Source organism: Condylura cristata, unplaced genomic scaffold (genome assembly GCF_000260355.1).
Source record: "Condylura cristata isolate star-nosed mole 26May11 unplaced genomic scaffold, ConCri1.0 scaffold00032, whole genome shotgun sequence".
Classification (NCBI taxonomy): domain Eukaryota; kingdom Metazoa; phylum Chordata; class Mammalia; order Eulipotyphla; family Talpidae; genus Condylura; species Condylura cristata.
The window spans coordinates 3,725,765-3,797,251 of record NW_004567133.1 but is presented as its reverse complement, the minus strand read 5'-3'; the positions used below and the strand labels follow the sequence as shown (position 1 = coordinate 3,797,251).

At 49.6% G+C, this 71,487-nt stretch overlaps 1 protein-coding gene across 1 annotated transcript; it reads right to left on the bottom strand.

Moving 5' to 3' along the window:
* Window positions 1–37,471: 37,471 nt before the first annotated feature.
* On the bottom strand, window positions 37,472–62,305 carry LOC105854263. The gene is made up of 7 exons (XM_012731636.1): window positions 62,270–62,305; window positions 61,886–61,978; window positions 53,880–53,930; window positions 53,087–53,147; window positions 39,450–39,523; window positions 38,268–38,428; window positions 37,472–37,974 (listed from the first exon to the last, which is right to left on the bottom strand). Exons 1-7 carry the CDS (start codon window positions 62,303–62,305, stop codon window positions 37,785–37,787), a joined length of 666 nt encoding a protein of 221 aa, XP_012587090.1. The 3' UTR covers window positions 37,472–37,784.
* Between the last annotated feature and the right edge of the window lie 9,182 nt (window positions 62,306–71,487).

Sequence of the window (71,487 nt, the reverse complement as noted above, 5' to 3'; positions counted from 1 at the left end):
CTGTTCAGGGGAGTCTGGTGCCCAGTCAGCACCGTACCAAGCCTTCTGGGGGCCTGAGCCTCCCCATGGATACACTGACCTTGGCCGTGTCTGCCTGGGGCCTGGCCCTGCAGCTCCAGAAGCCTCCGGGTAGATGCACTCCCCTCGCCCTCCCTCCACCTGCCCCTGTGCTGGACCTAATTAGGCACTTTCAGGTCCTGATTGGCTTCGTTTCTGGCGGCACACAGGTCTGCTGGGATTATGAAGACTGTCCTCCAGAAGCCACAGAGGACAGCAAGTCCTTTGAGAGCCTGTTCATCTGGTTGTTTCCTTCCTTGAGAGGCCAGAAATGCACCCGTGCATCCCATCAGAGGATCTCTACTCAATGAATATGCAAAGCTGTTCAGTGTGAACACTGAAAATAAGCCACGGACACCCCTGGGGGCTCTGTTGGCTGCCCCCCTCAAGCTCCCCTCCCAAGCACACCACAGTCTCAGACTCCGTGAAACCCTGCCTGCTTAGTGCGGCAGCCTCCGGCCACCCAGCCAGTCAAGGCACCCTGTTCCCCAGGCCACCTGCTACTCCAGGTCACCCAAGGCTCGGCAGGTCAGCCAGAGCCTTTCTGACATTGCCCAGTTTGGGGCAGTGACAGGCAAGGAAACTTTGCTCAGAACTTCCTGTCAGGGGAAGATTTCATTGTGTGAAAGAAAGTCCCCAAGGACTTGCAGGGGAAGAAGCCAGGTCAACGAGGACAGCTGTGAAGGCGCCTGCCATCCACCCGGCCCGCTGACACAGCAGCAGAAGCCAGTGTCCGTCTCCCCTGGGTGCCCACGGGCATGGGCCAAGGTGGCATTTCTTATGGTAAAATCTTCTATCTCCTAAATTTGGGTCTCTCTCCCCAGCCAACAACACCAACCAGCAGTGGTAAATTTAAGGTATGTGTTTTACCCTGCTGGAAGTTAACAAGCTGAGAGAACAAGGATGCCCTGTAAAATGAAGTCGTTGCCTCTGCCTGTTCTGGCCTCAGATGTCTTTCCCCCTGCTCTGTGAAAGTCTCTCCTAGCTCAATAGCTTATAAACCAACTCACTTTATAAGGGGAGGTGCGTGGGGAGGGCAACAAAGGAACAACTGTCTGGGCCCAGTACAGCAGTCTCCCCTTCCAGATTAATCTTAACCGGAAATAAAATCTCACTGGCACTTAAAGCATTTTTTCAGTAATCAAAGTGAGAGTTTGAACATAGATACCGCCTGGCAGATTTTCCTCCATCAAACACAAGTTTGAACTGGTGTCTAGGTATATGTGGGAACAGTGAGTCATGAACATGCAAACAGCAGGTGTTCTTCAAGTTCCCAGACCTCCCCTTGAGAGGAGGGTCCACTTGCCTGGTGACGGAAAGCACAATTCAGAAACCAGGTTCAGTCTAAGAGAACTTTGTTGCCTGACAAGCGGTGGAGAAGGGAGAACATATGTCCCTCCTCCGTGAGCTTCAGGAAGGGGTTCCCTTTTCTCTAGGGGGCAGCTGGATCATGAATCCAGGGTGCAGTCTCGGGGGTCACGCATAGCAGGTCTCAGGCACCGGCTTCTATGGGTTCTTTCATTCCACAAGGGCACTCATTTGCCATCTTGAGAATAACCGCTGAGTCCAGTCCTGTGGCTACTGTTCTCCTATCTCACATTCCTGAGAAAAGGTGATGCTTGGTGCTAGCAACCTACCGCCCAGTTGCCTTGATGGGGTGATCATCGCTCTAAGTCGTCTAAGTCGTCCTGACCTAAAGACATGTTGACGCTGTCTGGGAGCAGGGGGAGGTGAAGCAGGTTTAATCTCTTCCGAAAGGAAGACTGTGTGGTGGGGAGCACAGGCCGGGCACCCATTGTTAGATCTTTATCTGGGCCCCCGGGTACAGCAGAGGTGACGAGACTGGCTGTCCCCACAGGTGTCAGCTTTTGCACAGCTGTTTCCGACGTCTAGTCTGAGCAGATGACTTTGCACTCCTGTCCACCAGCGCAGGGAGAGGTCACTTTCCAGAACACTTACAGTCTGTTCACATATTCATTTTTCACTTCCCAAAATAAACCTTCCTCTCTACATAGTGATTATTATTTATTAGTCTTTGCTTGCTTTTCTGCAAGCGATGTGAGGAAATGTGGTGGTAGCATGAGAGCCGGAACTCTGGAGACCTTTTTGTCACCATGAGGTGAGGGTGGTTTCTTAAGGCTGAAGCTGCCATGAAAGAAAACAAGATTCTTGGTAACATTTTGAGCTGCTGAATCAAACTACCTCTGGAATTGATCTTACCTCTGAGTACAAGAGTTAGTCAGTCCTCTTTGGTGGTGAAGCTAGTGTGTGAATAGAGTATTTTGTGTTCTCCGGAAGCTCACTCTTTTTCTCAATACAAGGGGTAACTCATTGTTTGTGCAGTGAGAGGGAGCATAAACTCGTCGTAAACCCAGTGAAGCCCTTAGCATAGTGGACATATGCAATAAGTGGTCTCCTCTCCCTTGCCTTGGGCTATTCCAAGTGTCAGTTATTCCAGGATTTCCTTATAAAATCACCACTTTCAAATTCAAATTAGAAAGATGTGAAAGCACTGAGAAACACAAGAGCCTCTGCTTAGTTAAGGTGCAGCTATTTTATCAAAGCTGCACGGTGGCCTGGCCACCTCCTCCACGAAGCCCACCCTGAAGTCTCCCTCCTCTCAGGTCCCACATCCCTGAAATTTCCCCGTGACCCTCCTCACAGGCCCAGGAACTGCACAGTAACTCGACTGTATCATAGTGACTTAACTGGACCCCACGAGGACATGGACTGAACATCTCCTCACCCTGTGTCCAGTAGACCTTGGTTAATGATGCTTAGAGATCACCAGGACTGGTACCTTTGGCCAACTAGAAAAAGCACCCCTGTGGGCAGCTGGCCAGCAGACAGTTCACCCCAGATGTCCTGCCAAGGTCAAAGTGAGAGCTTCATTGCCAAAACTGTGTGGTTTTTCAATGTCATTCACCATATTGACCATCCATTTCTTTAACCATTCACCATGGCTCAATTTCTGCAACACAGCTCTCTAGCTTCTCCCCTTTGTTCTCCCCACCTCCAGAATGAGGGGTGAGGAACTGATTGTGGGGTGAGATCTTGAAATTCGGTTCCCCTCCACCCATCAGCTACTTCCTCTCTGCTGCTGGTGGGAAAAGAAGGTGCTCAGTCCAGGCAGCTTTGAACTCCCATTACCCAGTTCAGCAGCATCTCCTCTGCCTCCAGATTTTAAAGGTCCAGGGAGTCATGTGCCCTCCCCATGGGCCTTCCCCAAGGGAAGGGGGTAAACCTGCAGCTCCTACTGGAATGTCCCTTGGAGGTCATCTGGCCACCCCAGTAAGTGGTTAAGGGCTCTGGCCAGATAGAGTTGAGCCCAACACACACACACACACACACACACACACACACACCGTCACTACCACCAGCACCAGCACCATAGCTCAGTGCTCACCTGTTCCTACGGTCCCTGAGCTTGGAAAGGCTGCAGGTCCTTCCGTCTGCAAGAAAAGGGCTGCTTATGTCCAAAGATGCAGGTTAATGCAGAGATGTGAACAGCAAATCGAAGAAGAAAAAAAGCAAATTGAGACACAGAGAGGCCCAAAGCCTCAGCAGGGGCTCGGCTAATGGCATTCTTCCTCTTTCTGTTGCCAAGCCTCTGTGAATGCTGCTCGGTTTTTATCCCAAATACCTCCCCCATGGCCCACTGTGGTGCCCAGTAACTACTCTTTATTCTTAGTAAGAACCCTATCCAAATGTATATTTTCTAGGGATGACAAGGCACTGTGCCAATTGTCAATCTTTAATAATTTATTATAAACCAGTTCCTCAGATTAGCCTGCAGGAGAGCACAGGGATATGTGGCCCAGAATGCTGCTGAATGGAAAGAAAAGGCTGGAAAAGACATCTCGAGTCCACAGTGCAGATTCTGCACAATCACAAAGCACCCTGAGGACCCCAGCACCAGGAGGAAGAAGGATCTTGGAGAGACACCCCTGCACACATCTGTTTCTAAAGAAAAGGTGACTTTGTTCTTTTTTAAAAAAAATAAGTGGCAAGTGACATGTGTTGGTGAGTCTGGGCTCAAGGTCAGCCTTCCATCTTTTTTAAAGATTTCATTTATGTATTCATTTATCTAGTTACTTATTTATCTATCTATTCATTCATTCATTTGTTTATTTGTTTATACAGAACTGGGGTACAAGCCAGGGGTGCAGGGGCAGTGAGAGGATTCACCAGAGACAGAGTGGAGGTTAGAACAGGCCGGTAGACAAAATACACTGCTGAGGGGAGCAGTGGGTGGGTCAGGAGAGGTCTCCCACACCATGTGGGTCACCTCCGGGGCCGGGAATCAAACTCGCACTGAAGTGGCTGCACTAGCTTGCAGTGCTGCATCCTAACCTGTTGTGCCCCTCAGGGAGGCCCAGCCTTCCATTTTCAAGGAAGTTTACAGGATGTTAACTTCCCTAGGCAATCTGCAGTTAACCAAAGCCACCCTAGGCAATCTGCAGTTAAGCTCTTATTAAACCTCCACACTTCCAGTGATGGCACCAGGTGCAGAGACCCTCCTGGAAAGGTCCTGGCAGGAGTGGGGTGCACTATCCCTGCTCTGAAACCTGCGAGCCCTTGGGCTGGACAATCACGATGGCAAAAAAATGTTCGTGGTCACTCTCCACTGAAACATGGTGGGAGGAGCCAAGTAAAAACCACCAGGGCAACCGACAGGGGTCTGATGTCAGCAGCACCCAGTCCCACCTCTGTTCCTGCCCTTCTCGGAATCCTGGCCACAATTCTCCTTCTAATCTACTCTGTTAATACTTATAGCAGTGGCTACCATTACTAGTCTTGTTAATTAAATTGCAAGTCCCATTTTGTATAAAACAGTGCAGAGCTGGCGTGAGGGACTAGCCAATGCTCTCACTCAGTGAGCAAAGCCCAGGGAAGCTGGCCACGTGTGCATAGGCTGCCGGTCATCAGTTGCTGGACCCAGGCCCCTAGGAAGAGAAAGACTGTCTCATCCTCTCCTCCCATATTTATGATAAGGAAACACAGGCCGCTGGCAGAGGTCTGTTGGGACCAACCCCACCTTCTGGAGGTAATTACATCGGGACTTGTCCACTGATTTGCCCTCTTACCATTCTCCAAGAAGGCAACTCCAAGGGGCTCGTGAGGAGGGAGTTTCAGAACACTGCTTTTCTTGTCTTGATCTGGGCACTTTCCTAGATGGGGGTACATTCCTCTGAGCATCCGGGCACCAGCTCTGATGAGCAATTAACAGGTTCCTGGCAAATTTCAGTTGCTGCCTAATATCAAGTCTCATCAATGATCACACTTCCAGGAAGCCACAGAGAGCTCTGTCCCCCGCCACCTGGAATTGCATTTGGCTCTGGCGCCAAGACCATCTAGAAGGGCAGCAGTGGTGTGTCTGGGCTCTTAAGCCATTTGTGGTAAAAGGATCCGGACATGCAAATGGCTAAGTTCCCTGTTAGTGGATTGTTTTTCCACTGGACGAAAAATAGATTTTTTTTTTCAATTGACTGTAATATCATTCAAGTGCAGGTTTCCCCCACTGTCTGAAAATTCCTATGAAGCCCTTTATGAACAGAAATATCAAAAAGCAAAGAAGCAATTACCATTAATTTATATGGAACTACTTTGAACATTCCCAGTGGGGGGGGGGGGAAGTCCTACCCAAATTGTACCAAATAGCACATAAAATCTAAAATAAGGCTAACACACAGTAAAAACAGGAACATTGATCATTGCACATTGTGAAACGATTCTAGGGGAAAGAGCTGGGCAGGGCCACTTTCTCTAGAATACGTTGCTGTAAAACAATGCTGTTTGCCTTTTGTCATAAAAGTGAAAATCTGGGGTCCGCCCTAGTGGCACAGCAGGTTAAAGCACAGCACTAAGAAGCTAAAGCCACTTCTGCATGAGTTCAATCCCCGCCCCGGAGGTGACCACATGGTGTGGCAGACCTCTCACTCGCTGCTCCCCTCTGCAGCCTACTTCATCCATTTGCCTGTTCTGCTCCTGACTCCTTCTCTGGTGCATCCTCTCACCACCCCTGTATCTCTGGCCTGTACCCCAGTTCTGTATTAGTAAATAAATAAATCTTAAAAAAAAAAAAGTGAAAATCCTCTTTGGGTTTCATTGGTCGTCAATAACAGGTACTAAAGTGAAGTGGCATCACCTGAATTTCAAAAAGCGGGGTACGCCTGTTTAACAAAAAGAACGTATGGTGGTGCATTATTTTCATGGTAAGCCTGGCTTGGCAAGTCCAGCTGGGTACAGACAGGGCAGCTGTGTGTAAGTACTGGCCCCCTTCTTCTGCCTGGATGGTGGTGTGGGGCTGAGCTGATAAGGACACACATGTAGAAGGAAGACTTTGATGTAGGGAGAGGGTGCAGACACCACACAACCAGCGTGGGGGTTCCTGTGGGTCAGGTCGGACATGGGTCCAGAAGTAAAAGTCCCCTCTTGTCACCTGTTACCCAAGAAGTCAGTGGGCTATGTACACAGGCTAAAGGGGTGAGGCCAGAGGCAGGAAGGCCAGTGAGGAGGTTTCCTTACACACAAAACACTTATTAAGCTTCTGCTGTGTTCTGGGAACATGCTGGGTCCAGAGATGAAAAGACCAGACCCCTGTCTCCCCAGGGCTTCCCTCCTTGGGAAACTCAGGGAAAGAGGCTTGCGACATGTCATAAAGAAAATAAGCAAGGAGAAGAGGAGGCAGCAAGCAGAGCTGGTCATGTGGGGTGTCGGCTTCATCTCATCTGACAGTGAAAATGGAGTGAGAAGAAGATGTTCAAATGGATTTAGATCCGTTACAGAAACCATGCGTCTCCCTCTCAGAGCGTGCACGCCCCTAAGGACGAAGCACTCCAGAAATGTGCATGCAACCCTTCAGGCCCATTTACACACACAACTCTGTTCTCTCCCCACCCACTTGCTGGCTCTCTGGGCTGCACGGATGAAAGAGATGGAGAATTTCCCTTTCTCTTTGCATGAGCTCCGTGTGCTGCAGAGAGGGTCTGAGCTGTTTCCTGATGCCTATTTTTGTTGGGGGCGGGGGGTGGTTTGAAGCTCATATTCCTAATGGGAATCCTGGCACGTGCGGACTCCGCACATGGGTAGAGGTATTTTAAATGCCGTGGAGAAGTAGGACCGTGCTTTGTGTGTATGTCATATTTTTCCAGCCTCCTAAAGAGCAGAGCTTCACTGGTGCTGCCGGTGCCTGAGAGGCCACAGTTCTCCACTAGAACCCAAATCTCTGCCTCTTCCCAGCAAACCAACAGGTTAAACACGACTCCACAAATAATTCGCTGCTGGGACCTGTCCCACCATGAGGCTGTGTGCAAGTGGGGGTGGGCCTTTATTCCCCTTGACCTGTGTCTCCCTGGTCATGAAAGACCCCAGCAGGCGCACCCCCGGGGCTCCCCAGCCATTGAGAACGGGCCTGGGGCCCCAGGACTTGGTTCCCGTTTGTTTACTGGCCTCAGAGCATCTCTAGTTGAGTCCATAAGGAGAAGGTAAATGGTCTTTTCTGTTAAGACCCACTTGCCCCTAGGAACGGGCTAATTGGGCAAAGGAAAACCCTCCAGTCACATCAGCCTCCGGTGGCCAAGAGATGGTGCTGGGTACTGACTCCTTTGGGGAACAAGTGTGGGTGTCTCTTCCATGTGGAGTGGAAAGTGGCCTCCCCCGGTGTGCTGTCATTCAACTCTGGCACTAATCCCCGGGTTAGCACAAGTTAAGGGCTCCCCAAGACGGCCTTGATTTCAGACACTGGCTGTGCTTTCAAAGCCCCCATATCACTGGCACTTCGGACCAACTGGCTACAAATTAGGGGGTCTCCGCTGCCCCGTCCCTAGGTTCACTAACTCTCTCATAGACTGACTCCATGCTCAGAGTCACAGAATCACGCACCTGTCCCCATGAGCTCTTAGCAGCACAGCTGACTAAGTGTGTGGCAGCAGGAACTTTGTTGCCACTTTGCGGTGGGGCAGGAGGGATGTTGAGGGGCACAGCAGTCATGGGACAGGTTTGCAAGGCCAGACTGCTCCTCAAGCAGACCATCTTGTGCCATATATTGAAAGCCTAAGCCTACTAAAAGCTGGTCATGAGACAATGGTATGAGAAATAAAGTTCAGAGAGTGGGATAGGACTGGGGACAAAGTATCAGGAGGGACAGAAAAGGGGACATCATGACCATAAATCAGGAGCCATCTGCATCAGCAAAATATCTGAAGTTAGCACAGGCAGTGAGATCCTGAAGCCACCATGGAGAGAGTCCCATAATCAGGTCAACAGCAGCCGCGGCGTCCCCAGGCCCACCGCGTGATACACTATACTCCATAGGTAGTGGAGGGTGACTCCTGAAGAGTCCATGCTCAAGCTCAGAAATCTGCTGCTGGGATTTGCACAGAGCACATAGGCCACACTTGCCCATGAGTGGTCAGCTAAGAGCCAGCGCGCAGGAACCCACACCCAAGGCCACGCACGGCATTATCTCATGGTCATGCCACCAACACCCCAATGAAAAGGGGCTGTGGTGACCCCCATCTGATCCTCACACAGTTCCTGGCCAGGGCCCATTTTCACTTTAGGAAAATAAGCCATTTAATTGAATAAAACCACAAGAAAGGCTGTGTTTACTCGAAACAAAAACAAAAACAACAGGTGGCATGACTTCCTAGCATGAATCTGTTATTCACTAGCACTGCTTGATAACATTTAGAAAAGAAAATGGTCCTTCTTAAGCTAGTGGATGAGGCTCAATCACGGTAAGTCTGTGCTCTGCCCTGGGAAGTTCACACTCTCTCCTCTGTGATCAAATTGCCTGCAACCTGGGCCCAGCAGCGACAGGCTCATCATACTCCAGCACACCTGGCAAATGGCTCCATCTCTCTCAATGGGATTGGAGAGACTCACCTGTGCCTTGAAATTTCCAAGCATCTGCATTCTGTCCAGAGACCCGAGAAGCTGCTGGACTCAACACAGATTTATCTGAACTTCAGACCATCAAGAAACGATTTGGTTAAACGATTTGCGTTTAATTCTGCTACTTTGGCTCTTGAGAGCTCTTAAAACTTTCAAGAATTCTTTCACAGGCTTTCCCCAGGGACCCTCCTACGCTAGTGGGTGCCACACTTCAGAATTTATGCTCTTTCCTTTCCCAAATTGAAGATTTCATGTGTTTCCTCACTGTATCTCACTTGGGTCAGAGAAGAACAAGTTACCTTGGCAAAATACATCCTTACAAGCAGCAACAACGAAGGAAAGAAGCTAAATCCACATTTGAAGCAAACCTGAGCAGAATATTTTGAAGATCATATGAAAATGATGTGCCTCTGGCTACCTGTAGTGGCAGTTGGGTCTTCCAACAGGGAAGAATTCACCCCCAAAAAGGCTGAGGTGCAATCTGAGAAACTGAGAGCAGAGAGGGCTGCTGGGGTGAGCTGGCCCTGGAGGGGGCAGGGCTTATCTTTGGGGGAAGAAGGTTGGGGAACAGGATGCCTCAACCCTACTCTTGGCTATTTTGAAAAATAACATGGAATTAATTCAAACCACTGATTATTCACTCCAAACCAGGAGAGAGGAACCTGGCCCAAATTCAGCTGTGGTGGATACACACGACCTCAGACTGCAAAATCAACCTCTCCTTGGTGGGAGACGAGAAAAGTTGGCCAAGGGCTGGGAAAGGTCCCAGACAGCGGCCTGTGTCCCTTGGCATGACCCATGACCTTAACACCTCCCAAGTGCCTACTCAGATGCCTGTGCCCAAGGCTTCGGGAATGGGGAGCTGGGGGTGGAGTTATCTGTCTGTGACCCTAGACAGATAAAGAAAGTGAGATTAAGAAATTCTGAATTCTATACTTAGCGATCAAAAAAACAAACGCAGGTCATTTGCAGCAACATGGATGGAGTTAGAAGGGATTATGCTCAGTGAAATAAGTCAGGGGGAGAAAGATAAACATCAGATGGTTTCACTTACATGCGGAATAGAGAGAAACCCAACAAAGTGTCAGGAAAAAACATAAGCAAAGCTGGCCAGCTGACCGTAGATCTGATGGTGGGGAGGGAAGTGGGGGGCGCACACAGGGGAGGGAAGAGCACAGGGACTGAGCTGTGGGCTCAGGGGCTGTGTGGCTGGGAGGACTACGGGGACCGCAGTTTCTCCGAGGGAAAACCAAATGCTGTGCAAAAGTGAACAGTGATGTAAGAAAAATAAATGAATAGGTTCAATTATTTTTAAAAACCCTACTTCCGGGCCCTCCCTGGTGGCCCAACGGGTTAAAGGACAGCACTATGAAGCGGGAGAATTCGATCCCTGCCCCCCCAGGTGACCCCCATGGCACGGCAGACCTCTCCTGACCCGCCCGCCGCTGCCCTCAGCAGTGTGCTTCATCCATCTGCCTGTTCTGCTCGCTGCTCTGTCTCTGGTGAAGCCTCTCACTGCCCCTGCACCTCTGGCCTCTTGTACCCCATTTCTGTCTGCATAAATAAATAAATAAATCTTTTTTTAAAAAAATCTTACCTTGGCCCTCTCTGTTGGCGCAGCGGGTTAAAGCACAGCATTGAGAATCTAAAGCCGCTTCCGCATGAGTTCGATCCCCGCCTGCCCCGGAGGTGACCACATGGCGTGGCAGACCTCTCCTGACCCGCCCGCTGCTGCCCTCAGCAGTGTACTTTGTCGATCTGCCTGTTCTGCTCCCCACTCTGTCTCTGGTGAAGCCTCTCACCGCCCCTGAGCCTCTGGCCTGTACCCCAGTTCTGTATGAATAAATAAATAAATCTTTAAAAAAAAAAATCTTACTTCCCAGCAAAAAAGAAAAGAAGTTCTGGGTTCTACTCCTTCAGAACGGCATAAAAGGCTCCTGTGGCTCTAAAACCCTTCGGATACCGCACGGGGTCCTTTCTGTGCTTTCTGGAAGTTCATTGGTCCTGACAAGAGTTTTCCAAGACAACCCCGTAAGTAAACTGCAGCTATGGAAGGAGCGCGGCGGACTTAGCCCTGCTGCTGAGGAGACCTGAGCTCATAGAGGCTGGCAAGTCCCGACCCAGCTCTTACCCACCTACCCAGCTCTTACCCACCTACCCAGCTCTTACCCACCTACCCAACCCAGTGGCCCAGACACCAGCTCACCCAGACACATGCTGTAACCTCTGGCCTGCCCCGGAGCGGAAGGGCGCTCGCCGGGCCTCAGTCCTGTGCAGGTCCTGTGCAGGGCGCCTCGGACACAGCAAGCTGACGATGTGCGGACGGACACGCACTCCCCCGAAGGAGGCAGTTTTAGACTTTTCACGACTCACGAACACCTCCCCCCAAAAGCACATCTTCAACTTTTTAGAAAAACCTTTTAAAAAGCCACAATCCTTGCTTGGAACTAACTCCCCCATCCCCCAAGTGTAACAGCTCTGTCATGAATCATACTAAGTCTGTTCTCAAATTACTCTTGACCCCTCGAGGAGTCGAGCCAGACGCATGCCTCCAGACCGTGATTCAGCCCTGCTCAGTGCTAAAAATGTCATTTTCCCCTCTCCAACAGTTTAAAACAAATGAATGTATTTATAGCTTACCAGTCTGTAAGTTCTCTGGGTGTGAATTCGTTGTTTACTGTAAAAAGCAGGCCAAGTAAGATTGTAAGCATGTGGTTAAATGCCAAGAACCTTCTGGATTCCCACCAGAGAACCTACTAGCCCACTAGCTCAGCGTTTGCAGGCCAGGTTTGCAGGCCCCCTTGCAGGGGGCAGTTCTGAGTGGGACAAAAGCTCACCCTATGCCGCTCACCCTATGCCCTGACCCTATGCCTCTCACCCTATGCCCTGACCCTATGCCGCTCACCCTATGCCGCTCACCCTATGCCCTGACCCTATGCCGCTCACCCTGTGCCGCTCACCCTATGCCCTGACCCTATGCCGCTCACCCTATGCTGCTCACCCTATGATGCTGAGGAAAACAGTGGCCGGAGCACCTGGTATGCTCCATTGTGCATCAGCTTCTGGGGAGCAGGACATGTGGAATCCCCACACCAGCCTCTGAGCTGGTTGCTGGCACCGCTCTCCACCCCCTCCCCCCTCCCGACACTGAGAAGATCTGGGATCAGAGAGACTGGGAAGTCTCAATCATCTACCCAGCCTGGGACCCCAGACATTCGGGGCACCCCAGCCCCACACTGTAGTAACGTGCATCCTTAAGAAAAACTCTGCACGGCAGGGCAGGACCCCTCCTGGGTGCTGGGGCAGAGATGCTCAAGGCCATTGGCAAAAGAAGACAAGGGCCACCTTGCTCAGCTCCTTCCTGGGCAACCAACTGAAGACCAACACTAACCTTCCTTCCCAGGGGTTTGAAGCAGAGTTTAACTGACAAACCACTTGGGTGGCTGTATGATTTTTACCCCCATGATTACGGTCCAGGTGGAGGAGCTAACAGCATCCTGTTATTTGGTTCCTCAGCTGATTTTCTCTTGTTCCTCATTTAATGAAAAATAAACTCATAACTCTGAAAGTTGTATTTTACCATAAAAATGGCTTTATGAATTGGAGCGTACTTGTGTTTACAACTTGTGGTAGTGGGAATATAGTGATTTATAAGTCAGAATCCAGGGCTCTGCCCCCAGAGGTGGCAGAACTGCCCACGAATGCCACCCTCTGCTGCTGAAGTGCTACCTGGGCCCCAGGTCCTGCGGCCTGAAAGGCATCACTCTGTGAGGAGACTCAGGCCCTGCATCAGCTCCCTGAACCGAATTGCTGAGCCCGACTGAGCCTCGGGGACACATGACCCCAAGGTCCCCAGGCAGGGTGGCAGAGGGTCCTGTCCGAGGGCCCTGTGGCCAGCTGCTCACTCAGCCTGGTCCTCCTCTCTTCCCTGCACATTCATGGCACGGCTCTGGAAATGTGGGCAGTGGTGGATTTCTGCCCAAAATTCTAGGAGGTGGTGGAAGAGTGTCCCCCCAAATTCCTGTTCATCCAGAACCTCGGAATATGATCTTACTTGGAAACAGGGTCTTTGCAGATGTCACTAAGTTAAGGCGAAGATTAGAAGGAATCTGAAATCCAACGCGAGTGTTGTTTTTTTAAAGAAGAGCAGACACACAGAGAAGGGGTGGCACAGGCAGAAGCAGAGGGTGGAGCGATGAATCCACAAGCCAGGGGCACCAAGAGGTACTGGGAGGTGCCAGGAGCCACCTTGAGCTGGGTAGCAGAAGAAGGTCTTCCCCTCCCCACTCCAGAGCCTGTGGCGGGAGTGTGGTCACATCCTCTCCCTGAACTCTGGGGTTTGTCTCCAGAATGTGAGAGGTAATGTTCTGAGCCACCAGTCTGTGGCACTTGGTCACGACAGCCCCGGGCACTCACAGAGGCTGGTTCACCTGTAAGTGCTGACAACATCCCCCAGTCTGGGGGGAGGGGAGGCAAGGGGACAGAATAGTGCTCCTGGCCTGTCCCCATCTCCATGCCCCTCCTTAGGACCCTGGTATCACCCCGTATTCGGAGCCCAAGACCTGTAACTTTAGGGTGGCAACGGACAGAAAGCATCCACTGCCAGGTCAGAACTGGGGTCTGGGCCCCTGGGGATGCAATGTCATCCACAGGGCAGAGCATACCAAGCCTCTAACCCGGCACACGCCACTTGTAGTGGTCACTGTAGTGACCAAGTGCCACGCCACTTTCACGGGCACAGCCAGCTCAGAACACAAGAGCTGGACAGCAAGGGCTGCGGGGGCAGAGGCAGCTTTTAGCCAAGCAGTGGTGACCCCAGCCGTACACTTGGGCACACTTGTGACAGCCTGTGGCCCTCGTCCTCAGAGGCTCCAAAGGAGGACAGCGGCTTCCAAGGGCAAGGTGGGGGTGGCCCATGGCTCACCACCAGCGTGTAAGCTGGCGGCCCTAGGGCCCAGGCCAAGCAGCCCAGATTCCAACTGTCTGACTCCGGCTTCCAAACCACAGGCAAATCCCTGCCATCCAGGGAGGAAGAACACGCAGTGGGCCAAAGCATGTTAATTAAAGCGTACTTTAGCAGAGGCACCGTTAAGGTCTAAACAAACAGGAGGTGCTAAGTGCTGCCGGGTAGGCAGATGCACTCGCAGCATCTATTTATTTACTGAACACCTGCTAGCTGGCAGGTGTTCTCGGAATGTAAACTTGCCCAAGGATAAAGACACCTGAAAGCACTTGATGCATTTATACCTGGACACCAGGCCTAGGACAGGCCTGACTGGTGTGTGGTGGGTGCTAGGTAAACCTTGGCTAAATGAATGAATAAATGAACAAACAAATAGGCTCATAGAGGAAACATAACCTAAGCATTGAAATGCAGTCAGGATGGAAGGAAAGGTGTTTGGGCTAGAGGAAAGAGGAGCCCAGGCCTTCTGTTGAATCCGGTAAGGCTGCCTAGAAGAAGCAGTAGAGCTTTGGCTCAAGCCCAGAAGATTGTGTTGCAAATATACTCAAGGTCAAATGTAACCAGATTCAAGAATACTGAGCATTTATAAGGGTCACACTAGGATCCCCAGAGAAAGTTAGGGGCCGGCAGAGGATTCAGGGGGACCAAGTTTGGCCACCGAGGGAAAGGCTAGTTCCTGTTCTTCTGCGGTTACAGTGAGGGGCTCAGCTTCCTGTCCCTTGGAAAGAGCCCATCACAGAGGAGGGCAGGCCCTGGGTGTCCCCTGGGAACTCAAGAAAGCACAAGCCATGCTCCGAATATACCTGGAACTTTGCTTTTAAGCATGTCTATCTGCACAGCAAGCCGAAGAGGCGAGTTCCTTCTGTTCTCGTTTTTCAGAAGAGAAGATGGAGACTTGGAATGAAGTCACTTGGCCAAAGCTATGCAGCTGAGGAAGGAGTAAGGACTTCCCGCCAGAACCTTGGCCACATTCATGGACCTTCCAAACAGGATATTTGGCAGTGGACTGTCCACTCATGTTCCAATGACAGGGGCTTCCAAGGGCAAGGTGACCAGGGCACACCTCAGAGTGGCTTCAGCCCCTGGACCGGGCAGCAGGGTCAGAACCATGCCACTGTCAAGCAGGCCTTTTCCTTGACCCATTGATCCAGCCAGCTGGCTGCCCCCACTTGGCCACAGAGTGGAGTCATACAGAGTCCAGGAGGAGTAGACTGGGGTGAGGCGGGGACGGGACCAGCACTTGCCCATCTGTCCTGTCCTTGGCCCCTGCACTGTCTTTCCTCAGGGCCAGAGCTGTGGAGGGGAGGCTGCTCCTTGGGGTCACATCAGCCCATTGGACTGTCCTTCATAGGGCTGTAGAGACATGATTAAAGAAACCCACGCAGGCACTTCTGGGTTCTGTGAGGGCAAAGGAGGAGTACAGTACTGTGTGGGTTGGGGATGAAAAGGATGCAAGGCAGGCCTGGGGCTCCCTCCCACTCCAGGCCCTGGGGGCTGTCGGCTTTGAGAGCCCTGAGACTCAGCTCATATCCCAGCAAGGGCTTCACAGGGCATCTGCTTTTGCTCCGAGCTCCAGCGTCTTGAGAAATTTTAATACACCAGTAAAGAATACACAAAGCACCTAGCAACTATCAGCATCTTGTGAAAGGATTTTTTTTTTAAGTAAAATAATGACTCATACAAATATAAGATGAACACATGTCAAAGAGCTGATTTAAATCATTAATGAGGGAACAAGGAAGATGTTACCCAGGGGTGAAAGGAGAACTGAAGAAAATCACCAAATATGCTGAAATGAATTTGCAAAGAAAACAGCATAATAAATTGCTTTCCAGTAGATGCACTTCATTTGCATTTTCCTGGCTGAGAATCATTTGCATCATTATCAGTTTTCTCCAACTTTGGGGTGAAAGAACTCAAGACAATGAGAGGGGCACTGGGCAGGATGCCCAGTCACTGTTCTTGCTGACAAGCTGCATCCAGAGACGTGGGCTGCTGTGTCCTCAGAGGCCCATCCATGCCCTCCTCGTGCCTGTCCTCATGGACCCACCACCAGGGTCCTACTCCAGCAGCAAGCCCTCTCCTGAGTCATCATGGTTTTGCCACAGCTACTGGATCATCCCTACAGAAAAGAAAATTGGCCATTGTATTGCCCATGTTGAAAAGAAAAGAGGAAAAACTTTTTTCTACTCTTTTTTTAAGATTTATTTATTTATGCATACAGAAGTGGGTGGTGAAAAGATTCACCAGAGACAGAGTGGGGAGAACAGACAGATCCCCTGGAATACACTGCTGAGGGGAGCAGTGGGCGAGACAGGAACAATAAACACAAAGGCCCTGAGGTCTGCTGCGCCGTGTGGGTCACCTCTGGGGCCGGGATCGAACTCATGCTGAAGTGGCGTTAGCTTCTTAATGCTGTGCTTTAACCCGCCACATTGCCAGGGAGGAATCAGGAAAAACTTTTTAAAGAAAAGAAAAAGAAACTGATCCCACTTTCTCTGACAGCTACAACTCTGTCTTTGCTCTTCTTTGTAGCAAACTCTCAGGAAAGTTCCCATTATTTTTCTGTCTTCATTCCTCTTTTTCACACCCATCCAATGGGGGCAGGGGGAGAGGGGAAAGGCGGGGAGAAGTGTTACATTCTGGAAGGTGCTTGTCTTTGTTTGCTCAGACTGCCTTAACAAAGCTGCTTCTCCTGGGCCACTTAAACAGCAGAAATTTATCTGTCAGTGTCCTGATATCAAGGTGTCAGCAGGGCTGGTGTCTCCCCAAGCCTCTCTCCTTGGTGTGTGGCTATCTTCTCTCTGTGTCCTCGCCTGGTCTTCCTCCAGGGAGGGCTTTTGAGGCTGGGGCCAGGGCAGTGACGCACAGAGGTCACCCAGCCAGCAGGAAGGGAAGACAGATTTAAAGCCACGACTCTGGCCCAGGGCTGCAGTCTTTCCTGAGGCAGGCAGCCTCGAAGAAGAGCCTCTGAGTCAGGTGCTGTATCACTTCCTGTCCTTGTCCTTCAGGTCAGCAAAGCAGTGTGATGGATCTGAGGGCATCGACTCTGACAGAAGCTCATATTTCACCAAGAAAGACAGAGCCGGCCCCCATGGAAGAAGTTAACCTCAGAGAGGCCTGCTCTTGTCCGAGACCATGTCTGGGCCACTTGCAATCCAATAGGGTTCTGACCAAATTAGCTCACAATTCTGCAGCACCTGGCCTGAGATTTGGGAAGTGCTGGCAGCAATGGCCATCATCCCATTCAAAAGAGAGAAAAGACAAGAAGGAAAAACATCCCAATGCAGCCAGTAATCACCGAAGGGCTGTGTGTGATTTCACTCGGAGACAGGAGGGGTTGCCAGGGCCGTGCCCTGGAGTGTGTTAAACTCCTTCAGCTTGGGCACTGTATTTACCCCCTGAGAGGCCCAAAATGTGTGTTTCACCAAACGGTCCTCAGACGTGGACACAGTGACCTGCGCAGCCTCCAGCCTCTGTACAAGTGCATGCACAGACACAGGGCCTGCAGGGTGCCTGCCCGGAGCCACAGACCTAAGGATGTTTGAGGAGGAGTCCCTGGGCTCATTTCTAGTTATCACAGGGCCTGGGAGCTGCAAGGGGAGTGGGGAAGTAGGGAGAGAAAGTAGGGGTGAGCCTAGCTTTGACCTCTCCCCACTCTGCAGAGTCCTGGCTCCCACCCACCTTGGGCCCTGCTCAGGCTTTGGTGGAGATACTGTCCCTGCTGGCCACTGGGTTGGTAAAAGCTTCCCCAGAATAGGGGGTGCAGGCTCAAATTTCCTTTCCTTCCACCCACCCAGGAACGCTGACCTTGTCACAAGATTTTGCCAGGCGAAATCATCAGAAACTATAAACAGCCTCAATACTTCCAGCTCCCACGATGCCTGTGACGGACCCCTGTGGTTGATGCTACCTGGTGCCTCTCTGACCTCAGCCATGTGGCCCCAAGCACTTTTCTGTGCAGGTCCCAGTGATGCCCCCAAGATGGTGACTGCCTGGGGCTCTTTTTCTGGCTTTCACACTTTGGCAGATGTCACCATCCACGGGGCAACAGTAATACAGCTGTGTCATTCAGCAGCACCTCAGCCGTGACACAACCTCTTGGCCGTGTCCTACGATGGCCCTGGTAGGCGCTGCCTTACACAGCCCAGGTGCAGGCTGAATGAGGTAAAATCAGGCCTTTTCGCAACCACTATGGAAAACTGCTTGGAGGTTCCTCAAACTGCTAAACATGGAGCTTCCCTACAACCCAGCAATCCCACTCCTAGGTATCTACCCAAAAGACACAAAAACACTGATTGAAAAAGATACCTGCACCCCCATATTTATTGCTGCTTTATTTGCAATTGGGAAAACATGGAAGCAGCCCAAATGCCCAAAAGTAGATGACTGGATAAAAAAGATGTGGTACAGGCCCTTCCTTGTGGCGCAGCGGTTTAAAGCATTGCACTGAGAAGCTTAAGCCACTTCTGCATGTGTTCGATCCCCGCCTGCCCCGGAGGTGACCACATGGCCTGACAGACCTCTCCTGACCCGCCCGCTGCTCCCCTCAGCAGTGTACTTCGTTGATCTGCCTGTTCTGCTCCCTGCTCTGTCTCTGGTGAATCCTCTCACCCTCCGCATCTCTGGCCTGTTCCCCAGTTCTATATGAATAAATAAATAAACCTTAAAAAAAAAAAAAAGATGTGGTACACACATACAATGGAATATTACTCAGCAACCAAAAAAGAGAAACACATGTCTTTTGCAGCAACTTGGATGGAGCTGGAAAAGATCATGCTTAGTGAGATAAGCCAGAAAGAGAAAGAAAAATACCGGATGGTTTCGCTCATAGCAGGAGTATAATGGGCCAGGCGAGAAAATAACAAGAATAATGAACAGTCATATACCAGAGACATTTTGCGGGGGTGGAGTGTGGAATCGGATCAAAAATGGGGGAGGGGAGGGAAGTGCACGGGATTATGGCGTGGCACACGGGTGACTTGGTGATGGGAAACCTGCGGGGATTACAATTGAGATGGGGGAGAAAAAAAAGAATATACAAAATGATGTAAAAATAAACTGTTATAAAAAAAATTAATTCAGGCCTTTTCATGCCTTCCTGCCATTCGCCTCTATGGCTAGCTGCTGCGGTCTTGCATGCCTCCTGTGACGTGGGCACTGTGGCCCAGAGAACACGGGGTGCACGTATGGAAGTGTAGACCCCTGTGCTGTGAGGCCAGGAATAAAAGGGCACCATCCTGGACACAGGTACTGGAAGGGAGATCACCAGCCAACACAAGACCGAAAACACCAGCGCCAGAGCCCAAAGACTCAAAGGGGCCTGGGAGCTCAGCAGCTGCCTGACGCCCAGGCCCCGCTGTTTCCCAAGAGAGCATTAAAGGCCTGCAGAATCTCCCGAGGCTCCAAGACTCTCTTTATCTGTCAGCCCAAATCGACAGTGAACCTGCCCTGTGCATGTTTGTACTGCACCGAGTCCGGGTGACTATACTCTCAGACAGTCACACCAGGATGAAATCACCTAATGTTGCGTTTCTCAGCACGGTCTTCCCATCATTAAGCGACATGGGACTGTAGCTTCCACTCAGGTGGAAGCTGAGTGATGTGAACATGAATTGGTTTGTGGGACATGGGTGGGACAGGAGGTGCTTGTGAAGGTGTACCCAGAACAATCTGGAAGCCCAATTCCTGCACTTGGGGTCCACCTAGGGGCCTTGGGTGGGTCAGGGATCCCTCTACACCCACTGGTCAGTTTTGGAAATGGAATAACAGACTCCCAAGGCTCCCATGGTAAGAGTTCACAGAGACTTGGGGAATGATTCAAAACTCTAACTTGGCTTTACAAGGACAGTTCCCCCCTGAATGGCCAGGCTAGCAGAAGAGGGTCCCTCATGGGCGCATGGACTGTCTCCGTGGGAGGAGGCTTGTGGTCCTCCACAGGAGGACCAACGTGTGTTGGTCAGAACCAACAAGCAGTTCATCTCTGCCATTTTAAGGATGACTTGATACTCCCCAAATGGCTCCTGACTGAGCAATTGTTTTAGAGCTGTGAGAAAGTGAAGAATGGATGGCTACATCTGGAACAACTATAAAGGGAACCCAGAAAGGCCCAGGCAGCCCATCAGCGGAAGATCATGTCCAGGCCATCTTCACAGACTGTCTGCCCTGGGCAGCTCCGGCTGCCAACTCAGGCCGCTGGCATCCTGAGACCTGTAAAAAAAAGCTGATGTGGTTTTCCTGCTGAGGAGACAGACAGGGTAAAAGACAGAAATACAGAAGGAGTATACCCAAGAGGGAGGCTCCCCCATGAATAAGAAACAGGCAGGTTTCTAGAAAACAAGAAAGTGGACTGTGCCACATGGCACGGTGAGTTGGAGGAGGCCGTGTCATCCCAAAATGTGGGGGCCCCCCAGGCCTGATGCAGGTGGGAGCAGAAAGGAGCAGAGAACTGGGGGATTATGAAACACCTGTTCTCCACCGCTCCCCTCCCTGGGCCCTGGGCTCATCGGGCAGATCATGGGTCTTCAGGAAAGAGGAGACCTGTACCTCAGGACGGCCATCTCCATCGGGTCTTGGGCAGCCAGACAGACCTTCACTCAGCGTCAAAGGAAGCTGAGCTATTGGCACACGCCCCTGGTGGTCAAAGAGCCTTCCAGGAAGCAACATGAGATCCAGCAAGAACATAAGCACACCACAGCGAGAGAAGAGGGGAAGAGAGAAGAGTGTGCAGCCAACCAAATAAATCCTCACCGACCACAGTGAGGCCGCAGTTACTCCCCAAGCCTGAGACGTGTTCCAACAGAGGAGGGGACCAACTATTTAATGTTCCAACCATTGTCCCCAAATAACTGCAGGCAGAAGGTGTTTGGGAAGGTTGTCCTGGGCTAAGGGGCTGGGGGGAGGCTGCTTTTCATCCTAAACACTTCCATTCGTCTTGACTTAGAATGGGGCATCCATGTGATAGTAAAACAGATCTGTACATTTTATTTATTTATTTTTGTAAAACTAGAACATTCTCACAAGACTGTTGGGGCCTGGGCACCAATCACAAATGGAGAAACTTTCTGGGGTCCTGTCAGAGCACTGTTGGCAAAGGTCTGCTCGAAGGATGTCAGCTTTTCACTGTGCCCCACCTCATCTGAACAGAGCTCATAGGCCGATTTGGACAGAAAAGGAGAAAGGGCAGACTGAGGAGAGGAGCAAAAGAAAACATTTTAGGAACTGCAGAACCTCATACTTATATATTTTAAAAAGAAACTGCTGGAGGGCCCTCCCAGGTGGTTCATCGGGTTAGGACGCAGCACAGCAAGCTGGCTGCAACCGCTTCAGTGAGAGTTCGATTCCCGCCTGCCCCAGAGGTGATCCACAGCACAGCAGACCTCTCCTGACCCGCCCGCTGCTTCCCTCAGCAGTGTACTTAGTCTATCTGCCTGTTCTGCTCCCCACTCTGTCTCTGGTGAAGCTTCTCATCACCCCTGTATCTCTGGCTTGTATCCCAGCTCTGTATGAATAAATTTTTTTTAAAAAATCTAAAAACTGCTGGATACAGAGACCCTGAGAGCTCACAGGGAGTGTATCCAAAGACAACATCTGGGTAAATGCAGATGGAACCCAGAGGTGCTTCTGATTTGGATATGTTCTAGAACATTCTTTACATCTCCTGGGCTAAAGAATAGGTCAGTGCCAGAAAGGGACGCACCAAAAAGTAGAATTACGAATTCACAAACTACAAAATTTGTACAAATTACAAATGTATAATTACAAATTCATGAGTCAAAATGCCATGTTCTATTTCTGTTCTAGAGGACAATGTTTTTTTGTTGTTTTTTTTTTTAACTGAAAGTAAGTACTTTTGCCACAAATACATGTGTGAGCAAGCAAAGCCTCCTAACTGAGCAGGTTGACAGGTCTGTCCCTGTGGCTGCCTTTACGATAGGAGGAGCATCTTATTTAATTAGATAAGGATGAGATAAGTGAGAACAGGGGTGCAAGAAAGGTCTTTGCAAATTGCCTCTCCTGCTTAGGCCTGCATCCTGTTATTTAGCTTTTAGCTACATTCACACCAGTCACAAGCCAACTGGGACTTCTGGAATGTGAGACCAAAAAGAGCCACCATCGTTATTCTTATCCTGCCTGCCTGCACTGTGAAGAAAGAGCTCCCTGGAGAGAAAGTGCATCCAGCTGGCCCGTCCCTAATACAGAGCATCCCCAAAGCCAAGGCCAATGTCCATACTGAGATGACTCACTGCAGAGAGAAATAAAAGATTGTTGGATCCTAAATATTGGGATTCTCGAAGCTGGGAAGTGTTTAAGACAGCTAGAGACTTGCAGGTACAAGAAAGCACATCATGAACAGAGCGGGGGTTAGAAGGCACCAAGGTCCCAAAGGTGGGGCTCTATGCCCACCTACATTTGGGGTGGGTGACTACAGCTGGTCTTCGTCACCCCTCCCCCATGAAGACAGGTGCCCCCGAAGAGACTATGGTGATGGTGCATGGGTGAACTGGTGGTGGGAATTTCAGGGGGATTACACCCGAGATGATAAAGCATATATTGCATAAAAACGAAAATTGATGTGAAAGATGTATAAAATAATAAACAAATAGCTTTAAAAAGCATGTAGCACAAACTTCTCAGAGACTGTGGCTTTGAATAGACAGAAATAAAGACTGTTCTTAAGGGGAAAAAATACAAAGATGGGCGCCCCCATGAAGCCCTTTGGTTGGAGAACCCATTGATTACAGTGTAGATTCTGGGTAACTCCAAGTACTGACAGGAAAAGGCCAGCATTCTCTCTGGATAAGATTGATTTCCTACTGCACAGGGAGGAGATGTGGAGACCAAGCAGGTAATTTCAGAGTCTCCAAAAAAGACAGGAACAGGACAGATAGATGAATCTGAGCTTGCAGGACATGAAGGCCCTTGAAGACCCAGACACATGCCTGCATGCCAGTTTCCACAGGGACTACTGCACACACGCTCTTGCCCACACTGTGGGGGTTCACCCTCAGCCCCAGCCAGCTCTGCCTGCCCCAGTGTCCTCTGTCTCCCACCACGGCCCCGATGAGGAGAGCCGCAGCCACAGGGCCACCGTTTGCACGTTTTACAAGCACATTTCAGTCACTCTGCTCCGCAGTGAGGCTGGAGGTGAGGCCGGCCCTCCCAGCCAGACATCCCGCTAGTGGAGCATGACACGTGTGCCTCACACGAGCTCCCTTTCTCAAAGAATTACGAAACAGTAAAATACATTTGGCATTAAAACCTCACTGACTGTAATTGAATCTGGTTCTGATAAACACCAAGCCTCAATAGGAGGCCTTGGTGCCTGAGCAGGATAATGATGAGTATCAGTTACTATTTGCACTGTCACTGTGCCCATCTGCTGGCTAATAGACGTTTCTGACAGAATCTTCTGCACCAAACACTCCTTATGATCTATGCCCTGTGTCAACCTTGAGAAGTTATACATACAGATGAAGACGGGCTTCCAGACCCACAAATACCTCGCTCAACGAAGCTGTACATTACTTTATTTACTTGCCCTCGTCCCTCCAAAGCTTGCTGCTGCATTCTCAGCAAATGACAGATGTTTGCATAACCACATGCCTTTACATGAGTTCAAGCAAGATCTTCAGACACATGTCTTCCTCCAGGAAGCCTTGGGGTGCTTGGAATTCAGCAATCTGCTCCCAGAGCCTCTGCCCTTACAGTTGACAAACTAACACAGATTTACTCCTTCACACCTTCATTGCTGGGCTCTGTTGAGCTGATATTTCAGAGGGATGCAGCAAAGTTTAAGAAAGGCCCACATTAATCTCACAGAGAAAGGGGCAGGTTACAATTCAAGACAATCTTAATATTGGGAAGATGCAGTAAATTGTATTTTTATTATTCTGTGTAGATTGATGTTCTCCTTACCTAGGGCACTCACGCAGGATAAAAAGCAAGAGTAAAAGCGTCTGTTTTGCACCCAGGCACTCTTCTAAGCTGTGCTGAAGATGTGATCATCACGTGTACACATTTTATAGTAGTGTTTTCTTAAGAGCCAGAAGCACTTTCATCTAATATTAATAAAACAGATGTTTGGCTGGAAGTGGCTGGAAACCATGGGGCTGTCACACGTTCATGAAGATCCTGCTGGTGCATCTCCTCGGCGGTATCTCCCCCACCCAGAAGCCCAGTCCTGCTCCCCCCGGGAAGCCCAGGCAGATTGCAGCCACCCTAGCCCCTTCAGCCCCAAATGAGGGCAAGTTGGGGAGAGTAGGACTCTCAGTCTAATTAGCCAAGGTCAGAAAGACAAGGATGTGCTGGGGATGGTGCACACATTCTTCCTGCCAGTTCTCCACTGTCCAGCCCACCACTGGCACAGCCATGATTTTGAATGGGGTAGAGAAGTCACCACAGAATACATGACTTCAGCACCAGAAGAAATCATTAAAAAAAAATGGGCAGGGTCGACCCTCCCTGGTGGCGCAGCGGGTTAAAGCACAGCACTGAGAATCTAAAGCCACTTCCTCATGAGTTCGATTCCTGCCTGCCCCGGAGGTGACCACATGGCGTGGCAGACCTCTCCTGACCCGCCCGCTGCTCCCCTCAGCAGTGTACTTTGTCGATCTGCCTGTTCTGTTCCCCACTCTGTCTCTGGTGAAGCCTCTCACCGCCCCTGAGCCTCTGGCCTGTACCCCAGTTCTGTATGCACAAATAAAATAAAATCTTAAAAAAAAAAAATGGGCAGGGTAGTGGGAAAGGACGGAGCCACACCCAGTAGGTTTAGGGCCTCTTTGCCACCTTGGTTCTGGGGCTGTGAGACAGCACCCTAATCCAACCGCCAGCCCGACCTCTTCCCACTCAGCATCATAGAAAAGCAGCTGGTTGGGTAAATTTCCCCTTGGCAGCCTCTTGTTCAGACACATGTAAAAAATTTGAAATGTGTGGGGATGTTTGTTCTATAATTCCCTGGAAAATCCGAGGCTTGGCTTGCCCCATACAACACCTCCTATAAATGAAAATGAAAAACCCCACACCAGCAATGGAGAGCCAGGGCTGGCACCCTTGACTTCCTGGCAGACAGACGTCTTTATTAGGAACACTCCCAGTACAAGCCAGGGAAGGAGTGGGAGATGAGAGCCACAAAGCTTAGAACATGGAATCTGATGGATTTATTTGTCGGCAGGCAGCCTTGCCAGCAACACAGGCACACAGAGCGGCAGCGAGGTGAGAGGGCGGGATGCTGTCTGGCTTCAAGGAATAAGACACAGTGGCACTGATCAAAAAGGGGGGTCCGGAGCTCCCATCCTTTATCCTCAGCAGAGAAACATTTTGAAGACCTGGCAGCCACCTGCTCTCTAGAAAGGGCCTTGAGAGTGTGCAGAATTGCTAGACTGTTTGCTGTGTTCACAAGAAGCCACGTTGAAAGCTTATTTCAGCCCACGGTTGAATGCATTTAAATTTGAATCTGCACAAGGACCATGGATCCGCTGAAACTCTACACCCCCACACTCCCCCTTCCCCATCAATGACCTGGATAACCCCGTCTTGAGCAAATGATTTGTCTGTTTGACCCTAACCAGAATGACTGATGCACAACAAGCTTTAGTGATGCTTCTCGTGAGTGACAGAATGAGAAAACTAATGGATTGAATGGACACAAGGAAGCTGCCGTCTTCTCAGGGATGATGAATTGGGGTGTGTCTAGGCAAAACTGGTTTGGACACCCCTGACATGAGCCAGAGATAACCAGGACAAGTGTCACCCTGGCCACGATTCATGGCCACGGTTTCAGGACCAAGGGGAGCTGTAACATATCTCAGAGCTGGTTTTGCACCCCCAGCAGGACAACTCCTTGTCCCCTGGCTGCACTCAGGCTGTGTGCTGACTGGCACTATGGTGCCTCACTACCCAAAGCAATCAGCTTAATGCCAGAATTCACTTGACTCAGCCAAGGTAACCAACCCTGTGGTCTTCTTCATTTATACGTGTTTCCCTGCTTCTTTCCCACCCCTCTTTTTATGCTGAGTATGATGAGTAAATTCTAAAATTTTAAACCACTACATGAGATCACTGCAAAATATAGTTGGCTGTAAGCTCCCTTTGCCCCAGGAACCCATTACCCTTCCCGGCCAGGGTGCTGGGCTCTTATCCACCCAGGCAAGGGGCCCGCGAGGCTGAGAGCATCTCCCCAGTTCCCAGAGAGGAAGTGTCCACGTGGTGCCAGGAAGCCCAGGGCATTTTGAGGGGGTGGGGGGAAATTAAGCTTGCTATCAAAAGGTAAGAATATTTCTCCAGCTGAATAATGGAACGGTCTTTAATAATCCATCAGTTTACATTAAATATTCCACAATGTTATAAATAAGTGTTAAGACAGAGAAGATGGGTACTCAAGCTTCTGGGAAAGTTGAAGCAGGCAGGAGAGGGCCTCCCTAGGCCCCCAGCACCCCAACGCCACATGCACTGCACCAGCATATAAGATACCTAGACCCCATCTTGAGCCATTCTTGACTTCCCTCCCCAGTCACCAGCCCCTTCCTTCCTCCCACCTTAAGCCAGTCAAGCTGACACCCCAGGACTCCAAAGCATTAGCTTCCTCTGAATGCTATACAAAGTGCTGAAGACAACAGAAACTCAGTCTCTTACAGTTCAGAAATCCCAAATCAAGATGTCAGCAAGTCGGTTCCTTTTGGAGGCTCTGAGGGAGAGCCCATTCCAGTGGCTTGGCTTGTAGGTGGGTCAGCATCTCAGCCTCCCCTGCCATCTGGCTGTCCCTCTATGTTCCTCCATGTCCTCCTTTTCTCTTAGAAAGCATGCGTCGTGGGACATAAAGCCCATCCTAAACCCAGGGTGATCTCATGGCAAAATCTTTGCCTAATTCCATCTGCAGAGACCCTATTTCCACATGAGGTTACATTCACATACGTGTACCAGGCATTAGGACTTGGACATACATCTTGGGGGGACCATTTTCAATCTGAAACATGAACCAAAATTATCGACAAGGTTGCCAATCATTCCAAGTTGATGTATCTGAGGTTGAACCTCCCCCAACATCTCACCGGATCCGTCAGCAGCACCCCTGTTTCCTGCAGCCTCCCTCTTTCCAGGTACCCTTTCCAGTTGTGCTCCCACACATGTTCTCAGCTGGGGGTCGCTATCCTTCCACCTTGGCTCTTCACATCAACATCAAGGTGGCGGCTTTGACTCCTCTTCCCCATACAGCTAAACTGACAGGAAGCCCTGCAGTCTCCACCTTCAGAGAAGAGCCAGAGTCCAACCAGAACTCGCCACCCTGATCTGAATCACATGCGCCTCCCTCAGCTACTGCACAAGCCTCCTCCATGTTCTCCCTCCTCTCCACCGTGCTCCAACGCACAGGCTCCTTCCAGTTCTCCACACCTCCAGCACTCCCAGCAGAGGGCCTTTGCACTGGCTGTTCTTTCTTCCTGGAGTGGCCTTTCCCTAGATACCCAACTGGCACTTTTCCTCACGACCTCCAGTATTTACTCTGAGGTCCTCTCATCAGTCAGGACCCCCTGCATTCACTGAAAACTGCCAACTGCCTCCTGGCCTTCCTGATCCTGTGTCCATTCATTCAAACATGGGCAGGGACCTTTGTATGTCCAGCCGAGGCCTAGAATAAGGGGAGTATTCAGCAAGTGTGGGCTGAATAAACAAGGCGGGGAGGGGAGAGGGTGAAATGCCATAAAAACAAAATGGTTTAATAATGTAAACTATATTATATACCAAATGGTGCATATAACATTTATATATAGTTAAAAGAACCACACACACCCAAGTACAATGAATGAGACCCAGCTCAAAATAAAAATATGACCTATTCACTTGAGTCTCTTGTGCCTGCCCTCGTCTCAGCCCCCCCCATCACTGTCCTTACCTTGCATTAATCATTCCTTTACTTGTCTTCAAAGTTTCCACATATGCATCTCGAAATACATATAACACACAGGTCTCCATAAATATGATAGCCATTACCTTCAGGGGTCTCGGGAACGTGTTAACGCACGTCAAAGCGCTCACAGAGGTTTTCTCCAAATTATGGGTAACTTTGTATTTCCTCCCCGTTTTTTGCGGTATTTTCCAAAGTTTTAATAATGAACATATATTACTTCTGCAATCAGAAAACAATGAAACGTGTGCCTGGAGACATCATTCTGGACAGTCTCATTTTGACACAGGGAATATGCTTGCTTGTTGTGGCAATAAATATCATTTCTACACATAGGTCCCTCTATGACTTAGCCCCCAGAAATAGTTCAGATTTGTTGAACATGAGGAGAAGCAGATACTGCTTAGATGAATCTCCAAAATGACGAGCCCAGAGTGGCCGTCTGGATGAGTTGTCAGGAAGCAAGAGTCTTCAGCATCCTGCTCCCGAGATGAGGCCCCCCCAACCCACCGCACCCCACCAGGTGCAGTCTGGGCCTGGCTCCTGGCATCTGAATCCTGTTCTCCCCATGAGTTATAAAGCCGACACCAGCCCTGGGTAGTCCTGGTTTTATTGCCATGACGTCTCTCTTTCATTATTAAAGACACCGACAGGCCTATGCTTTCAGTTCTTCACTGCTGGCGGGGCCGTGTTCCCACTGAGGGTAGGGACTGGGTAGGTGACGTGCTGCACGCTCCTCACCTTCAATGCCGTGCCCAGCTGCCCTCCCATCCGCCCAGAGGCTGAGTCGAGAAGAAGCTCAGCCTGAACACTTTTATTCTTCACACTTGCCCTTTGCTCTGTTCTTCTTTCCTAAAAAGTGATAATGAGGCTCTCCCCGGTGGTGCAACAGGTCAAAGCACTGCATTAGGAAGCTCTCCGAAGCCGCTGCAACACGAGTTGGATCCCTGACCAGGGGTGACCCACATGGCCAGCAGACCTCTCCTGACCTGCCCGCTGCTCCCCTCAGCACTGGAGTTCGTCAATCTGCCTGTTCTGCTCCCCACTCTCTCTGGTGAATCTTCTCACCCCCCACACCTCTGGCCTGTACCCCAGTGCTGTAAGCATAAGTAAATAAGTCTTTTAAAAAAAAAAAGTGACCGAGATGGAAAAAAAAAAAGGAAAAAAAATGTGCAAAATGGTGTAAAAATAAACTTTTGTAATAATTAAATAAAAAAAGTGATAATAAAAAAGTGAGTTCAAGGTCATGGAGCTAGACTGCGGAGCCCCTACACCACTCTGGCTCTGCCTCTCGGAGCCAGCGACCTAACTGCTCTGTGCCTCCACTTTACACCTGCAAAATGGAGACATGAGCCTGACGCAGAGAAGGGTGGGCGAAGGCTTCGTGGTGCAGGGTGGCTCCAGCTCAGAGCAAGCCCGCCACAGCTTGGGGAGCCAGTGTTCTATTCCAGCAGGTTAGCTGCTGCTCTTACACTTCTAACATGAAAGCTAGCCCCAAAAAGCCTGAGGTTGATCAGCATCCCTGAGAGGTCGCCCCGAAGCGTCCAGATCTAGGACGCCTCTATGCACCTTACACCTGACACATCTGCTTTTCTTCCATAACGGAGAGTCGTTTTGTGGTGCCTTGCTTTAAAAATCTTAACATTTGACTGTCTTTTGCTGCTGCATTAAATATGTATGTGGTGGTGAAGAGACTGTTGCAAGCTCTCTGTGGGCTTCCTCTGATTTAGTGGGGCCCGAGGTCTTGGGCCCTATGACTCCTGACAATGGCCACACTCACACACAGATGCACACTTGCACATGCAGACACACACACCCTAACACCCAGCCACACGCAGAAATACCTACGCACAGGTACACACACCACCACATACCTGCACACACACACACACTGCTAGCCGGTTCCACTTCTCCTGGATCTCCTCTTTCTGGATGGGCCTAGCTCCTCAGCTCCTTGCTGTCTCCCACGACAATCACTGGCCCCACCACCATATCAGGATCCCCCGGGGGGTTCAGATTGGAAAATAAGAAGAAATAATAGTGCAATGCAGTGTGTTTGGGGCAGGACCCTGGAACAGAGGAGCATGTTGCTTAGGAAGGGTGTTGTGTAGCTGAGGTACAGCCACCCATCACGAATGACACTTCAACAGTGGGCTCTGTGTTAGACAGTCCCTACAGGCTGGCTCTGGCACACCAGGGACCACCCCCAAATCACACAGGCCTGGCAGAGGGGCAGCGACAGGCAGTACCACTCCCAGGTTCCCCTGTTGCTGGGGGGTAGGGCTGGAAGACCATCCTAGAGCCAGCCTTGCCTTGGGAGCCCAGGAAGGTTTAGCCGCTGAGGAAAAGGGGAGGGAGTGGCGGGAAAGAGTCCAGGGAGCTGCTAGCACCAGGAAGCTACATTTTTAACACATCTCCTGGGGGTGCTTCTGTTCTGTGAAATCCAAAAACCCAGCTGCTCGTTTACTGGGCCAACTAGGGCTTACTGCACTAGACCAGCACTGGCCAGTAGAATGTTCTATCACGATGGAATGTTCCATAGCTGCACTGCCCAATCTAGTAGCCACTGCAGCTACCAAAAACTTGAAAGGTAGCAATGTTTTCATTGAAGAACTGAATTTTAACTTAACTTTAATATGAACAGCCCCATGTGGCCCATGGTTGGTTAACCCCCAGCCCCACCCTGACTCCTCCATCCCGTCTCATTCTGTGCATTGATTATGTTAGGGGAAAAGGATTTCCTGAAGGAACTCTACAGATACAGGTTTTGTGGACTCCACCCCCACTCCAGACACCAAAACTACAACTCCCAGCAACACCAAAGGGAGGACTGCCAGGACCCGAGGGTGGAGTTAGGCAGCCATTTTGAGATTTTTGGCTATACGGGTGGACATGTTGGGCTGAGACTCTCTCTCCCTTGGCCTGTGGCTGGCAGCTGGTCACTTGACTCTTGATCAGCTTTCAGTGTGCTATTGGGGTTCCAGGTCAGCAGAACTGGTAGGACACACTAAGTAACTTGTACCTCTCTCTCTCTCTTGCCCTGGGTTGTTCTTTTTCTTTTCCCCTTGTAAATAAACCCATTATTGACCTTTGTGTGTGTGTGCAGTGCACGGGTGAGGACCCACAGACAGGCAACCCAGTTCACATTGGGTTGCCCTGTAACAATTACATCTTCCATCTCACCTGGACCTTCAACACCCAGACTCACTGGTGCTGCCCCAGGGGACCTGGAGTATGGGTGCAGGCATGGGCCTCGCGTGTCTGAGAACACGAGCCTTTCCCATACAGCTGCCAGCCTCCCACCCAGTGGAAGGAATCTGGGGTATTGGCTTCCTCCTTTGCCCCCACCCCCAGCAGCCCAGCATGTGCCAGTCAGGGGGCCACTTGTAAGCCAGGGGACACCCAGGCTCAGGACACCAAGCAGCCTTGAGCTTCCTCTGCAGGGCCAGAACAGGCGGCATCGTGCATTCTTCACTTGTCCTCCCTGTTCACAGAGATGAGTGATATATCGAGGTCCTGATTATTTCTGAAGGGTTCTTTTACGAGCTCTCCAATAAAGTTCTGAACTGATCATGCCTGTTTGGGGAAAGATAATGTCAGAGTGGGGCTGGGAGTTTGTCAGAAGAAATTCCAGCCGGGTGAGCATTTAAGGAATGAGATGAAGTCAGCGCTTGGAGACAATGAATTAGATGACTGGATATGTCACTGTAATAATGATGAATAATAAATGACCAAGAAACTGCTATAACTCACAGAGCGGGAGAAGACACTTGTGAGGAAAATGGATGGGCTTGTAGTGCTGGGGGAGAGAATGTCTCAGACATACCTTGATCTTTTGAAAAGAAGCCTTCTAGAAGAGATTCTTTTCTGGGGAGAGGGCGGAAGCTCTTTTCAAAAGTGTCTAAGTTTCCGCCAAGGAATCTCTGGCTGGAATGGACTCCCCATTAGCCCTTCCATCTCCAGACTCTCTTACTGTACCCCACCAGCCCTTCCCAGTCAGAATTAGGGCAGCAATGGGGACCCTGCTGTCCTACCAGCTGTCCTTGCTCCCCTTTCTGGGCACACGGGGCTGGGCCCCATGACCATGGCTCCGTGGATGAGAACATACCATCAGGAACAGGACATGGGGAAGGATTTTAAGGGTTTTATAAACACAGGGTACCTGCTGTTTTATGAGGGCCTGGGGGCTGCCTTCTCAAATCCATCCCAAGCCACTGTGATAGAGGATGTCTCTTGTAGAGGGGGTCTCTGAGACTTTCTTAGTGCTCACATTCACTAGCTTCTGGCTGAGCTGGGTCAGCCAGGCTCTGGGAAAGGGGCTGGAGTCGGTTGGACAAGTCACTCTTAATGGTGGTAGCATAAACCACACAGCGCCTATGAAGGTCTGATGCACTATCTCCAGAGACACCCCCACGGACAGACCATATCTGCAGTGAGGAGCAGAGCTGAGGCTGTGCTGATGTATTGCTGGGCAAGAAACCGTGAGAGGAAGCTAGTTTGAATGCAGACACAAGCCTCCCTGTAGGGAGACAGTAGGGGCCCCATGGGCCACAAGGGGTACACAGGACCACCAGCGTGGCTCAGGACCACTGGGGACTCAGGGTCGACCAGGAAGGTCAGGACCTCACAGGGGCTCAGGAGCCCCTGAGAGATCATGATCCACCAGAAGGTTTCAAGGCTACTAGGCCACACTCTGGGTTCACCAGGGCTTCTCAGGACCACCCAGGGCTCAGGATCTTGACAACACATCCCTTGTGGACCACCTTCCCTCCCGTGTTAGTTTGCCACAGTTGCTCAGACAATATATCGCAGATCTGAGGTCTGAGCAACAGAAATTTATTGTCTCACAGTCTGGAGCCTGAAATATGAGATCAAGGTGTCAGCAGGCATGCTCCCCGTGAGGCTTCTTTTGCTGGCAGGTGGACAGCCACCTTGTCACTGTGTCTACACAAAGACTCTTCTGCGTGCTGCCTCAGGGAGAGGGGAGGAGAGGAAAGAGGAGAAGGAGGGTGAAGAGGGGAGAGTAGAAGTGGGGGTGGGAAGGGGTCCTGGGATCCCTCCTTATAAGGAACGCGTTCCTAGATTTGAGTCCTCCCTTATGACTTCATACATCTGCCACTTAACCCCCTCTTCTCAGGCCTGGGTACTTACCCAGAGAGAAATGCCATCATCCATACCATGACCAGTACTCATGTCCAGAGCGGCTTGATTATAATAGCCAAAACTGGGAACCATCAAAATGTCCATCAGTGGGTGAATGGATAAAGCAGTTGAGGTATATCCACCCAATGGACTACGACTCGGTGATAGAAAGGAACAAACTGCCGATTTGTAATAATGGGAAGGAATGCAAAATCATACTGAGGGGAAGAAACTGGACCCCAAAACTACATAAAACTACATGTTGACAGAACATTCTAGAAAATCAAGCAAATAAAAAATTGATCAATGGTTGCCTAGGAATAGTTGGTAGAAGGAGAAATGAAATACAGAAGGGTGCAAGGAAACATTGGAGGATGGTGGAAATTTTTACCTTGAATTTTATATATATACATATATATATATATATATATAAACTGATTGAACTGTTTATATATGCTTAACTAAGTGCAATTCAGCATACATCAATTATCCTTGAATAAAAGTTTTTATAAAATTAGCTCAAGAAACTGGAATAAAACATTCTGCAAAGAGCCTCACCTTCACACTGGCCCTTCATTTCCACAACTTTTAACCCAACATCTAATTTTAAATAGAAAAAAAAAAAGTGGTGGGGGAAACAGACATCAAAGTGAGATACCACTTCAGGAAGGTGTTGAAAATATATTAAACACTGAGATGTTGCCGTAATAAATTAAACAAATAATTCCCGACCTGTCTTGTCAAATACTAAAAAATTTTAAATTAGCAATACAGAGAAAAACCATTGTTGAGCAAATAATTTTAAACAAATACATCCCAGTATGTCCCAAAAAGTGTCTTTTTAAATTTTGATTTTATTTTTGTCACAGGAGCTTTGATTTCCAAGTTTTCTTAAAGGGATTTTTCCATCGTGCTATTTTTAAAGTACAAATAAACATGAACAAGAGCATTTTTAAATAATGATGCTGTTCTGTCTGCACAGGACACAGATTTGGAAGCTAGGCAGTCCTAGGTTGGTCCCTGTGTCTTGGTTATTTTGGGGTCTTAGACAAGTCCTGTGTCTGGCAGGGCCTCAGTTTCCCCATTTGTATCATAGAGGTCTGATCCAGGTAGCTCAACACACAGCACTTACTCCGTAAAGACTGAACATGGATAGTCCCCCCATCCAGGGGTAGCTGATAATTATTAGATTTTACACTCAATTAGTCCTAAAACTACTTTCTCCCCAAAGGAATATTGAGGGAGAAAACTGAAATGTCGTTCCTCTCATTCAACTCTGAACACGATCGTGTAATGGCCTGGACACTTCTGGCCATGTAGCAAAACATTCTTAAAATAACCCCACTTTCCTGCCTCCCTTGCCCAAGAGTTGAAACACAGCTTTATGAAATATGAAGCCAGGTCTCTTTTATAGCCAGACATCCATCTTCAGACCCCTTGGCATGTGGGTCCCTCCAAGTTACTTTATTATTTCCAAGAAACTGTAAGCGAGCTTTTTATATCCCTTCTGTTGTCATAAGAGCGAGCGGGCATAAAGCACGTCAGCCAAGCCTGAGAAAGGCATCCTTCATCTATCCTTCATCTCCCTGTTCCCTGAGAAGGCGCTCTCTGGGCGGGGTCAGCTGACAGTGTTGGCGGGACCATTGTACATGGCTTTTCAAGTAAGAACACCTGGAGATTGGGGGGTGGGGGGTTGGCGGGAGGGGAGCTGCCTTGGTCAGCTCAGCCAGGTCTGGGGTGGACAGGAAGCTACCCCCAGTCAGTGGGGGTCTGGTGGACACCACCCAGACAGGCAGCCGCAGATGCTGACCGTGGACCACATGACCGGGCCCCAGAAGAGCGGGCAGGGTCTCAGCCACCCCCACCTCTGCATCCGTGTCTGCAAAGCATCTCCTGGGACCTCAGTGCCTTGTGCAACCTTGAGGTCACACCCCTGCCCCTTTCCTTTCTCATCACCTTGTGCCAAAGAGGCAGGCCAGCTTCCAACCTACCTCCCTGAGCCTCAGGTTCGCCGTCTTTAAAATGGGGACAGAAAACATGCCAGTGTGGGTTTTTCAATAAGGGTCAAATCAGACCGGGGTATTGAGCATGCTTCAGAAACTACCCAGAAGTGAGCTGCTAGTGTTGTTCTTCCTGCTTTGTATCTGGGAGCCACAAGCTCTGCTCTCCCCACACCCAGAGCCCAGGGGCTTGTGTGTGCAAATAAACAGTTAAGTGTCAAGGAAAGTGTCCCCACAGAGGGCTGCTCCAGGGAGCCCCTCCACCCTGTACTGCTGAAGAAATAATTTACCTATACAAGGAACGCCAGACTGGCCCCTACCACAGGCGTCTCCTGTTTCCTAAAGGAACGTCTCCACGTTCCCAAAGGTTCAGAAAGCTCATTTTAGCACCTTTAATTCTGGAAACAAAAAAATGCAGCAAGAGAAGGAAGGTAATGATCTAAGTTAAAGGCATGGCAGAGGGGAACCCTGGGGTGCTAGCCCCTGAGTGCCGATGGTCACGTGGCTTACAGGGGTAGGGCCACGTGAATAGACAGATGGAGCCCTCCCGACCCCCAGTGTGGGGGAAGGGGTGAGGCTGGGGTGGGACTTGGACAGAGTGGGGGATCCTGAAGCCCACGGGTGAGGAATGGGGGAGGGTGGGGCCAGGCTAACAAATGGGAGCCGCCCCCAGGTAGTGGTAGATGTGTGTACTTCTTCCAGGATGACTGAGAATTGGCCAAAGAAACAAGGGAAGAACACCCCCGAGGAGGGAAGAGCACACCCGAGTGTCAGGAGTTGCATTTTGTCCCCAGTTTCATGTTGCAGTCTTAGGCCCAGCACCCCAGAATGTGATCCTATTTGCAAATAAGGCCCTTGCTGATGTTAGTATCTTAAGATGAATGGTTTGTGGGGTCCCTCACCCAACATGACTGGTATCTCATAAGAAGAGAACAAGTGGATGCCGTGATACCCGGGAGGAGTGATGGGAGGAGTGATGGGCGGAGATATGGGGGGAGACAGTCTCCTGCCAGCCTGGAACAGTGGCCTCCAGCCCCTTCTCAGGGCCCGCAGCAACCAGCCCTGTCCACTCCCTGCATTTGGACTTCTGCCTCCAGAGCCCTGAGACGATAGATTTCAGTTGCTTCAGCCGCCCCCACCTGTGGTTGTGTCAAACTGATGGAGGGCGTCACCTGCTCGAGCAGGGATGGGGCTGCAGCAACTTGTGGCAAAGGAAGAATGGGGAGCTCTGGCACATGAGGCTCCGGATCAGGGGCGCAGGGGGGGGGCCTGAGGTGTATCTCTGGCCTCTGGGGAGGCATGGAAGCCTTCTAGCTGGGAGCGACAATGGTCAGCGTGGCCTTTGGAAACCCCCATCTGGCTGCTGAGGAGGACCCGCCTGGGCAAGAGCTAGTGTTCAAGGAGCAGAGGAGAGCTCCAGGAGAACAGGGGTCCTGTGCAGGACTCTGGGATGTCAGCAGGGTGTCCGCAGTGAGGGATGTCCGTTTGCTCCGGCGCTGGAGCCTAACAAGGAGCCACTGGCGCCATCGCAACAAAAGTGGATTCTCACAGTGCTGGAGCTGGAGGTCTGCGACCAGGAGTGGCAGGGTTGGGGTGCCCTGAGGCTTCCCTCCTTGGGGTGCAGACAGCTCTTCTCCCTGTGCCCTCACAGGGCCAGTGGTTGTCCTGACCCCCTATCAGGACGTCCGCATAGGACCGCATCTTAATTCTTTTTATTTTTTATTTATTTATTTATTTTTATTAACTCAAGTATCCATTCACTGATCCCGTATTAAATGAGAGGTGGTGAGGAAAGGCCTCTCTCCCCTTTGTGCACAAGTCCCTTTATTTCCACCAAGCTGGGTATACCCCACCACGTTCATCTCCTACAATGCTGTAACAAGACTGGAGACTTCTTGTGCACGGAAGCTCACAATCTTCTCAGAAAGTGGTGGCTTCAGAGGGATGGTGCAGCCAATGGAGAATTCGTTTCATTTGAGGCGTGCACAGAGGCGGCTTCGTGCGGAGGGGCTGGACTGTTCTGCGCCAAGCCTGGGCTCTTCGAATAAACTTCATTGACATCTGCATGAGCCTGATGTGTGGCTGGAATTGCAATCAGTGGTAGCCACAGGCCTCCATAGCTCCTTCCAGAAGGACGGGGGTGGAGGACTCCACGTGAGCAGAGATTTGAGAACCTGTGTGTGCTTTCCAAACACACAACAGGGGAGGTGGGGGAAATTGCAGCCCGGCCAAGCAAACCAGAGAGGAGCAGGGCCGCCTCAAGCATGGTGCTGGTGGGGAGCATAGAAGGTTCTGGAAGGTAGGCAGCAGATAGACCTGGAGGAGACTGGGCAAGCGCTCTCAACTCCATATCCCTGAAGGTGGCATGCCCAGCTGGTTGCTGAACTGGTTTTAATTTCATTCCCTTTAAAGACCCTCCCAGTACAGTCATATCCTGAGGTACTGGGAGTTGGGATTCCAACATACACAGGGGGCAGTGGACACTATTCAGCCTCTTTCCTGTTGTTTTTGTCATCCAAGCCTGTGGCACATCAGAGGGAACCCAGCACAGGCCAGCTGCTAACCCAGCCTGGCCAAGAAGTGACCGTTTTCTTGGGAATTTGTTATTGTTTGAGTTCAGCCCTCCCCAGCGTGCTCAAAAATCCAATTTTATTCATTCAGGTGATATTTATAGTATCAAGCTGATTGCAACGGGTGTCGATTTTGTGGCACAGTAAAATGCTTCTCTCCCTCTCGGAGTGAACTGGCATGAACCAAGAACAAGAAGAGTGATAAATAAAAGCCACAATGCGAATTTAGTGATTTGCCCTAAGACATGCATCTGTCAGCTGTGCAGGTGGGCAAGCAGCACCCCGACCCCATTCTGATGGTTCCAAGGAGAGCACAGTGACCACTTTCTGTTGGCCACTTTGGTTGGAAGGAGCTTCTTGCAGATTGAGTGGACTCTCTTGGCCAGCAGGCGGGCCACCCAGAGAATTGTGATGCCGCAAAAGTCACTCGACTGGCCCGGAATCCTACAAGGAGATGGGCTGGGAGTGAGGTGGGCTGGGGTCAGTCTGGCTCCTCCCCCACCCCGTGAGGCCTGAGCCAGGTGCCCCTCAGCCCAGCTGGATGGCTCTGCCCTGGCTGTCTCCAGGCCTTGGCTCACACGTCCCCTTCTCTCTGCAGGTCTTTCTGCAAACAGTATGATTCAGTTAGCCAGGTTTCCACGGACTGAAATGGCCAGCCCAGACCAGGCTGCCTCCTGCCTCAAGTCCTGAAGTACAGGATTTCTGGACCTTTCCAAATCCCCCTGCTTCACACTTACTCACAGACTCTGGATCCCACTGCAGGTAGATCCCAACCAGGCCAGAGACATGACTTCTCTGGATAGCATGACTTCCAGAGGCAGATCTCAGGACAGTTAACGGAGACCTGACAGCGGGACCCTGTCAGATAGATGGAAGAGGCTGGGAGCCAGAGAGTGTTCTAGAGAGAGAGAGAATCCAGGTTGGAATCAAACCGGTCTAGTAAATTACCTTCAAAGAACATAGATGAAAAGGCCCTGAACTTCTAGTGTTCTAATACTTTGTGGTGATTTCCTTTCTCATTCTAAATTCTGACTTTCACACCCAACATTCACATTCCCCTTGGAGGTAATCCCCCAGCTGTCTGAGGTCTCACAAACCCTGGATCTGACTCCATTTCCCTGGAGCCCTCATTCCAGCAAGGTGTCAGGGGCTGGGGAAGTTCCCCTCTAAGATAGGCGGTTCCGTGCCCTCCCTGGTGGCTCAACAGGTCGGGACGCAGCACTGCAAGCTGGCCGCAGCCTCAGTGCAAGTTCGGTCCCCAGCCCCAGCCATTTGGGTCACAGCAGACCTCTCCTGACCCTCCTGCTGCTCCCCTCAGCAGTGTGCTTCATCAGTCGGCCTGTTCTGCTCCCCTCTCTGTCTCTGGTGAATCCTCTCACTGCCCCTGTATCTCTGGCCTATATCCCAGCTCTGTATGCATAAAAAATAAATCTTAAAAAAAAAATAAAGATAGGCAGTTTCATGTCCTCAGGACTCACGGGATACCCACAGGGGGCAAACAGACATGATGAGCCAGAGAAAGAATTTGGGGATTTTCAGCATGTGGGCCTGTAGCGTGTGCTGGGAGTTGGGACCTGAGCTCTGCCTGCACGGTGAGGACCAGTCGCCCTCCCGCCGCCCCTCTGAGACCACTCTGGGTGCCTGCTTCCCTCCCGCGGCCGTGCCTTTCCCTGAAGGAAAAGACTTCCATCTTTCAGTGACCACTTCATGTTCCTTTCCATTTTTAAACTTTAAAAATGAACTTCGAAAATTGCCTTTAAAAGTTAAATCGTGAGTGTGTGGGCCTCCCCCTTACAACCAAAATAATATATTTTTGCAAATGACAGAAACATCAGACATCTTCCCTCAGTCATCTGTCCGTCGACTGACACATTTCAGGATTAAGCAGTTGCAGTGCTTAATTTATGTCTGTGTCATACCACGCTTTGTCCATTCCCTTTAGCTGAGAGTTGCAGATAGCTGGGCGTCTTCTTTGGTCTTGTGGTCACCTCACCTGGGGAGAGACATCCCCACTGAGCTTTGTTTTCTATGTGCCAGTCCCTCCCTCCTCTCCTCCCCTGTGTAACCCGGGCTCCATATGGACCATTTCAGGCGCCAAACGCCCACATACAGGTGGGCACTTCAAGAGGGGTGTAGCCAGCGCCCTGTGGACGCGTGAACTGGTGACAGTGAGTCTAGATGCCTCGGGCTCCCTCTCCCCTCCCCTGGCCTCGACCTGCTCCTCTGAGGACCGCTTGCTTCCTCTGCTCCATGCCCCCAGTCCCAGTTGGAATCCCTACCACTACACCTTGGCACACAATGCCCGCGCCTTCCTCTGTGGGAGCCGGTGCCTCGCTGAGCAGATCGCAGGAGCTCATGCATGATTCATGGGCCGCTCTTGGCCTGGGAGTAAGCGCCGAGGGAGAGAATCATGAGGCCCACAGAAGCACTCTGGTTCAGGGAACATTCTTTCATTGATGCACATCTGCGCTGCCTGGAAGTGCATTAAAGGAAATCAGATGTGCTGCTACTTCTAAAATAGCTTTTGAATGTGCAAAGTGCCCAGGGAATGTGGGGAATGGTGTGGGGCCGCTAGGCGCTGGGCCCCCAGGGCTTCCTTCCGCTTTGTCCTTGAAGCACAAAGCACCATGAGCCCTACACCCGGCGCTCCAGGTCGTCTGGGGAGGATGGAGGCCTGGCCAGGCAAAGGCAGGGCCACCAAGACCTCCGCACCCCAGCGCAGACTCCCGCACCAAGCTCTGCTCTTTCAGTTCCTAGCTATTTCAGAAACAAGAAAGACTGCCATCCGAGTCTAACAAAGAGATCCCCTAAAACCTTTCTCATGGGCCGACTCGGGCAAAGCAGCCAAGGGCCCTACAGCCTTGGCTCAGTGGCAGGAAGCCAATGCACTGGCAGTCAGACAGACGCAGGTTCAAACCCCAGCTCTGCCTCTTGCTTTCTGTGGGATCTTGCCATCCATCTCTCTTCCTCTCGCTGGGTTTTAGTTTCCTCCTTGGGACTCCGGAAACGCTGACGTCATAATGTTCACTATGAGCTTCTTTAACCAGGGACGTTGGCTGGTTTCTGCACGGTGCCCCCCACCTCCCTCACCCCCAGGCACACACTGCCTCCTTGCCTTTCTTTGTCCACTCTGTACTGCAGATAACTGCACTCCCCAGCCTCGCTCACACTCTGGCTTCTGAGTAGTTGGGCAGGGGAGATGCAACTGGGGGGCCACAGGGAAGATGCTCAGCATTGCTGAGCACCAGGGTCCGCAGTCAAAACCCTAGGACACTGCCTGATACCCACAGGATGGCTGCTATTAAAGAGGGGGAGAGGGGGGAGCGGAGAGAGAGAAAGGAAGGGAGGGAGGGAGGCGGGGAGGAAGGAAGGAAGGAAAACAAAAGATGGCAAAAGGTGGAGAAATTGGAACCACAGCGGGCATGGCAAATGGTGTGCCACTATGTCATTCTTCAGAAGTTACAAATAGAAAAACCACGTAATCCAGCAGGTCCTCATTGAGTATGCGCCAAAAGAATTGAGAGCAGGGTCTGGAAGGATAGATATTTGCACACCCATGTTGGCAGGGGTTTTTTCCAAGGTAGCCCAAAGGTGACAGCAACCGGAGTGTTGGTCGAATTCCCGTGGGTGAACATGTTGTCTGTCCTGCACTGGGGTCCCACTGCCTCAGACGTGGCTGGCCCTCCTCACGCAGCAGAGGCCCGTAGGACGAATGCAAAGTGAAATGAGCCAGCTGGAAAAGGACAAATACTGTAGGAGCCCCTTGCATGAGTCACCTGAAGTAGGCAAGCTCCCAGAACAGAAAGAGTGGGGGTTGCCGAGCCCTGGGCCAGGAGAAAATGGGCGTCGGTAATGGATACGGTTTCAGTTGCACAAAATGGAATGTTCTAGAGGTACATGGTGGAGACAGCTGCCCAACACAGGCATATTCTTAAGACTACTGAACTGTACACTTAAAAATGGCTGCCCTGAGATAGTAAGTCATTTTCATTTAAAGATGGAGGAAAGGCTGAAGGGAGAAGCCAAGGTCTCTGCCTCCACCTTTCGCAATGGGGTATGGTATTGGGCTCTCTTCCTAACTGGGATAAACTGTTACCCACCTCCTCCTCACTTCCAACCCCTACCCAGCACCACGCCTGTCCCTTCCATCACCCACCCACCAAGACCCACTCCCCACTCACTCTGTACTCTCTCCCTGGCTCAGAATCTAGGACACCACCCTCACGGCTCTGCCTCGGGTGTTCTCCCTGATGCCCCGTCTGTCTCCTGCCTGGGCCCATGGCTGCAGAGAGGCAGTTGTGACTCAGAACCCCCAAGCACCCCTCTATCTCTCTATCCTGGAGGTCTCTGCAGTGTTAAGTGGGGGCAGAACCCCTGAACACTCACTGCCTGTTGATGGACTGAGCCTCTGGGTACCAAAGTCCTGGGGCCCTCCTCTGTCCTATCAGACCCAAGCACCAAAGACTGACCCTTGCCTGTGCCCAAGGGAAGTCCCCGCCTCCTGACCTCGAAGCCAAAGTGAAGGGTGCGCACCCCTCCTCTGCTCGCAGGATGGTTCTGCTCTGGCTCCTGCCTCTCAATGGGGAGTGTGTGCAGTGGGCCTCCCTCCAGTCCCCATCACCGGGGGTGGGTGGGTGACGCATGATTGTTAAGAGGCTCTCCTGAACTAGGGACCACCTCTACCCGCAGTCTGGACAGGGGTCTGGGGACAGTCTGCCACCTGTTCCTCAGGGAGGTAACCCTCCTCCGCCAGCCACGGCTGTGGGCGGCAGGAATTGGCCCAGCACTCTGGCCCCAGCATGGTCCCAGACTCCTCTCACAGCATAGATGTGGAGGAAATGAGGCCAAGAGCAGAATTTAGGGCCCTAATCCCCTCTCTGTATCAAACTATTCTTATTCTTTGAGGAACACGATTACAAATTGCCTTGAGACAGAAGCCACATGTCTTCTGAAATGTGAGTCCTAACTTTGCTTAGCTCCAGCATGCACTGTTCTTGCCTGGGAAATGGGGTGGGCAGTGTAGGACAGAAAGCAGAGAGGTGGACCCCGGTGGACCATGGCCAGCAGGAATGAGCCGCAGAGGCTTGGGTACCCTGCATCACTCTCATTCCAGAGAACCTCCTGCTGCCCGCCTGCACGCCATTCTTTAATCCCAGAGCACAGTGAGAAGGGGCTCTTTTCTGTCCCCCACTCTGCCAGTCTAACAGTGAGAATTCAGGAGCCACTCCATTTTATAGGGAAATCTAACTTTGTTGGTAACTGTGGCCGTCAGGAATTCTTGCTAGCCCACCATGCCTGAGTCTCCAAATTTAGTTCAATTTCTTCCCCTCCCCTCCATGTGGGGTCCCTAGAGACCCATTTTCCCATCTTCAAGCTGCTCTTTAACATATGGTATCCAGGCAGAAGTTCCTCTGGGGCCGAGAGGCAGTGCCCCTCACAGATGCAAGCCTGACTTCCAGCAGGGATAGCCCAGGGGGAGTCTTGGGCTCTGCACGGCCCCCCAGCCCTAGGAGGACCCAGGATGTTGGCAAGCCCTTCCCCCTGCTCCTGGTGGCCTGTGTCCCTCACAAGCCTCACGTGCTTCTAACCGTTCACCTGACACTTGTGTTCTCCAAGCTAACTCAATTGGCACCACCTAGGACACCTGATGCCTAGGGCGTGGCATCTTCCACCTGAGTTCTTTCTCCATCCAGAAGGGACCCACCATCTGAACAAATGGAGTACCTCTTAAGGCAAGACTAAAAACAACTTTGCAGCCCTTAACTTCATGAAGCTTTGAGACCTCCTTGGTTGAATGAATTTTTGTGAAAATCTGGTCCTCCAAATCTGTGCCTCCTCCTAAAAATAGTCATCCCATCTCAGGGTGTTTTTCACAGTGTCGCCCCTCTGACACCAGTGGTATTCTAAGCTTCTGATCCCTTTAGTAACATGACATTCAACAGTTAGGTGGTAAGTGTGGCTCCCGCCACCCTGCCTGGCACAAGTAAACTCGCAGAAGAAACTTCTTGGGTGACAAAGGTATGGTGTTCCCTTGGCAGTTATGCCAATGCAATTCCAGCACCAGCCACTGAGTCAGCACAGATTCCGAGGGTGAAGACCACAATCCTCACCCAAACTGCTCCCAGACACCAGCTGCAAATGCAAATGTCACTAAGCCACCTTGATTCCGACCTACTGGCCACAAATCAGGAGGGTCTGCATGGCTCCCCTCAGCTTCAGTAATTCCCTAGAATGACTCACAGAGCTCAGGTAAGAGCGTACTGAGTGTAACAGTGTTATTATAAGGGACTCAGGGCTGGGCCAAAGGGAGACAGATCTGAGAGGGCCTCACACACACAGCTTCCGAGCCTGCTCCCCCTGGGATCTGGAATGTTACCTGTGGCACACCTGGTATTCACCAACCAGAAAGCTTCCCCCACCTCAGGGGGCCATGGCTATATCAGGGCTTCATCCTAGGCATAACTGACTGAGCCACTGGCTATATGATTGAATTCAGTCTCCAGCTTCCTCCCCTCCCTGAAGGCAGGGCTGTTCCTTAGTTCCGTCATGCTACTATAATAAAATACTATATCCTGCATGGCTTATGAAAATCAAACACTTATGTCTCATAAGTCTCGGAAGCTGGGAAGTCCCCTGGCAAGGTATCTGCACATTTAGTGTCTGGTAGCTGTCTTTTCACTGTGCCCTCGCATAAAGGGCAAGGGAGTTCCATGGGGTCCCTTTAAAAAAAAAAAAAAAAGATTTATTTTCATGATGCATACAAGAACTGGGGTGTAGGCCAGAGGTGGGAAGGGGTGAGAAGATTCACCAGAGACAGCAGTGGGTAGAACAGGTAGATCTACTGAAACAGACTGCTGAGGGAAGCAGGGGCAGACAGGAGAGTTGTGCTGTGCCATGTGGGTCAGCTCCCTGGCCGGGGATCGAACAGGTGCTGCAGGTGACTTCATAAGGCTGAGATTAACCCCTTGCATCAGGGAGGCCCTTTGGGGGTCCCTTTTATATGGGCACTAATCCCATTCATGTGGGCTCCACCCTCATGGTAATCACTTCCCAAAGACTCTACCTCCTAGTTCTTTTACATTGGGCTGTGTGAGGACCCAGTGAAAAGACAGCTACCAGACACCAAGTGCAAATACCTTGTCAGGGGACTTCCCAGCTTCCAGGATTTATGAGACATAAGTGTTTGTTTTTTGAAAGTCATACAGTATATAGTATGTTGCTACATTTCAACATATCAATTTGAATGGGATATGAACATTGAGATGTACCAATAACAGGTTGATATCACCTGGTTCAAGGTCCCAAAGCAGTATGTCATGGTTGGCCTTGCTGGCATGGCCAGCCCCTGAGGTTTGCCTCTCATTAACATAAAATCAGGTGTGGCCCAAGTAGACCCTCCTACCACTTGGAAGTTCCAAGGATATAGAAGCTTCCTCCCAGGAACCAGACACAGAGACCATTCAACTTCACATCTACCCATCAGTTCAAATCTTGGTCATTATTTTAATAGGCGGAGTGACTGGACACAACCCGAGTTCTCAAATTCTGATGATCATTGCCCAAACTATTCCCCAGGTCCCATGTGGCATCATCCTCAGAGTAACACAACACGTTGATTAAAAGTATCATAAAATACTCTGATGTCGACCCTCCTGGCGATGCAACAGGTTAAAGCTCAGCACTATGACGCTAGCCACAGCCACTGCAGCACAAGTTCAATCCCCAGCCAGGGAGCTGTTGCATATGGCAGACCTCTCTTGGGTCTCCCTACCACTCCCCTCAGCAATGTATTTCAGTAGATCTGCCTGTTCTGCTCCCCATTCTGTCTGTGGTGAATCCTCTCACCCACACCCCCACCAGCCCCTCTAGCCTGTACCCCAGTTCTTGTATGCACAAATAAATAAATCTTGTGAGGAAAAAACTCTGACCTATGTTTATGGTTCCCAAAGAATCTTACCCCTTGGTGCTTCTTAATCACCTTTTCCCCTTCCCCCTTGTTTCGTGTCCTCATCCCCTCCAGCTGTCAGGCTGCTCTCTGCTCCTTATTCTCAGCTCCTCCAAGAACTCTGATCTGGGCCCAGCAGTTCTAGGTTTCCTCTTCTCCCCAGGGGAATGAGCTGTACCACCAACCACTCCTCCCATTTCAGGAATGAGAAGCAGCAGCTTTCCTAACCTTGATGGTTAATTTTCTGGCTGACATTGTTCCAGGTGTGTCTGGGGGGGGGGAGGGTGTCTCTGGATGAAGTCAGCATTTGAATCAGTGGATTCAATATGGATGGTCATACCCAGTGTCCTGAAGCCTGAATAGAACAAAGGCAGAGGAAAGAGAAATTCACCTCTTTTCCCTGCCTCACTGCTTGAGCTGAGACATTTCATCTCATCTCATCTTCTACACACAAAATTTCCTGGGCCTGCAGTGTGTGCCGACAGCAAACTGTGGGTTTCTCAGCCTCAGGAGCCCATTCCTCACAATAAATCCCAATACGTGCATACAACAGGTCATTCATATGTGTGTATACACATGTATGCACATGAATAATAGGGTAGCCTATCATAGGATAGATATGTGTATGTGTATCCTATTTTATACATTTACATCCTATTGTTCTGTCTCTCTGGAGACCCTGACTCAATGATAAGCCTACCTGGGTTTAAGATGTTTGGTGCTCTGTGCTGTGTCATCCTACCACCCGGTTGATGACAGCAGAGCAATTTATGTTGGCACAGGTTTCTGGAAGTGGAGGAGAGAAGATAGCTAATCTCATTTAATGTGATCTGTAAAGCACCCAGGGATGATACATAAAGAAAATGCTGCCGTCTTGCACTGTTAAGAAGGAAATAATTGTAGCATGACTGTCACCTGCCTGAAGTCACGCAGCCTGTGGAGGGTAAGGGAGGGCCCACCACCAGCCTGGGGGTCCTGACATTGAGACCCAGGAGTTTCCAGACACCCTATTGAGACTTCATGTGTGAAACCCTGACCCAGAAACACTGCAGAATCCTCAGTGATTCCAATACAGACAGAGCCAGAGTTCTTCTACTCCATTTACCAAAAATGGACATTATAGAGACGCTTGTCAGTGTGAATTTTAAAGTTTGAACCTGAAGGGCTTCTGACGAGCGCTCCGTTGATCAGATCCCCACCTGGTGCCTCAAGTCTTCTGATTTCAGGAGTGTTTTGTTCAAATCTCCATTTCTAACTAACATTGTCTCTGGATTTCTAAGCAATACAGGTACCCAGAGTTTGGAATGAAGAGGGTGACCCATGTCTGCCTGGCCTCATTAGCGACTGCAGTCTGTTTGGAGAAGCTTCTCTGCATTCTGGGTCATTATCCTCCACAACTCACCTCACCCACAAACACATGCAGAAGAGGTGCCCTTTTCTGCCTGCAGGCCTCCGCACCGAGTCCCCCCATACATTTTTTACAACACTTTTCTGCCTTTGAAAGGGGTCAGCGCACAGCTCCTGCCTGGGAAGCAGCACACCGCTCTCACTGGGGAAGCCTAACAAGTTCACATCCAATCTCTATAACCCACTGGGTAATCTTAACACGTCATTGGACTTGCTAGGCTGTTTCTCTGCCCATAAATTGGGGGCAAAGGGGACTCTTATGCCAGACCTTCCTGGTCGCTGTGCAGAGAATACACTTGTGACAAGGTGAAGGGACTACCTGGCAGCAGAGGGGGCCTCTGGACACACACACAAACCCCAGTCCCCAGGATGTGCCTTTAATAGCTCCTGGGGGGTGGAGGGGGGAGGAGAGGCCACCAGGATGCATCAGCTCAGGCTAGAGGAGGCAGCGGATCCTACTCCCCTCACCTTGCTGTGGTGGCTGGGGGGCCCTGTGAAAGTGTCTCTGGTAACACATGTTCTAGTGACCTTACAAGTCAGACTTGGAAGACTCATTCTGTTTACTTCCCGAAGGGGGGAGGGGAATAGTGATGTTTCATCTCATCCCAGCTCCCTCCACTCCAGCACTGGGCATTCTGAGTAGAAACCAAACCTATGAATGCCCAGCTGGGACCAATTTGGCAGACTCACAAGGAGTGAGAGAAACTAATAAGATCCATTCAACTTGAAAGTCGGTTTTGCACCACTATGTCCTTTTCTCCCCCAAGAAATTTCACAACTCGACACAAATGAGAATGAGGCAAGAGGAAATTGAAGTGAAGGAGCATTTTCAAGTATGAAGGGGTCTGTGAAAGTGTGCCTTCCTTTGTGTGGCCAGTAGTCCCGGGAAACAAACGGAAGTGGCCTTCTTCCCTTTCACTTACCATAAAGGAAGTGTCCCTCTGTGACAATGGACTCATCTCAGGAGACTTTGTCCATCTGATGTTGGCATCTTGGTCAACAAGAATGATACCTGCAGCTGCAAATTAGTTTGCATTACCTGGCATCAGTGGGGACCCAGTAAATGTGGGATGGGGGGTGGGTGGGGATGTCGGTGGGGGTGGGGCTGGGTGGAGGGGTGAGAGTGTGGATAGGTGGATAAGTAAGGAATCAACTGTTCAGTGGTCCATCACAAAGTCATTAAAACTCTTCCATAACCATCTAGGTGAGGAAGAGTTGTTTATGGAAAGGCAAGAACCAAATTTGTAAACCCCACTGTCAGCTACACAATAATTCATGCTCATCTGCGTCTAATAAAATATGGAAGCAATTTTACAGGAACATTTTGTGCTTTAGCGATTCATTTAGCTGTTTCCTCTAGGGGGCAAGTCATATATTCTCATCCAGATGTGCGGGGAGTTCCGTGAATAAATCTGCAAATATCAAGATGAGACGCTCCCCCGCCCCCCATCCCCTGGGAGTCTAGTTAATGAAAGCATGAAAGTGGAAACCAGTGAAAGATATTCTGGTCTCCACTGTTACGGGTCACTGGACCCAGGCCACCTGAAACGGCCGAGGCGCTGTCCCAAAGTCACTCTACCTGGTCAAGCCCATCGCCATCCTGGAAGAGAGATAAGCCACTTTCCACCTCACTGGCCCCCCTAGGAATGCCACAGCTGCTACCACCCACCCCCAGGCCCACAGGGCCCCTTCACTGGGCTGCCTCTGCCTGTCTGAGCTGCTCCCAGACTCCTTGCAGATTTAAGAACTGATGAATACAAATGAGGCATGCCTGCCCAGAGTGCCTATTGCTCCGTTTACATCCTGATTTTCTGGGTCACCAATTTTTTTTAATTAAACTTTTAATTTTGAGATAATTGTAGATTCACATGCCGTTGTAAGAAATACTACAGAGCGATCCCAAGTACATTTTATTGAGTCCCCTCCTCCCCTCAGAGGTTTCAAGTTGCAAAACTGTGGCACAATATCACCAATTTTTAAAAATGTAATATTCAACCCTGTTTCCTAGTGGATAATGGGAAGTGTATTTTTACCAAATGGAGACTCTTGAGCCTCCCATTCCGACGTCTAGTTGACACAACCACCCAGTATCTCCCCACCCCTTTGGTAAAGGACACTCAGCACCTAAGGACACAGTCTGAGTCTGAAATTTGGTATTTTTCTCTTTCATCCTTGCATTCTCCCATCCAAATCCAAAATAGCAGCCAATTCCAGCAGGTTCTGTACGAAAAGTGCTGAATCCACCCACTTATCACTCTCTGCCACAAAGACCTTGGCATTAGCCACCGTCAATGCTCTTCAGCAGAACCAGCCACAGAACGTGCAGGTCCCGGGGACAAGTGAATACACAGTCTCTTGTTCAAATATTAAGAATTTCAATATGGTAGCAGCACAGCATTAAACCAAGAGAGGGACCCCTCTGTGCAGAGATCTATGAGCCCTACAGGCCCCAGCCCACAAAGTCCACCCTTCAACCAGAGAGCTCAGGAACATACCTGCAGAGACCAAAGTTGGGTATATAATGCAATGAGAGCTGCACCCCAGGGGGCCCACGGTCATCTCAGGATCTGTTACAAGATTGGGCCTGTGTTGTGTGACTTAGGGGAGGACAGTGCTCTGGATGGAATACTGTCAGGAGGTGGGGGTCATTCTTACTAGAAGGGAGGAGGGTTAGAGCTATGACTGGTAAAAAAAAAAAAAGGAGTAAACACTCATGTTGTCCAGGGTGGAAGAAATGTGGTTAACTGTGTGGTTTGTACCATGAGCTGCCTGTGTTTGTTCTTTGTTCAGACATGACATCAGACCAATCCTAGATGCCCCTCGCCTGAGTCTGTGATCTGTGCTATGTCCAACAGAATCCTTTTCCCCTTCTCACCCATCCTCTCTGGCCCAACTGCCTGCAGTCGTCTAAGGTGCCCTGTCCTCCACAGCCAAATGGTCTTGCTCACACCTAATTCAGATCACACACCCCACAGCCTAAACTACCAGTGGGAGCTGGATTCCCCCGAAAGGGCATTTCTAAGCCCAAACTTCAGTACCTGTACTATGGGGGTGGGATGGAGCCCAGGACAGGAGAGAGGAAGGGGAGCAGGAGAGAAGGGGAGGAGAGGGGGGAGGGCAAGAGAGGGGTGAAAGGAGGGGAGGGAGAGTAAGTGGAGGGGGTAAAGGGAGGGGTGGAGGGAGGGCGAGAGAGTGGAGGGAAGGGTGGAGGGAGGGAACATGAGGGAAAAGATGAGCAGAGGAGAGAGGGGGAGGGGAGCGAGGGGGACTGCGGGTGGCACCGGTTTGTTGGCATTTCCTGACATGTCTTATAAAACATTAACATTTTGCTTTGTAGGTAAATAATCCCAGGAAGCAGAAATTAAGTGGGTGGATAGAGAAATAAATTTCAGGAAGAAACGGGGCGATGAGAGACGTCTAATCAGAAGCGGAAACGAGATTGCCTCGCTCCACAGGCAGCAGACAGGTAGCTCCCAACCCAGTCCAGACCGAGGGAAGAAATCAGAGGCGGGCAGGGGTGGAAATGCGGGAAGAGACCTGAGAGAAGAAAATGCAGCTTCCGTGAGGAGCCTGCGGTGTCCAGCCTCCAGCGGCAGAACTGCTACCGCGGGCCGCCGCCTCCCCCTTGTCCGCCGACTGGCCTGCTGGACAGCGAGAGCCTCTGAGTATCGCAGCAGGGTTTTATTTACTCTATTTCTATACATAGACCAACAGCTCTCTGGGCAACCTCCTTTCCCTCAGGGGTGCCCCCCCCACGTCCCTTCCTCCCCATCCCCACTTCCCACCAAGTCTTTGGAAGCCCGGGGAGATCCTGTCCAGTCAGGTCTGCAGGTCCTGGGTGGGATGAAAGGTGAGACGGGCCTCACGGGACAGCGGGGGTCAACGGCTGGCTCCAGGCTGGCCTGGCGGAAGGACTGCAGGTAAATGGGAAAACTGACTGGAAAGGTAACTTCCGGCTGTTTCCCAGGTCTCCTAATTATCACCCTCACAAGCAATCAGGATCCAGAGTGAGGGCTGAGTCAAGAACCTTCCCTGGAGGTATCATTAGAGTTCTCCTCCACCTTTAAAAAATTTATATCCATCCATACGTTACACTTTACTGTTGATAAAAGAATTTTGCAAACATGGTTCCACCAGCTTTCACATCAGTCCTATAGGGTGAAAATTCACCCCTTTCCTCTCTGAGTGAGGGGGAGGCTGGCGGGACTTCCAGCCTGCTTGCAGCCTGCATGCTGGGGGGCAGTTTGCCTCATCAGCTTCCTGGGCTCTCCTCTCTCCCTGGGCTTCACTTCTGCTGAGTCCAGTGAAGAGGAGACACCGGCCAGACCAGCTCTCCTCGTCCTCCCACTCCTGGCCCACAGGGAGAGGACTGAGGGCAACATCCTACCTGCTCCCTCTTCTCTCAAGAGCAGCCTGACCCTTGGCCCAGGCGAGTTGGGTCTTGGGCACAGAGGGCCCATGTGCTGTTTTGCTGTCTGCTGCTGTCTCATGGACATAAACAGTTGGCCTTTGTTCCAACTCCCTAGACCTTAGAAAGAAGGAAAAGCCACGGGGGCCAGCCCAGATCATAAATTCAAGCCCTGAAATTTGGAACAAAGGCCAAGAGACCCTCTCTCTCTCTTTTTTTTTTTTTTTCATGCAACTCTTATTCTTTTCCCCTTAGCTCAAAGTGATTCTTTTCTTTTTTATAACAGTTTATTTTTACATCATTTTGTACATTTTTTTTCCATCTCAATTGTAATCCTCGCAGGTTTCCCATCACCATGTCACCCGTGTGCCATCACCAAAATCCCATGCACTTCCCTCCCCCTCCCCCCGTTTTTGATCCATTCCCCACTCCACCCCCACAAAATGAGACCCTCTCTTACTTAGGGTCCATGTCAGGAATGTGGAGATGGACAAGGCCAGAGGAGGGCATTGCTGAATTTTCTGATGTATCAGTCAGTAAAGGTTAGGTTACATTAATGCAACAGACAACCCTCAACATCTCAGCAGCAAAGGGAGAGAGAGCAAGAGCAATAGAGAGAGCTAAGGAAGAAGGGAGGGAGAGCATGAGAGGGGTGGGAAGGAAACAGGAGAGGGTTGGTTTTTCATTGTTTTTGTTGGCTGCAAGGCAGCTCTGTTTTCTTCTCTCTGTCCTCTTCATTCTAGGACCAAAGCTAAAGCAACTGCCCCTATGTGGAACATGCTGGGTTCTCTCAGAACAACGGGTTAAGGTAGAACAAGAAAATTTCTCTTAAAATGTCTGCTCTGGGTTCTCCGCCGTGGCACAACAGATGAAAGCGCAGCACTAAGAAGCTAAAGCCACTTCCGCAGGAGTTCCATTCCAGCCTGCCTGGGAGGCGACCACATGGCTCGGCAGACCTCTCCTGACCCGCCCGCTGCTCCTCCTCTCTCCCACCCCCCCCACCCCGCCCCTGTCAGTGTACTTTGTCAATCTGACTATCTGACTGTTCTACTCCCCACTCTGTCTCTCGTGAATCCTCTCACCGCCCCTGCTCCTCTGGCCTGTACCCCAATTCTGTATGCAAATAAATAAATCTTACAAGAAAAAAAAGATGACAGCCATGTGTAGACACACTTGGGGAGGCCAGGTGATGGCAAAGGCAACAGTTAGGGAGACACAGCCATGCACGAGGGAACACTAGCTACACTGGTAAAGGAACTAGAGAAAAGAGAGGGAGACCCCGCAGCATACATGTTTCAGCAGGAGCCTGCCCCTGCCAGCCCCTTCATCGTGGAATTGTAACCCCACAACTGTGAGACAATACACCCCCTTTGTGACTGTCGCTGCAGCTGGAGGACACTAATAGAGCATGAAAAGGGGGAAATCAATCCCAGGGATGAGCTGGCGCTCAACCCACTGGTGTTTAACCTACCAGAGCCACCGGGGCGCCGTAGAGATGTCCCTCCAGGACTGGGGACCAGTCCCCAGCAGCTTCTGTCTCCCAGGGGCTGAAGGGTGTCTCTGGGGTAGAGCCCACAGGTGGCAGAACTGCCCCTGCGCACAAGTGACCTCACAGCTGTCCTCAAGCTGGAGGTGACATCTCAGAGTTGGCTGGGGGATGTGGGGTAGGACAAGCACGAAGAACGTCTGCTACTCCAGGATTCAGATCCTGAGCCCCGGGTCTCCCCGAAGCACTGCCTTACTACAGAAGGGGCCACGTTCAAGGTGAAGACTCAGCGCACTCAAGAGAGACTTACCATTTGATGACTGTACGTGGGACCTCTCATGCACAGATGGACTCACACATGTATATATGTACTTGTCAGATTTCATCAAAGGGAAAAAGAGGAGAAAAGGAAAAGGGGAAGAACAGGGAGGAGGAAAGCCAGTATTATTATTGTGGCTTGCAGTGAAGAAACTGCGACACAGATGCCTGATGTTTTCCCTGGTGGCACAGCTAGGGAACAGAGGGCCAGAATTCATACTAAGTTCATCTGATTTCCAAAGCCCATAGTTCTCTTGAAAGTGATTTTTCTCCCCTTTGAAACCTGAGCAAATTCACCGTCACAAGCACACCTGATTTTTTAGAGAAAACCTCCTCCTTTTAAGGGAAGAAAGCTGGCTGAAGTATTGTTCATGCTTGTGATGCATGGCCTGAAAATCAAAGATTTACTTGTTCAAAGAAATTGCATAACCTTGGCCGTGGATTCACATGATTTAGGACTTTGAAAGTGTAAAATGAACAGGCTCAGATTCCCGATACTGATACCGCACATTCTCCCTTTTTAAGCCAGGGGAAAATGTGTAAGTTTTGCTCTTGGCCAATTTAAGGGCAGTGCTAGCTGCTGTAACAAGCACATGCCAAACTGTGCCAGGACTCAGAAACACTGCTCACTTTGGCAGTTACTCACTGCGAGTCCCAAGTGGGGGTCTGGCCTCGGCTGGTCTCCTAAATGGTCATCTAGCAACCCAGGCGCCTACCACCTCTGGCTCCTCCAAGGTCATAGTGCTTGTCTGCACCAACCCAAGGGAAAAAAAGAGAAGGCACACCTGGTTCTCATTAGTGGGACCACACCACCTTTCTTCCAAACCAGGACACTTCTGGAAAGAAAGGGGTGGTATTAAGAATTATGTCAAGACAACAGGTTTAACCACCAACTCTGGGCAGACCGGTCCTAGGATCTCCCTATTTCTTAACCACCTTGATCTGAACTTCTGATTTTTTTGCATAACAAATCATACTGAAAAGGTGGCTTCAAACAACGATCATTTCATTTGCTCACAAATGTGATGTTGTCAGGGCTCAGCAGGGTGGTTCTTGCTTGGGCCCTCACAGGCTTGCAGTGTGGGGACTGAGGTCATTGTGAAGCCTCCCATATTGGGTGCAGCACCAGGAAGACTCATCTGGGTGGCCCCTTGCCGCTGTACCTCTATGTGGTTGATGTCCAGCTGGCAGCTCCAGGGCAGCCAAAACGACACCAGGAGGCTGGATCGCCAAACAACACGTCACTAGAGGGAGAGGCAGGCAGAAGCCACATCGCCTCCTGTATCCTGGCTCAGACATCACCTGGCATCATACCTGCTTACTGTTGTTCAAGGCTGGTAGAGACCCTTTCCCAGATCAAAGAGCAAGGGCGCATCTTCCACCTCTTCATGGGAGAGCAACAAGAACAGATGGGCCCCGAAATGGTGTTGACGTCATTTTGGGGAAATTGCAATCTGCTACGCGTGGGCCCACCAAAATATAAAGGATGGGGGATGCTGGGAGCTGGAGACAGGCTGACAGCCCCTCCCCACCTGTTTTCATTTGTTCATGTTGCTATAACAGAAATACTACAGACTGGGTGGCTTCTAAACAACAGAAGCTTATTCCTCGCAGTTCTGGAAGCCAGAAGTTCAGATCAAGGCAGTGGCAGACCGATGTCTGGGAAGGACCTGCCTCTGGTTCTTGGACAGTGTCTCTTCGCTGTGTTCTCACATGGTAGAAGGGAGCTCTCTGGGGCATAATCTATAAGGTGTTACCCCATTCACAAGCACACATGACTAATCACCCCCAAGAGCCCCACCTCCATATACCAGTGCCTTGAATTTCATGGGGCACATTCAAAGCATAGTCCCAGCTCTAACCTAAGGCAGACAGGACTGTGGTGAACACTTGGCTACCTTCCCCTCACCAGTCCTCTCTACACAGCATCCCACTCAGGTCATCAGGACTCAAGAGGATGTCCAGATCCCATGCGGCACTTGTGAGAAGTGGCCCCCAGGTCGTCTGGGCAGCACCTGGCCTCCTATGTGATGAAGACCCAGGAATGTGGGTGACCACAGCTTGGTCTGGGCTGAGTGTCCTTCTGTCAGTCATCACAGGCCAGCAGTTCAGAGTCTGGGAGATTTTATTTTGAAAAATAATAGTATTGTTGGTATCTAAAAGTTATCATAATTAAATGAATGACTTTGTAAATGGACCATGGGAGGCATTTTAAATTTTCAGTTTAAAGAAAATTGACCAACTGCTCGGATTCAGTTGGAATCCCATGAAACTGCAGCAAAGTACAAATTGTGCTTCCCAATGCCAGGTACGCTACTGTGTAGGAGAGGAAACAGCTTCTAGAAGGTTCTATAAGGACCCTTAGCTGCACACCTAGTAACCCTCCTGTGCAGTCACTCGAGGCTCCTTACCCAGGCTCAGCATACAACAGTCACTTTCCAGCCACTTCTGCTCCTTCCTTAAGTTCTAATCACATCTGTGTCACTTAGTAGGCGTGGTGTTTAGTTCTGTTTTTCTGGAGAAACCTAATATAATTTTATTTTTTGTGCCAACAAATCTTCCTTTTAAAGAGGGTTTTTTTCTCTTCTCCTTCAGCTTATTATCAGTCTTCTATAAATATTACAAGGCAGGAAGCAATTAATTCACCTGCAAGAGACAGGGAATTCCTAGTTGGAGATCAGGCTTTCCCCTTCTTGTTTAACTAGAAGTTTCTATTGAGGGAACCATAAAAGTGACAGCAGTTTTCCAAAAACATCTGACATGTATCCCAAGGTATGAAACAAAAGTTCTCTCAGGCAAACTGAAGTCAGTGCTCTTCAAACTACATTCTAATGAGAATGTCCAGGAAGACAGCTTGCCCATTAAGCATTTACCTTGAGTAAATGAAAATTCCTCAATGAAATCCTTGGGCCCTGCCCCTCTTGGAAGGCAGAGCTTCTGTGACTCCTGCCCCCTCCTGACACCTTCAGCAGGTCCTGGGCTTGATGGGCAGCCCACCAGGGCCTAAGACCATGTGAGTCTCTTCCCAAATCCTCTCTTAGTAGCTCCATGTTGGTAGTTTGCAATCAGCCTTGCTCTTCTAGGAAACTCATCAGGGTAAGACCATAAGGGACTGTGAATGAAAGAGAGCGCGATGCCTCCAGACCCTTGCAATCCCAATTCCTTGTCTTTGGGACTTACGGCCCCATGTTGCAGTAGGTGGGCCAAAACCTGCTCCCTGGAGCTGTCCTCACCCCCCTTTGGTCCATACAAGCCCGCATGGTTCCCCAACAGCTGAGCCAGCCAGACCCAGGAATCAAGAATCTGGATCCTGAATGTCACTGAAACAGACTCACACCAACAATGGATGGTGCTAGAGACTGCTTCATCAATGCCTGGGACCTCAGGTGTGGTCCCGGTAAGGAGCAGTCTCTCAGCTTTTACCAACAGGAGCTTGGTTGCAAGGGGCATGTGGCCCAGGAGAGCTGTAGCCACAGATGCAGGAGAGCCTTGGAGCAGGCATCACAGGTGAGGTCACCTTGCTGGATAAGACAGGAGGGACAGGCTCAGGTGAGAGGCAGGCTCAGTCCAGAGCCACAGGCCCATGCAGGCCCCACGCTTGTCTGTCTGTGCACCTGCCTGTCAGGCTGCCTAATATATCTCCTACAGATGACCATTCTGACGACTCCACATGTACATGTCTGTTTGACATGTGCTGAAACACCTGTGGACAGGCCTTGTGATGCCACAGTGGCAAGGGGCTGTGGGCCTCCCATTTCCAGGCAGCACAAGGCTTTGAAAACTCAGCCATGTGTCCATCACTCCCACTGCTACATACAATTCTGTGTGTACCCAACCACTCCCCTGCGGATACCTCCAATCCCCGGTCACAAACATTGGCAGACCTGTGTGGGCACATATCAGGTCAGAGCCAGGTGCTCTGGGAGTCTGAACCCTGGGCATGTCCTCCACGGATGTGGAGGTGTCCTTTTCTCACTTGTCGGTAGGGCATGGTTGGAGCAGGGCAGGTGGATGAGAACACACCTGGAAAAGCTGCTATTCCTTGTCAGAGCACATTACTTCCACTCCAGGAAGGAGATGTATGAATCAAAGACAAGGGATCACCCAGAAGTCTGTGCACTGTGAGTAAGAACTCCCCCGTCCAGCTCAGTCTCCATTAGGAGCCAGGTGGAAGTGAGAAAAATGCCTGTTTCTAGAAAGTTGAATGGCATTTGGATTCTCAACTAAGGAAGGAGTTATACCTCCTTAGAAAGGATCCAGCAGGGAGGCAGGTCCTGTGGGTGATGGGATTAAGAGGGAACGGCAGTACACTGGGGATAATCCTGCACAATCCTCAGAGGGACACATAATCATCCCAAGGTGGGTTTGAATCCTGTGGGGGCTTCAGGCGATAGCTGGGAGATGGCACCCCCAGCAGCCAAGGCAAGTAAACTGTCTGTGGCACCACTCGGCAAGCCTGCACCTGGAAGATCACCTGCTCCTCAGGTGGGGCCATTTGGAAGAGCATCTGGAGCAGCCACAACAGCCAGGCAGATGCACAACTCACTTCTCCCCGTTATCGTCGCCTGTGGGAAGATTGCAGCCCAATTCACTGTCAACAATAAAAGCCAGCAGTCTCCCAATCTGTCCCTTGTCCTCAAAATATCTGTACTGACCGGTTTAAAAATTGTTACCCTCAAGAAGTGCATTTCCCTCCAACAGCAGAATTTTTAATTTAGGAAAGAACTGACTTAGTAGGTCTGGGCACAGGGAACTATGACCAGAATTTCCCTCCAACATTTATTATACAACTTCTCAAACTTAATGAAAAATTTAAAGAATTTTACAGAAAAATACTCACATATCCACCCACTCTCCAGAGTCTCCAATTAACATTTTTATTATGCTCACTCTTTCAATAGCTACTCAATTACCCATCCTTCTCCCTAGCCGACAATCTTATTTTCTGAATGCATTTGAAAATGAGTTGTGACATCAGTGCATTTCAGCCCTAAACACTTAGGGTACATATATTATTAACTAAAGTCCAGTATTTATTTACAGTTCCTTGTTTTTTCCTTTTGGGTGAAATACGCATACAGTGAAATGCACAGATCTTAGGTGTAGTGCTCCATAGATCATGACAAATGCATTTGCCCGTGTTCCCATCAAGACAGAACAGCGCCATTACCCCCAGCAAGATTCTGAAACAGAGCAAACCCAGGGGGAAAACACAACTCAGAAGCAGACACATGAGGGAGACAATAACAGCAGGATTCATTTACTTAGGGAGTGAGAACAGAATTCATTTACTTAGGGACCGGAGTCAGAGAACAGTTGGGCCCGCGTGTTGCCACGTGCAGCCTGGTGCGGACAGCAAAGACCAAGCAGGAGCTGCCATCCAGGGGACAGCTGCCCCTCTCAGCAGGCAGGCTGGGACATGGACATAGGGCCCGTCCTACCAGCAAAGCAGAGGGCAGGAACCCAGGGTCTAACCAACCCCGTCCACAAAGAGATAGTTCACTGATCAGAGTCAAGGTGCTGAGACTGGACATGAGGCAGAGAGGAGGCCTGGTGGCCATGGGCAAAGAGGCCTGGCACTGGGAGTGGAGTGCGGGCCAACACAGCCCACCAGGAGGCCCACCTGCATTAGTCCTCACGGCAGCTCTGCTACTCCCCTCACTCCCAACAGCCCCTGTTCAGGAAGCCAGCAAAGGAGTGCAAAAAGCTCACCTGCCACCTTCAAATGCCAAACTGCATTGGGGGATGTTGTCTTTGGGGTCACAGGGAGGGCCAGGACATCCAGGAAGGCAGCAGGTCTGCTCACCACACTGATACGGTGCAGTGCGAGGGCACAGTGGCCACTGGCTTCCGCACATCCAGCCCGATGGTGTCCCACTCCCACCTAGTGGCGGTGCCTCAAACTTCTGCCCCAGCCAAGCAGCCCATGGCCAACCCCCAGCATCTGCGCCCCGGCCTGCCCATGCAAACAGTGTGTGCCTGCATGGCGCCATGGAGCACCTCGCTTACCACGCATGCGCTCCTGAGCAGGAGCAGGCCCGGGCTGAAGCCACCCACCAGGCAGGAGTGCATGCAGGCGACAAGCAGCAGGCTGAGTGCAGTCACTGCACTGCAGTCCCAGGCAGTCGGGGGACCGGTAGCTGCTACGGGAGCTGGAAGCCCCAGGACAGGGCCTGGAGGGCCAGAGCCACTTGGGTTCCCATCCCACCAATGTGGAGGCCACTCCTCCGATCATTTCTCTGACCCCTTCCCAGTCAACCAACCTGCCCCTCTAGATTGAGTTAAATAGAATTATAAAGCATTTACTCTTTGGGAGAAAGCAGCATCAGAATTTGCAAGGCACTCCTGGTTATCCTCGGGGTACGTTAGGGCCCAGGACCCTCTCTTATCTTAAACATGAGGGAACTGGGGTGCAGAGCAATTTGGAATCAGGTCACAGCTAACAGGCTACAGATCCAGACTAAAATTCAGGTATTGTACCCCTGCTATTAGCCTATGTACTGGGTGATGAGAGGGTTTCTGAATAGTGTTTCTCAAACTAAAGCACCAGCAGAATCCTGCAGAGCTGGGTAAATCCCACAGGTCTTGAAAAAACCCAAAAATCTGCACTTCTAACAAGGTCCCCGATGACACTGACGCTGCTGATCCAGGCCCAGAACTGAGAATCACTGTCCAGAAAGGTGTAAAATACACGGTTGAAAGCAGTGCTGTCACTCCCACAGCTGGCCACAGGTGACCACTTGGCGGTGGCGTGTCAGCCTCGCTGACTTTCTCAAGATCCTTCTAGTTGGCAGTCACTGCACAGGTCTCCACTGTGTGCGTATTTTAGCAAAAGTCTGCTCACTCCACTCATTCTCTTATTAATTAAAGGAGGTCTCCTCTCTCGACTGAATCATTTACACATGATTTCAACCAAAGCCAGAGGCCCCCTCCCTTTGGCCTGCGTGATCTGGAGGTTTTCAAAACCCGCAGTTACATCCAGAAGCAGGAGCAGCCCAGTGCAGAGCTGCCCCCCAGGACAGAGCCCCTCACATGCCTTATGGGCAGCATGGGGTGAAAGAGAGGCTGTTTGGGGAATGTGCCATACATTTTTTTTGTAGCATTTATGGGTTGATTTTAACACGTGCTTAGGAAATAGCAACCCCCTGAATTTACACCTGCTAGATACAATTTTAAGTTTAAATGGTTTCCCTTTAAATAAAGTTAAGTTTAAAGAGGAATTGATCTAAGGAGCTAATGACACACCTCAACAAGCAGGACGTTAGGTATGTGGCTAAGTGAAGGCCCAGGAGGCTGAATGTGGGCTGAGAAATGCTGGGCCAGGAAAACGCAGGCTGTGGAACCTGGAAAACGCACATCCTATCAGGAAACTCTCACTTTTCCTGCAAGTTTTCAGTGATTGCACTAAAACATAAAAGCAACTCTAGTTATTTTTTCATTTGTATTTTGTGGCTTATTTTGCATATTATTCTCCATACCTTAAGAGAATTTGCTTATTTTCTTTAAAATTTGTGAATTAACCTACTTGCTACCATTTTAAAGTATGATTTTATAATATTTTGAAACTAGTATTCTTTTCCTTGAGGAACATATTTTCAACTTTATAATGAAAGTCAGCTGGATATAAGATTCTGCATATTGAAAATTACTTTAGAGACAATTTTCAATCTTTTTTTACTTATAAATGAGTTGTGTTCTTATTAAAAAGCAACTTGATTCAATTATGTTGATTCCTTTGTTTATTTTACACATCATCTCTCTCCATATAGGTTTGAGACAACTCTAGCAAGAACACATTTGATAAAATAAAAATGTATAAAGTAAGAATGGAAAGTAAAGCAGAAGGTGAGGGGAGGGGAAGTAAAAAAAGCAAACGTGCAGGTTCTACAGACTTGAGTGGGTTATAGTTGAGTTTCAAAGTTGGCTCTGAGTTTCCTGGCCACTGAGGAGAAAACAGACAAACTCTTTGCATAATTTTAATTTTGGGAAAAGAGGAAGTAGCAGCAGCAAATCGACTCCTCAGAGAGCCTGGAGCATTTCCCAGAATTTAGCAAAATGTGAAACTTACTAGGATGGAGGGAGCATTCGTGACTGTAACGGATCATGCACTTGACATCCCTTAAGCCAAGAGAGCAGAACAACCTCCGTGACACTACCCAGGACAAACTTCTATAACCAACGAACACGTTGTATGATATTAAACTGTTGATAGTCTTGTTCCCTCAACAGCTCGCAGATGTATATGATCCCGACTCCATTTCATCTATCCTCCCACTCCTTGTGCATTGGGGCCGAGAGGAACTTTAAACTTCCAGGGCCACAACTTCTGATCTTTCCCTCCCAAGCTTGCATCATCTCACCCTCATTTGGTGGCAATTCTACCCTCTTATCTGATGAGGCCAAGAGCCTAGACTCTCTCCCATCTCCCACCCACTCTCTTGGGAAATGTCATGATTCTGTCAAAAACTATCCAGGATCTGAACACCTGGCCACTTCTCGCCACACCTATGGCACCGCCCTCCATGAGCCCCCAGTAGCTGCCACTGTTCTGACTGCTAATAAATCTCTCACTTCCATCTTGCCCTCCCCGTTTACTGTCTAGCCTCAGCCCAGATGCCAGACTGATGCTCTGAAAAGTAGATCGTATCATGGCATGTTTGAGTCCAAATAACCATAACGGCCCCTGCTTCACCTCCGCGTCCTTATCTGCCCCCTCCCTTCTGTGGCCTCACCCCGCACTTTGCTCTGCTCACACGGCCTCTGTGCTGCTCCTTGAAGTCATCACACTCACCTTCCGCAACCTCCGGGTTGTGCCCCTGTTTGCGACACTCTTCTCCAGCCTCCAGCGCGGTTCCTGCTCTTCAAACACCCTTCTCGGTGAAGCCTACCTGGATGGCTCCTTTTAAAGTTCTGTCTTCCTTGCCTTGTACCCAGCCTCACCCTTTCAATCCCACTTACCCTGCTCAACGTTTTCTCTTCCCTGTGGCGCTAATCTCCTTCTGCAATCTCTATTGTTTAAGGGCTTATAATTTATTTAGTTCCTGCATTTGTCAGAAGAGCCAAGATTTTGCTGTGGTTAAATACATAAATAAATAAATAAACTCCAAACTTAAGGCTTTAAAGCTCAAATGCTGATTTCTTGCTCGTGATTCATGTCCCAGGGACCTGCGCTCACTGCATAAGCTCCCTCTGAAATGTGACCTGTTTCCATGGCAGCGAGCAGAGAGAGAGCTCTGGAGGGTCCCACACAGGGAAAGTTAAGGGGCAGTTAAATGTTCTGGCCAGGAAGTAACATCACTTCTCATAACGCATGGATTAGAACTGGCCACAGGCCTTCTCCTTTACTTTCACCACAAAGTAAAGTTCCACCAGCAGGGGGAGAACTGGAATAATCTAGAAGACTGTACAGTGGCTACTCTGGTTTGGCCAATGTTTTGCCTTTGCCTTCCCCTCCACAAGGTGAGTTTCACAAAGGCAAGTGTCCCTAGCTCCTAGAACAGTGTCTTGCACGTTGTAGGTGCTCAGAAAAGACTTACAGAATGTTACATGTTTAGAGTCATCTCCGAAAGGGGAAGCCAGGACTTAACAAGCCCCAAATCAAACTCATAGATTGCAAACGTTCAAGAAGGAGGTTCTTTTTTTTTAAGATTTCTTTATTTATTCATACAGAACTGGGGTACAGGCTAGAGATGTGGAGGGTGAGAGGCTTCACCAGGGACAGAGTGGGGAGCAGAACAGGCAGATCGACGAAGTACACTGCTGAGGGGAGCAGCGGGCGGGTCAGGAGAGGTCTGCCCCGCCATGTGGTTACCTCCAGGGCAGGCGGGGATCAAACTCATGCAGAGGTGGCTTAAGCTTCTTAGTGCAGTGCTTTAACCCGCTGCACCACCAAGGAGGCCCAAGAAGGAGGTTCTTAATCTCTTCCTGTGCTGTTCTTGAAAACCATGAAACTATCTTCAAACTTTTCCAAGGAAGAATCCTTTGGCTTTCATCAGACTTCCCCAGGTTATTTCTAAAACAGACCAAGAAAACTGACTCAGGAAGGTACAATGCCAGGAACCATGAGCAATATTAGCTAGGAAGTAAAGAACAACACCTCGCCAGGCCTGAGCCTCCTCTTGCACACACGGGCCTGTGCCTGGATCAACTGAGCAGGTGTGTGCCACAGGCTGCGGCCTCACACAGCTTGGCTCCTCCACAGGCGCTCACCTGTGCAGCCAGCGCGCCATCTAGTGGACATACTTCAGTCCTGGGTCCCACGAGGCAGCTGGCTCTCCCCAAAGTTTAAAAGGTTCCACATCTCTGCAAACCACAGAGTGAAACAGAACCTGGCCTTCCCTGAACCCCAGGGCCATGTTGCATGAGGTCATCATCTGTCATTCCACACCTACCTATCCATACTTCTGATTCATGAACAGCAACTGGAGATCATTCAGGAGGAACAAGACTGGACAAGTAAGTGGAGAGAGACACAGCATTGAAAGAGGTGCCAATCAACTGAGGAATCAAATTATCAATGCGACATTTTAGAAAGTCTAGTGAAAAAAAAAGTCCTTGATGACAAAATAGCCATAGTTCAAGTAAAGATGGGCTCCGTCTGTCTTCCTGATCTCCTATCTGCCTCAGGCTCCAGCCAGGCCTGGCCCTAAGAGAGCTCTGGAGGGACGAGGAGGCCACACTAGCCAAGTGGCCAAGTGGTCAGCCTGGGCCAGAGCCGGGGACCAGCAGCACACCAGAACCGAGGATTATGTGACTCGAAAGAGGACAGCCAGTCCCATTCCCAGTGGGGGCTCTGTGTGGATCCAGCAGAGGTTGTTACATCTCTCTGGGATGTGAGGAGGCAGGGCTGATACTGGGGGCAGGAGGAGTTCAGGACCCCGCCACTGAGCCTGCCCTCAAGGGGCCCACCATCTTTTATTTGAGCGAAGCATCATCACATGTCACTCCATGACATCTGGGTCAACAGCAAAACATACGTGATGTTGGCCAGTGGTCCCCGTGTATCACACCTACAGCCTAGTGTGTCACGGTGCTCTCACATGACTGGATTAAGGTTTAGCAAACTGCTGCAGAGCGTCCTTTCCCCGCATGCCAGGGACGCACCTGCAGCTCCTGATCACAGTCCTGAAGCGACAGGGGAGTCCCCAGCCCTGAGATACTCTGGTCCCATTACAGACACGTCGCTGCACAGAGTTGGCTGCAAGGCTTTGGCGTCCTCACCCTGCCGGTACAGGCTCCGCCTAGCTGGTGAGATTTACCTCCAAGGTGAACAGAGCTGCCTCCCTTAATGATGTCACATCCCGCCCAGCTTCATCATCGGTGTCACTCAAGGGTGAGCTGCTGGTCAAGGTGAGTCAGGAGTGACCCACCCAAATTGGCAAGACTCTCACTCTAGGAATGACCTAGTCTTGGGAGAGTGAAGCTGGAGTGAAACTCTACGTAGAAGCAAACATAGCAGCTGACTCGGGGGGCATCTTAGACACCCCAACTCTCACGCATTATCTAGCAGCCACCTCCATCAGTGCCACAGGTGTACAGCTCATCGGGTCCCATTCTCAAATGAGAAGAGACTTAAAGTGGGCAGTAGTGTCACCGAAGGCATTAGGGAAGCAAGTGCCAGCAGACTTTGCTGGCTGCTTGGTGGCAGAGGCAGTAAAATCAGGCTGGGAGCACTCATTCTTTTTAAAAAAAAAAAAAGATTATTTATGCATACTGAACTGGGATATAGTCAGAGGTGCAGGGGCAGTGGGAGGCTTCACCAGAGACAGAGTAGGGAGCAGAACAGGCAGATTGACAAAGTGCACTGCTGAGAGGAGCAGCGGGCTAGGCAGGAGAGGTCTGCTGCGCCATGTGGGTCACCCCCAGGGCGGGGATCAAACATGCACTGAAGCCGCCACTGCTCTGCTTAGCTTCGCAGTACAGCGCTCCATTTCCCTGAGCTGCCAGGCAGGGCCCTGGGAGCACTCATTCGTAAGGTAGGAGGGGGAAGCAGGAGGAGGGCAAAAGCCACAGGAGTCTTTGGGTAACTGAGATTCCTCCATGCAGCCCAAACCGTAGCCTGTCTTGGGAGCCCCCAAAACTGTGTCCCCCAATCAGCGACCTGGGAGCCCCTGGTGGCCCCAGGAACAGTTTTCCTCAGTGTTCCCCAGTCAACAGACACATCTAGGGCTTGTCCCCTTCTCCACCCTTACAACTGCTAGAGGTCAGTGACTCAGAAGGGTGGGCCACCAAGAACAAGAGAGAGATAAGGCGGGGTCTGGGGAGATGGAAGACAAGTGTCATCCTGCAAATAATAATAGCAATAGCAATAATAATAATTTTAGAAACTTGAAATGACCCTGCACAGCAGTGGCGCAACCTGTGAGGGGTGTGGAAATTGCATGTGACTTTACAGACCAGGCTGAGAGCCTGAAGGTAGAGATGGCAGAGCAGCCTGCCCCTCTCAGCTGAGCTGCAGTGTCTGTTGACAGTGATATGGAATGAACTGGAAATCAAAGGCAGCCTGCAAGGGGGGAGGGGGCAGGCTGTAGCCTGAGAATGTGCCCCAGGCAGGACCTTCCCTGGGCCTCCCGTAGGCAGCCCCAGCCTCCCCAGGCCTCCTGCCCTGTAGTCCCAAGAGCAGGGTGAGAGCTCAGCCTGCACAGCTGCATCTCACCCTTGGGTGCCCCACATAAGTGGCTATATTCCAGAGCTGGGCAGCTGCACCTCCTGAGAAGTGCTGCAAGGGAGTGCATGGCCTTTGGGTCATCAGGAGGACTGTCCACTCCTATGCCTACTGATCAGACGCAGTCCCCAAGGACATGACGTGACCTGCTCCAATTCCCACAGGGGTCATCATTTCTGAGCCAGACACCATATTTGCCAGACCTATGGTCTGATGTCCTTCCCACTACATCGGGTACAGTTGATCCCATGTCAATGGCAGCAGGAGATTCCTGTCACTAGGTCCTGTGGGAACAGGTCCCACAGCCTCGGGTTACCCCAATGTTGATGTAAGGCTGAAAACAGCCTGGAAAGATTACAAGGCACAGATGCTGCCCATTTTCCCTGCTGCTGCTCCTACTTAGAGGAAGAATCCACCAAGTTGACACAGAATCTGCTTATAACCCAACAGCTAGCTCCTTCAGGATGGGGGAAATACAGAAACAGATATTTTTGTTTGCTTAATATCAAAGATCCAAATGCTTCACAACCTAAAGAGGTAACATTTTGTGCCAAGATCTCATCTCCTTTCATGTTTGGATGAAAACCCCGGCTATAGGAGAAATTTTCCAAGAATTATGAGCTCAATTGCAGGCCCAGAGATGGATCATGATTTTAACTAATAATAATGTATGAGTACTTTCCCAATACTAGGGACCTCTGGGGATATTGGCATTGTTGCTGTTTAGGGGAACAGTGACTGATTCAAAAGCAAAGTGGAAGATTTATCTTAACAAGTTTCTAACTTGCCAACTTTGAAAAATGATTCAGACATGTATTTCTCGGAAAAGTGGGTGTGAAATTGTTCTTTGATTAAAGTGAAATAAAAGTACTTTTAGAAAGTGGCCTAAGGATAAACACACAGACATGAAGGAATTTTCCAAGAGAGCCCTAATTTTAATAACATTCTCCCCTCTGGTCTCCATAATTATATTTTTGTTTGGCAGTCCATGGATCTTCTTGTTTGATCTCCAAAACAGGGCCATCCCCGAAATGAAGACACTTTGATGTGTTAAAAGTTTCAAGAACTGGCTCTCCCTAGTGGTGTAGGGGGTTAAAGCACTGCACTAAGAAGCTTAAGCCACTTTTGCATGAGTTCAATCCACGTGATTTCAACACAATCTCAAATTCTCCCAGATTTTAATGACAATATATGTCACTTAGGAATGTTTCCACTGCAAAGAACAGAAAATCCAGTGCTCATTCATCTTATTGGGGTCCCTTTCTCTCTCCACACACCAACCTCAAGTCTCAGCTTACGGATATTCATCGGTTGCTTTGAATTTGCAAGATGGCAGCACTTTCTCCACATCTACTTTCTAGGAAGCTATCAGGGGAACAAGCAAATGGCTGCCTGAAACTACACTTTGCAGCATATCCTTGCTACTTCATTTCTTTGGCTAGTTCTGTATATATTTGCCTCTCCTCTCTCCAAGAGAGCCCAGAAAAAACACATTTTTTGCCCTCCACACATGATAGAGAACAGGGGGTAATGAGTACCCCTTCTTATATGCTTGCTCATTGGCTTCCAGGGCTGTAGAAACCACGAACTTTAAATATCTTTAAATACAACAAGCCATGCATAGATTGCACACTTAATTGGTAAATGCATCCTACTGAAGCCCATTAAGGTATCAAAGCTCCTTCCAACAAATTTGTGACTTTCATCTCAGCCCAGAGTGCTGCCTGACATCATAGCCAAACTCGTGCTAAAAGTTTTATAGTGATCAGACCCTAATGGGGCATTACAATTGGCCTAAGTGGCGAAGTCTGCCTTTGTACTCAGCAGAGTTATCATTGATTCTTAAGCCTTCTTGTGCTTCTCGGTCAATGTCAATATGTTAGGGACAATTTTAAAGAAACATATAAATTACTACTCAAGGTTTTTGCTTAATTATTTATAATTGTATGCATTTGCTTAATGGAAATTTTGGGTTTGTGCTGAATTTCCAGATCCACGGGGCTAATACTTCCCCTTTTAACAAAACGGTAGCATTTGCTCATTGTTTATTGCTCTCATAGATCCATGGAAATTCAGGGTCAGAACGGAGGTGGAGGGTAGACAGAGGAAAAGGTTATAGAAGGCCTGAGTTGTTCTAGAAACAACTTCACTGGAAATGCCAGGGCTAGTATTACAGGGACCGACATTGTGAGGTGAGGTGTCATCTGGCAAGCTCGTGGACACAAACATGGTTTTGTAGAAGGTAGTGATGGAAACAAAAGTCATCAGTGGGACTTCCCTGATGGAGTAAGGGATTAAACCTAAGACTATGAAGTTATCAGCAGCCACTAAATCATGAGTTCTATCCCCAGCCAGGGAGGTGACCCACATGGCAAGGCAGATCTCTCCTATCTCTACCACTCAGTAGTGTATTTTGATCAGCCTGCCTGTTCTGCTCCCCACTCTGTTTCTGGTGAATATCTACTTACCACCCACACTTCTGTCCTGTACCCCAGTTCTTGCATGCTTAAATAAATGAAATAAATGAAACAAAAAAGTTCAACAGACACAGTCCTTTGGTCTACTTGAGAGAAAAATTAATGTGTTGAGAGACAAAGTCAGCCAAGTGGAAAAGAATATTCATATTCCACCCTTTAGCCTCCTCTGCTGTCCACGTTGGGCAACTATTTTACAATTCCAGCGTTTGCCTTCTGGCTTTGCTGCTCTGACAGCCACAGCAGAGAAAGACCCGAGAATTATTTATTTGGCTCAATAGACTTCGGAAAAAGCACTTTTACCAAGTCTTCTTTATCAGAAAAAAACCAACTGAAGGTGAGATTGTTCCAGAACATATTGAAGTTATCAAGGAAAAATATGGGTTAGCTTGTATAAGAATCCATGTCCTACCAAGAGGAAACTGGCAGACATGGTTGATCTCTAGAACTTGATAAACAAATCTGCTCATGAAAAGGAATTCTGGAACTTTCTGTGTTGATGTTTTCCCAGAGGAAAATCAAGAGAAGTCCAATGAAGTTTGGCTCAGTAATCCACTTTCACAAATCTGACTATTTCCCTATGAATCCAAATCACTGGGGAATTTTCCTCTGGGAAAGACAAGAGACCAGTGTGTGTCTCTGTCCTTGAAAAGTGAAGAATGTCCAGGTGACCGAGGCCTTGGTCAAATAGTCTTTCCTCACAGAAACCACATACAAACATCACAATGAGACTGTGGATAGAACTTTGTTTTAAAAAGCAGATAATTTTAGAACAAAATATAATTTGAAGAGTAGCTGTTATATTTCAGACATTAAAAAACTGGAACCAAGAGTGGACAATGCCTTGCTAGTCTTACATTCCTCTAGAGGCAAACTAGAACATGATCTTTGGCCTCTGAGGCCAGTGCTTATCACTTCATGAGCGCTCTCAAATGGAGTCAGGCTTTTGGCAGACTAAGAGCCAGAATTCCTCCAGCTACAGATGCTTAACATTATGGGGGACATGTAAGAAAAATATTTTATCATAGCTAAGTTTATAAGAGAAAAGAAAATATCAGATACCAAAAACACAAGAGAGAGAGGTTAGACTGGAATATGAGAGCTGGAAATAGTCCCAAACGGACAGGACTTTCCAATGTGCTGTGTTCACCGGTATAAGGACTTTACCTGTGGTCTTTGTAGACAGAGAATAGACATTAAAGGCACATTCATCAGATGTGTCAAGAAGAGAAGCACTCAAGATATTTATTGGCTCGAGGGAGGACAGAAGACTTGAGCTGAGTTGGGTTTTTTAAGAGGAAAAAAAAAATCTTCAGAATAATTAATCCACCAAACCTTGGCATCGAGCAGGAGCAGAGCCTGAAATTCACACTCTTCAGGTTCTCCTTGGAGAACCTAGCAGGAGAAAATGCAAACTTTTTCTGGAGGAGTAGTCTACAACCAAGGCCCCGTTGGTTTCCTACAGACAAGATAGATCACCAGGGATGATGACCTCATAGTAGAAAATAACCAAAAAAGATATGAAAATGATGGGTCTACCATGACAGAGAATCAGCAGATACAACTGTTGCTAAATGAAAGGATGAACAACCAAACTAAACCCACACAGAACTCTCATAAATACCACTAGAATGATTGCAAAGGATGAACGAGATGGAGGAATACAAAACACAGGGAAATAAAACTCTGAAAAAGAAACTGAAGACCTATGGCCTTTATCAATAGCCCTAGACAGTCATCAACAAAATGCTAGCAAACTGAATCCAGGGCAACAAAAAGAATTATATACTGTGACTAAATGGCATTTATCCCAGGAATGAAAGGTTGATTCAGCATACAATAACCAATCATTATAATAATCCATATCAACAGAGTAAAGAACCAAAGCACATGCACAATCATCTCAAAAGACAAAGAAAAAACATTTGACAAAATCCGCCATCTTTTCATGATAACAACACTCAACAAACTAGTAATAGAATGGAATTACCTCAAGCTGATAATGACTAGAATTAACAAATAAATTTAACCAAGTAACAGATCACAAAATCATTATACAAGAATCAACTGTATTTCTATGTACTCAAAATGAACAATCTCAAAATGAAAATACAAAAGCAATTCATTTTAATAATATTCCAAAAAATAAAATACTTAGGAATGAATTTTTTAAGTATAAAATTATACTCTGAAAAGCATCAAGCATTGTTTGAAGAAATGAAACACCTAAGTAAATAAAAGGGTATTCCATATTCCATGGAATATTGTTAAGGGGTAACACTTCCCAAAATGATCTATAGACTCAAAATCCTAGATGTTCCTCCTACATAAATTAGCAAGCAAATCCAAAGAATTATATGGTAAAACAAAGCATTCAGAGTAGCCAAAACAATCTTGAAAAATACTCACAAGTTCAAAGCTTACTAGAAAACCACAGTACAGTCTGGCAGAATAGTGATTGGACAGACATATAAATCAACTGAAAAGAATACAGAGTCTAGAAAATCTTTACATTTATGGTCAATTGATTTTTGACAAGGGTGCCAGGACAATTCAGTGAGGAAATAATCATCTTTTCAATAGCTAGTACTGGTTTCCTGCACTGAAAGGTGTGGCCCAGCAGTTGTTCTGCAGCTCAGGGTTCTGGGGATGGGGAGTGTCTGCAGGGATTTCAGCAGGTAGAGACTGTCTAGCACTGCAGAACGTTGCTCTGCCTTCCTCCAGAGTCATTCCTTTCCACTGATTCACTTCCCTTCTCTCAGAGCATCATGAAGTCTCAATTAAGACTGCATTTTTAAGTTTGCAGTAAACTAAGAAATATACTTGGATAGGCTGGTAAGAATGGCCTTTGAGATTGCCCCCACTTTCTCACGACCAAAACACCTTCAGCAATACCTCTCCTACAGTTCCTATGTGGTAGCTTCTGTGCCCTTAGATTCTACTACTGTGTTCTTGTAAAAGGCTTAGATCAAGCCCAGTTCACTCTACACACTACAGCCCCCAGTGGAGTGCCTGGTACAGAGCAGATAATCGATACCTGTCCTTTTGTTCAACTAACACCTATGAGGCACCTATGTGCCAAGCACCACGCTGAGGCTGGACTGCTCTACTTGGTGTCGGTCCAGTCCAAGAACTGGTTCCCAAAGGCTTTGAAAGAAAAGGATGAGTCTAATCAGGAAATTAATTCCATTAGGGAGAGATAAATGTGTTCAAATAGGTGTTCAAGATTTACATACAACTATGAATCCTGTCCTA

Excerpts from the sequence above, each read along its gene's own strand:
- LOC105854263 (XM_012731636.1), bottom strand. The coding sequence starts at position 62,305 with ATGGAAACAGGTCACATTTCAGAGGGAGCTTATGCA. Across the intron at positions 53,931-61,885 it reads CAACCCGGAGGTTGCGGAAG|AAGTGTCCTGGTTTGGAAGA; the intron begins GTGAGTGTGATG and ends CTTTCTTTCCAG. Across the intron at positions 37,975-38,267 it reads GTGGGATCCAGAGTCTGTGA|GATTCCGGGCCAGTCGAGTG; the intron begins GTAAGTGTGAAG and ends ATCTCCTTGTAG.